At 45.4% G+C, this 71,226-nt stretch overlaps 1 protein-coding gene across 4 annotated transcripts; it reads left to right on the forward strand.

The window, feature by feature from the left end:
* Positions 1–4,649: 4,649 nt before the first annotated feature.
* KATNAL1 (katanin catalytic subunit A1 like 1) lies at positions 4,650–46,236 on the forward strand. Of its 4 annotated transcripts, none has more exons than XM_054837618.1 (11): positions 4,650–4,763; positions 14,531–14,706; positions 23,438–23,598; positions 25,559–25,727; positions 30,879–31,003; positions 31,508–31,613; positions 36,364–36,522; positions 37,388–37,514; positions 38,466–38,600; positions 40,926–41,052; positions 42,573–46,236. In XM_054837618.1, the coding sequence occupies exons 2-11, from the start codon at positions 14,545–14,547 to the stop codon at positions 42,769–42,771; spliced, it is 1,470 nt and encodes a 489-aa protein (XP_054693593.1). In that variant the 5' UTR covers positions 4,650–4,763; positions 14,531–14,544; the 3' UTR covers positions 42,772–46,236. The 4 variants fall into 4 exon arrangements, with proteins under 4 accessions (XP_054693593.1, XP_054693605.1, XP_054693597.1 ...); XM_054837630.1 differs by lacking the exon at positions 4,650–4,763 and adding an exon at positions 5,528–5,593; XM_054837622.1 differs by lacking the exon at positions 4,650–4,763 and adding an exon at positions 11,599–12,244.
* The last annotated feature ends 24,990 nt before the right edge of the window (positions 46,237–71,226 follow it).

Below are 71,226 nucleotides of genomic sequence, written 5' to 3' on the forward strand. Positions count from 1 at the left end.
AAGACCTCCACCTTTTTGCAAATGTAGCTGAAGTTGGCCAATGAGGTTCAAAATTACAAACCAGCCTAAAATTCACACGAATTTTTTTTTTTTGCTTAATTGTGTGCATCATGGGATATTTCCTCTCAGTTGTCAACCCCAGCAGACAGATTAAGGGAACTTTGCACTTGATACTGTCTAGTGGTCCGCCACAGGACCGAGATGATGTGAATAAACTTTTCTTTCCCTGTCCCGGTTTTCACTTAACAGTAGATGACACATAGATCCCTGGGCCTGACTCTGCTTTGAGCTTTCTGTCCAAGTCTTCCTTTCTGTTTTGACTACTGTAAGCTACTTTCTTCTCAAAGAATAATGCGCCAACATATGCAAAATGCTTCTGCATGTTAAGTATAAACAGAAAAGATACACAATATGCTAGTTGCTGTTCTTTCTACTAATTTCTGTCCACACTCAAAGAAGAACTGTTTTGTTTTCAACCTACCATGGGTTTGCTTCAACCCATCTCAAAGATCTGTCTTCTCTTCTACTTGTATTCTCCATTAATCTGGCACTGGCATGTTCTTCATCATTTTAATCAACCTAGTCATAACTGCCATGACAGCTTTCTCTCTCTGTGACTCTAATAACGCAACAAACACATCAGGTGGGACTCCTCTCATCTACCTTTAGGCATCTACAGTGCAAATGCTTATACTTATGCTGATCAGCTAAGTCTGCTATAAGCACTGGAAAAAATTAAACACATTCAGGGCACAGTCCACCTTGGTCAAAGCGGGAATTGTATCTCTGAAGTACCTATCTCTCTCTAGCATGAAAAAACTTAGAGGAAAGGTAACTCAGAGGCAAAGGTCTACAAGACAGATGTCTACATTTGGCCAGATCAATACAAACACCTGTGTCCATTCCTACTGCCGCTTTCTGACTTAAATCTCACTTGAAAATCAACTGCTTTCCCTTGAACTGTTCTCTAATAACAATACACAGCATTTTGAGATGTACCTCGTGTGCAAGATGTTGACTAAATCCTTCTGTGTTGCGACTCCATCACAATTTGTCAAGGTTCAGACTCTGAGGTTCTTTCCTAGGACAGAAATTGGTGGATGTGTCACGCTGATAAATATCGTACCATAGAAATATCTATGCAGAAGAACAATTACTCTGTATGAAAATTAACAGTGTGTGTCTGCTGATGCCCTTACTGAGTTGTGCATAACTTCCCTTGGAAGGTTAATGTCCATGAATATGTAACATGCACCTTCTTTTCCCTATTGCTTCCCTATTGTTTTTCATCTTCCATTATTACAGCATTAATGAATGTAGCCTGTAAGACCTTTGGTAAAGAGTTATGTTTGCATGTGAGCATTAAAGATTATTATGAAGGCACAATAATTCCTGTAGTCTAGTTAAATATAATTGCAAGGGGAAGGGAAGACAAAAGCAAAGGGCAGTTCATAATTCAGACGTCTTGTATGTTTTCAACCTTCTCCTGCAGAACTTTGTGTGTGGGAGGAGGTTACAAATGAAGCTCTCTGCTACTTTGTGCTAAAAGCCTGCGCCAGCGATCTGAGTTAGACAGAGTCTATGGAATTTTTGTTAACGATAACCAAATCAATTCAGAATCCAGTTTTGTTAATCTGACACAGGCCCTAAGAGTGGATAGCTTTAAACTTATCCGACGGTGCCTGCAATTACTGTAGCTGAAGAGATGCTTTTGAACCAAATCAAATGTTCACAGCAAGAGTTACATTAATTTATATCAACTTCTGATTGAACTGACTAGAATAAATCAGAGAAAGAGGGCACACGATCAACTCTGCTGGCAGATTTGCAGGTTGCTGGAAAGGAGCACGATAAGTCTCTGGGGTCTGGCTGTGAGAGATGCTCTCCTCCACCAACACAGCTGGAGTCCTCCTAACCACAGCCGCCGACACCCAGAACTGCTAGGTTTACAGCCTCTATCAAAAATAAAAAAATGTAAGCTGTGAGAATATACTCATAGTAGAAAAAGTTGCAGTGGCTTAAAGTGTCACACCCCCTCCCAGCGATTTCTTACCTTCTCTTTGCCTAAGATTACTGCCTCACAGCAGAGTTGGTGGAATGAAACACATGCAGTAGTCCCAGCTGCTGCAATACAAGGTCCAGCAAATTAGCTTAAACTGCTAATGGAGATGACTTTAGTGTCATATTTTGTATTAAAATGGATTAGAAACATTAGTGTTTTCCAATCCAGGGACTGTTGTGGAGGCAGGAACCTTCAGTAAGGAGGCAGAATAGATGGTCAGGGAAGCAGTATTCTTTGCATCACTCCAGCCAGATTTGCTGGAGTTTGTCTGACTGCAGCAATGGGAAAGGCTATGAAATTTCACACTCACAGCTACCATTCTTTTGCCTTATTAACAAGTTTATGAACTTGTGATTGTCCAGCTGGTCTACATGACCTCCTGAAGTCCCTTGCAACCTGAATTATCCTGTGATCCTTACATATACCTAGTGTGCAGGGCTAGGAAACTGGAGATGTGGTTCTTTTCCTCCCGACCCAGTCACTTAGCAGATCTTGGCAAACTGTGTAGACCAATGCTTACCAAACTTTCCCTCTGAAGGGTCCAACTAGGGTGACACCGGTATTGCTACGGTATTGAGCAACTACTTTTCAAAGGGAGGTCAGTGGTAGTACAGATACCCTCTGCCACTAGGAAGCAGCCCCACTTGACTCAAGCATAACTAAAAAACGGATGGGGAAAAAAATCCCAAACCAAACAGATAGAGATTCTAACTAAATAACCAGCCTTCTCTGTGCCACAATTTCCTAGCTGAGGGATATGATCCTTAGACAATGCAGTTAATGTGTTGCCTAATGTGATAAGAGTGTATTGTGGGAAGGGATATTATGGCGGTGCTGGGAGCAGGCTGCTTATGATCTGCTCTCCCGAAGAAGCATTGAGCTCCGTAAGGTCTGCACAGCATCTATGCTTTTGGGTATGTGAAAAACCAGCAGGAATTGATGCCGTGGGCAGGCAAGTTTGAAGAAATCTGGAAGAAGGGGAAGGCAGAGTTGCAGCTGTTATGAATTCATCACGATTTTGGCCCCAGTTCTAAAATACAAAGGCCTAAGAATCTCCACATGATTTTGAGAGAAGCAAGATCTGTAGATATATGAGTGACACATTCACACATGCTGTATTGTTTAAGAGGCATACTGAACTTTTAGTTTCAATCCCCACTCTTTCACTTGTGTCAGCTAACATTTCTGAGAACCTTATTGTGAGATACAAGCTCATGCTGCTACCTTAATGTAACTACAACTGACATTTTGCAGAAAAATCATGTGTCATTATTGGGAGTGATCACACGATCATCATCATCATCGGGACACTCTCAGAGCTGTGGCAAGGCAGTTCCAGCAGTAAGGAGTCACTGCAGTGGTGTAGCTGCACACAAAAACGCAACTCAGATCCGCAGGGATGTCAACGGGGGCTCCTGCCTCCGCGTCTCCTCTGCCTTCCTTGTGCTTGCGGCAGCTTTGCAGGGTCAGCTGGTTCAGGAACTTGATCCAGCTGAAGTCTGGTAATTTTTTGGAGGCATAACTGCCTTTCTGCCAGATCAGATCCCAGGCTTGCCTTGCCAGATGGCAACATAAGCGCTATCGCCATGTAAATAACAAACAGGAAACCATAGCTGCGATCAGAGAGGAAGGCAGGACTGCCCCTTTTGGTGGCAATACAGACATAGGCTGGCTTGCATTAACTGTGAAACTACATCCTTAGAGAGGTTTATAACCGCACTGCTCCCCTTGCGGGCACCAGGCTGTTTGTATTAACTGAGATGCACGCTTCAGAACCGCTAGGTAACCTTCACCCTCAGCAGATGATACAAACTGGGCGGTGCCATCCTGTGAGGCTGCCCGTGATTACCAGGTATCACTATGGTCCAAGGAACAGGCAAATCCCCAAATCTGTTCCTTTACTGTTCTATAAAAGCAATGAAACCCGCTAACAAAGAGAGCGTCGAGTCCCCTTCTGCATACAGGACAAATGGACGTTTTGCCTTTCCTAGCCACTCCCTCAGCTGAAGTGGAAGCAGATGAGGTTTGTATTCTGAGTAAGCGTGTCCATCCACCGAACCCTAAACCCAGATGAAACACGGCCGCAGAGGACGCAGCCAGCCCGGACGCCGTGGCGTTTTGCTCTTGCACTGACACCCTCCTCCCTCGCCAGGGACTGCGCCGCTTCAGCTCCTGCTCCTGCCGCAGCGGGCAGAAAGGGAGAGGCTCTCTGCCTGCCTCCAGCCGGGACGTTTAATACAGAGTTCTTCCACAGATCGCCAAAACGCGGCTTGGCGGCGGGGGCAGGCCGCGCCCGCAGCCATTCCCGGCGATGCAGCGGGGTTTTCCTTTGTGTTAAACTCGCCGGGAAAACCCCACCCTTTCCCCCCGCCAGGGCAAGGCCAAGGACGTTCCACAGAGGCCGCAGCCTGACCGCCCGCTCGTTCGTTCCGGAGCGGGCCCAGCACCGCCCGGGGGCCCGGCGGCCTCCCGGCGGGGGCGGGGTAGCGGGATGCCGCGCCGTCCCCACCCCGCGCCCAGCCGCCGCCATGGCAACCACCCGTCGCCGCCGCCGTCGCGCGCGCGCACCCCCTCCCCCGCCCGTCCCCGTCCCCCCCCCCCCCCCATGCCTCTCCCCCCTCCCCGGTCTGACAGAGCAGAAGGGCTGCGCCCCCCTCCCCGCGCCGCTCCCGTTCGCGGACACGCACCCCGGCTCTCCCAGGTAACGGCAGGGCCTGGCTACGGGACGGCCCCTCACAGCACTGCCCGGGGCGGGCGGCGGCTCGGACCTCGGCCCAACGGCCGCCCTCCCGCCGTGGCGCCGCTGCCCGTCCCGCCGCGCTGGGGGAGGTGGCGGCGGGGGTGGGGGGGGTAGCAGCGGGAGCGGCTGGCGGAGGGCAGCCCCCCGCGGAGCCTGCTGGGAAGTGTAGTCCGCGCCCCCCCGGCGGGTGTTGGGCGCTGAGGGGAGAGGTGGCGGGTGGGAACTACAAACCCCAGCGCGCCGGGGAGGGGGGGGAGATGCGTGCTGTGGCTTTGCCCCCGCAGGGGAGACCGTGATGAGGAGGGGGGGGCTCGCTCTGAATGGGGGCGTTGAGGCGATTCGTCTCTCCGGAGCCGCCTCTGAGGGGATGATGGGGCCGGAGCGCTGTGGACGGGGGCCAAGGGTGCCCCTTTACCGCTGTCGGGGGCGGGAGGGGGCTGGAGGGAGGGCAGTGTGGAAGGGGAGCAATATGTCCGGGGTGGTGGGTGCAGGAGGAGGAGTGTGCTGGAGGAGGGGCGGGATGCGGGGCGAGGGGAGGGTGTGCCACCCAAGGAGGGGGATGCGGCAGGCCGGCTGCGGGAGGGGGGTGCTGGTGGGTAGATGGCTGCAGGAGGGGAGGCGTGTTGCAGGATGAGTGAATGCGGTGTTGGGGGTGTTTGGGAGGGTGGGTGGATGCAGTTGGGGGTGCGTTGGGAGGAGGATGTATTAGGTGGCGTGTGGATGCAAGCGGAGGACTCTGCTGGAGGCTGAGGAAAGAATGAACGCAAGGAGAGGGGCACATGGAAACATAGGTAGATGGATGCAAGGGGGGGGGCTATGCAGCAGGCATAGTAGATTGGACCCTGGGTAAATGGATACGGAGGACACAAGGGTCAGAGAGCCATGAGCTAGGGGCCATGGAAAGTCTCTCCAACCAATTTGCTTCATGGTTTGCAGTTTCGTGTGTCCTACCACACTTAGGCTCTGTTGAGCTTGTTTCACTAGGTGATCTTTATATGAACAGGCAGTGTTACTTTTTAAAATAATTTTGCTTCATTTCTGTTGTGCCCACATTTCTGGCATGATGTCAGTATTGACATTTGTCTCTTTTTCCCTCTCTGTTTCCTCCAATGGCAGTTGTAGTGTTATGCTTTATCTTGTATTCTCCAACAGGCATAGGGGGAATAAAATTACAGTTCCTGTTACATTTAAAATACATCTATTTATGATTGGTATATTAGAGGGAGTTATTTTTTTCTTCCTGAAAATCTGTATCTTAAAAGCATCAGTGTATTAGTACTCCCTTGAATATAAATATTGAACATCTATTCCTAATACAGTTTCAAATATCACAGAGATGTGTTTCTTTCCAATGGATGTTTGATTTTTATTGCAGCTGAAGGGTTTTGGGGGATTTCTTTTCTTTCCTTCCCCACACCCCCATGTCAGATACATCCTAGGCAGGCTTAGGCTTCTTGCAGCTCTCTGGTACTTACCAGACTGCAGAAGTGAACATCGTTGCTGCAGCATGCTTCCAGGGTGCTTTGCTCTCAGAGACTTGGGCTTTTCAGCAGGTAATGAAGAGATCCTACCCTGAGCTAATCACAATCTCAAGATAGTTAGAAAAGTAAATGGAAGACAAGGAAACAACAATAGGACTTTATCTGGTTTGCTGTGTAAATAATTGCAAGAAAAAAAAAAAAAGTGATTCTTCTGGGGATGAGCTGAGAAATGTGAAGACTTGATGTCTGTAGCACTTACAGAAATATGCATATGAATTTTAACAAATATATACTATTCATTAGAACAATTTAAAAAAGGCAAAATTCTAACTAAAAAATATATACAGTCATAGTCCTAAAAAGCCAATTCTTTGAAACTCAGAGGGGAATTCAAAAGATGGAAAAATATCCAGGCCTAAATTCTGACCTTATGAGTCAGGGTTATAAACACATGTGTGAGTCCATTAAACCTGCAATTATTCATGGAAAGTGATCTGGGTTGCAGATTGGCCACGCTAGGAATGTAGCAGCACCAGAACTGAGTCTTTGTGGAGCTGACTATGGTCTGGCAGGGCTCGTGAGCTGCAGCGCTGTGGGAACAGGGATGTGCTGGATCCAAGGCCAGGTGCAGAAGCAGTTTAACTGCCTTTCTTGGCACAGAGCCTGACCTAATAAATACTTTGAACCTAAGCTGGCTCTGCACAGACCCATCTTGGGAGTCTTTGGTGGCACGTTTGCTCTACCAGAAGTGCTACACACGTGATGTGCAGAGAAGCACATCCACATAGGACTAGACAGATTATTGATTTTGGCCGAGTTCCACTTTGTTGAGCTCTCACAGACCCTGTGATACCTGAAGGTATCACAGAACCACAGAACAGTAGGGGTTAGAAGGGACTTCTGGAAATCATCTAGTCCAACCCCCCTGCTAGAGCAGGATCACCCAGAGCAGGTTGCACAGCATTGCATCCAGGCGGGGTTTGAATATCTCCAGAGAAGGAGACTCCACAACCTCTCTGGGCAGCCTGTCCCAGTGCTCGGTCACCCTCAGAGTGAAGAAGTTTTTCCTCATGTTGAGATGGAACTCCCTGTGTTCCAGTTTGTGCCCGTTGCCCCTTGTCCTGTCACTGGGAACCACTGAAAAGACTCTGACCCCATCCCCTTGACACCCATCCTTTAAATATTTATAAGCATTGATGAGATCCCCTCTCAATCTTCTCTTCTCCAGGCTAAACAGACCCAGCTCTCTCAGCCTTTCCTCACGTGAGAGATGCTCCAGACCCCTCATCATCCTTGTAGCCCTCCGCTGGACTCTCTCCAGTAGTTCCGTGTCTTTCTTGAACTGAGGAGCCCAGAACTGGACACAGTACGTGGCCTCACCAGGGCAAAGTGGGAGGATAACCTCCCTTGACCTGCTGGCCATGCTCTTCTTAATGTACCCCAGGATACCATTGGCCTTCTTGGCCACGAGGGCACATTGCTGGCTCATACCTGAGCCCTATGTCCTGTCAGAGGATGGATTGGTCACCTCAGGGCTGGTGCCACCTGAACGCTGGCTTGGGTTTGGTGTGGTACTAATGCCAGCAGCCCTGGAGACCATGCTGGAGAGAAGAGAGATGTGCGGAGCCAGCCTGGGCTAAGATGGAGAAGAAACTAGCAAGCCTCTCACTGCCTAAACTGCATGTGTACAGACCTACGTTCCCTAGAGCGCCCATAGTGTTAGCTGTTTTCATTTCTGTTACCCAGCAGAGCTGATGAACACCTCGTTACCCTGAATAATGGTGATGTGACTGTATGGATATGCCTGAAGCTGGTACATGAGGTGCTCTGGAGAAGGATGCATTTTTGTAGGAATTTTAGGAATTATTTTAGGAACAGCACAACAATCTCTGATTCTCCTTTTTCTAGTTCTTCAGAAAACTAGTTCAAAGGCTTTGCAAATGGTCATTTCATTCTCCAGGGTGCTACTGTTCAGTGCAATAGCTTGTTATCTATAATTACAACACTGACAAACTGTTTAGTGGTTTCTTGCATGTTTGTGTTCACTGTTAATTTGTGGTGAATGTCTTTACTTCATTTAAAGTTGGGGTTTTTTTTTCACTTGCATTTAAAATAACATTCAACTCTGCTTCAAGTTAGCTCTCAGAAGATTCCACACAAAAATTGTTTGAGGCCTGTATGCATGCTTCTTCTCCTTCCCACTTCCATAAACATTTCCCATTAACTCTGCGTCTGCTATTTGAAAACAGAGTTTCAGTGCAGAGAAGCCAAAACCCAGTTTATGGTGGTTAACTGAATTGAAAGATCCCTTGGTGCCGGGTTTCCCAGACCAAGGTGTGGGACCACGGTGTGTCTGTGCGCTTTTTCTGGTGTGTGTGCTGCTTTGAAGTGACATGTCGAACGGGGAGTGAACACTCTGATGACGTTACACGCTGCAACCCCCAGCGCTGCTGCTGCTGCTCCCACCGTGATTGTAGCAGTTCTCGTTGCTGCTGATGCACACAGCAAAAGGGAAAAACAATAGAGCACTGGCATAGCACACTTCTCATCTTTGATTCAAGAAGGCATTTAAATGTAGTTTAAATCCAGATCTGCTGGAACTAAGCCACATCCTTATTTATATATATATATTTTTAATATGAGTAGTGATCCTGTGAGGTAATGATGGTTAGCTTCCACACCAGTCCATGGGACCACAGCTGCAAGTTTAAACAAAGCCAAGTTAACAGGGAAAGATAGATTTGGCTGTGGAACTTGGCAAGCCTTTTGTTTGTTTGTATTTTATCTGACAATGATCAGTTAAAATGTTGTTTTTGTCATGCGAACCTAATGCCTGATAATTGTCTGCAGCATCAATGATTGCTTCTGAACAGAGACAATTATTAGAAATGAAGACCAGTTGTTCTGCACCCAAGTCCAAAATAAAAGGGATAATCTTTCTAATAAAGCAGGCAAGATTTATTTTTTTAATAGTTTTTTTAATAATTGCATCTTTGAATAACTTATTCTTGAAAATCAAATAAAATACATCAAGCACATGAACAAGAAATACAGTCTGTATTTCAGTCAGAAATAGACTTCTGTAGGCTTCTAGTAGCAATTCCATGCCAAAATGCTATTTTCTTCCTCTGAGAACGTTCCAGTTAGTGTTACAGTTTATGCTTTTCCAGGTAAGGTACTGCTGTTATGTCTCTATTTTAACAAGTTTTAACTTTGAAGGGAAAATGGAAAATAGGATCGTTGTACTATTTTAAGTGAAAACATAATTGAGGGAGAGGAAGCTGTTCAAAACTGGTCAAAGCTGACTTACTAAAACAATATGGCCTTAAACTAAGAAGGGCAGGTTTAGATTAATTGTAAGGAAAAGCTTCCAAGCAGTGAGAAGAATTTGAGAAAGGAACAACTTCAGCTCATTGCTTAGACGCTGGTAATAGAAATGAGTGCACATGAAAATGGATAAATCAAAAAATCAAAACCTCTTAACACTGGAATTCTCTTCCTTGCTTTGCTCTGTGTGGCAGACCTGTTCTGGGGTTGTGCAGCAGCAGTGTCCTGGCCCTATTTTGTAGAAGTGGAAAATGTGTAGTCGTATGCTGGCACTGGAATTCTGAAGATGGTGCCTAACAACATGGCTGTCTGTCTTGTGACGTTAGTCGGGTCTTTTACATTGCATTTTGAGATGCCTGACATCATACTGCCTGGCTGATTTGCAGAAAATGAGAAACAGAATTAGTAACCAGTCTTCATCTGTGTATGTCCAGGCCTTTCCAGATGTTCAGCTGTCCACTCAGCAATACTGCACAGCTGCTTTGACGTGATACCATATGTCCAGCAATCTCAGGGAGTTGTGGAAAAGTTTTGGTCTGCCTGGGTAAAATTCTGGTCAGAGAAAGACACATGTCCAGAAAAAACCAGGTATATTATAGCCCTATCTGTGAGGGATTAACAACTGATTTGGAGAAAAGTCCAATTAGTAGGCAGTAAATAAGGCTTGATGAGACGATGAGAGTAAAACAAAAATTAATAACTGCTTATTTAATGAGTGTCATCCATCCTGTGCAAGAGTCAAGTGCCTGTGGAAAAAACAGGGCGCAGTTGTGTAACTGATTGTGTCAAAACACATAGACATAAAAGAGACGTGTAAAGATAGCAAAGATGCCTGTTGTTTTGGCATTTGCAGAGTTGAATGTTCAATGTCAAGCAATAGGAAAACCCCTGCTACAGACCCCATCTAGATGGGAGGGCATTTATTGCCTCTGGTAGCGCTGGAGTGAGGTTAAGTGGGAGACGGGCTGAAGGGGAGCAGTCGTCCTGCATTCCCACTGATGTTGCACGCAAGTTTGGAGTAGTGTGCTAAACAAGCTGTCCCCCCTGCCCACTGTTCACACGGTGACTGTATCTACCTTTGGAGATGTTTGTGTATGTATAATGCTTTAATGTTGAAATAGAGACTGTCTTTTGGCTCTTGCTCAATTGTGCGTTGCTTTAGTTCTGGGAGAAAAATTCTTTTCTGACCCCAGATAGGGATCAGCTCAGCTTATGCTCCAAAGAATAGAGATTAATATCCCCTGTGACCTTTTAGCCTCGCTGCTGCAGGGTTTTTAACAAGTGGGCTTAAGACCCCATGTGTGGCAGCTATGCCGACATGAATGTCTGTAATGTCTCTTCTTGTCAATGATCCGTGAACTAAGGAATCTCCAAGGATATCTTGATGTGCTGTGGAGCTGTTATGGTCTAGTGCAGGAAGGAACAGCGCAACGACAGGATGAAAAGCTAGTGTCACAAGTCATGTGTAAGTTGTTCTAAATGTACCTGACAACAGTTGTCCCTGGCTATGTATTAAAAGATGTGGCTGTGATATGGTAGGAAAAACAATTTTTTAAACAAAACCCTAAACAACAAAGAACAAACAACAAAAGCACTATTTATGACTTCTGTATTTCTGGTTTCTTGGATGTTTACAATGTTGTATGAACTCTATAATATAATGTAGAACAGATAATAAAAGATAAGTACATAACATGAAAAAGCCCCCACCTAGTTCTAGCTACCTCTTCCTCCCCACCTCTGGCACAAGAGTGGGATTGTCTAGAAAACAATCCAGGAAGGAATTCCTTCTTAAAAATAAATTTTCCTTAATTTTGGACATATTTGTTTTGACTTGCTTTGGCTGTTCTGCACTAACGTTACCATTGCTGATGTGCGTAAAAGGTTTGTAATTTGTTTAAACCATTTTTAGCCATTAGTTTAAAATAGCCAGTCTTTTTGCAATAGGACCTCAAAGAACTGCCTTGGGGGTCAGGTGGAGCATTGATTTAGGACTGAGGTCTACAGTTGCTGTTTCAAACATGTCTCAGGTATATGGGTGATGTTCTGTTCACCTTCTCAAGCTATATTACCTGCTTTGGTGTCTAGGGTAGGTGATAAGTAAAAAATTGAAGTGCCTGAATCCAAGAGAAAGATCCAGAGGCTTTTGTCAGCCTAGCTCTGGAGACATCAGCCACTCAGTAGGTACATACATGTATATCCACCAACTTCCTTGTATGCTCCAGGTTTCATTGCTTGTTGATGTTTAGAAGCTGTCCAGCATGATGTACTGGGCATCCAGCTCTTGCTTAAGCTTGAGTGTCACCAGCACGAGGCCCGAAGCTCCCAAACTCTTGGACAAAATGGGAGGCTCTCATTTGGTTTCCCCCTGCAGTTTTAAAACCATGTAAATATGTCTGCCTTCCACTTCCCAGCTCCCTGCGCTAACCACTCTTGTGAAGTGAGCACGTGTCTGCATGGCTGCCGTGCCTTGCCTCCTGCCTATGGGTGGGCCCAGCTTCCACCGGAGACAGGAGGTTGTCTCCTCCGGTGAGTGGGGCACGTGAGCGTCAGCCCTCTTAAGGCAAAAGGACTTAAACACATGCCTGCAGGGTGGAAACTAGCTGTACTAAACAGATACCAGAGATGGCTAAAGTAAGTATATGTTCTGTTTATTATTACGTATTTCTACAAATTGAATACAGCAATTCCTTAGAAATGTTTTAGTTACTCCTCTCTTTTTTCCTACATGCAGAGAAATCCTCCAGAGATTTGAGGACTTTTTCTTACAGGGACAAGCTGGTTGTGTAGCAGATCCTAACCTGGATGTGTTTGAAGATGGGGTAACAGGTTCTGCCCCAGGTGGTGGTTTCTTCATTTATAAGTTGACTCATCAGATCTGAATGGGTTGTAACCTATATTCTGTTACTATCTTTTTATCCATTTCCAGTGCAATGCAAGTGACATTGCTTTTTCCTATCAGTTATAATCCTCTGTATTTTAAATGGTTTTAATTGCCACAGAGCTAAAGCTCTCCACTGAGGTATCCTGCCTTTCCTCAGCATTGAGAGAAGACAAAATTAGGGTTGTTGTCCTTTCCATCTTAGTTCTGCTCCCGCCCAGAAGGTTATAACAGCCTGTGGGAATGATCCGCAAGCTGAAATGTGTGGCACAGTGTTAGGACAAGTAAGCCTCAATGCCTCTCGCTGCGCTCGTTGGAGTGCCAGTTGTGGGGTAACAGCCTGTTCAGGCCATCAAAGTCTTCAGCCACGTGGAAGCTGTGTGGCCTGTGGGTTTAAGTGAGGGTAGTGGGTTTCCGTGGCTTAGTAGCAGGGAGCAAGAGTGAAGAGGTGGTGGAGCAGACCTGGTGTGCACCTGCAGACAGCGGTAAGGACCATCAGTTTGGCACCGCTGAGAGGCAGAGCGTGTTAGCTATAGGCAGCGTTCAGGGAGGACAGAACGAATGTCATGCGGTTATATGTTTAACTTACTGTCAGAGGTTTGAATTTTGCTGAGCAGGAGGGAATAAAAAGGCGTAAGATACATCCTCCTTAATGCCATCTTGATCTTGTCTTGTCTGTTCTATAAAAACTACTAACATTTTTATAACCTGCTAGGCTGTAAAAGGTTATTTCTCCCTGTTCTGGCTTCTCTCTGCTACCACCTGCTCCTACTGCATGCACCCCCACAGCACGGGCTGTCTTCAGCTGTGCAGCCTGAACTGTGTGCTGCACCAGACCCCGCGCCTTGTGTTCTTCCCGTCTGGCTGTACTCCCCATCCTTTCCAGTTTCTTGTCCACCACCTTGGTCTTGCCAAGCCCTCGATGCAGCTAGTGGACGATGCTCCCAAGCTGGCCTCCTCCCCCTTGGTCAGTGCAACTCTCTGCATTGCGTAGCTATGAATCGTAATTTTTTTAGTTTTGATTTCCAGAGTTTTATATCTGCGTGAATGTCAGGGACCCCACCCATCCTGAGTCAGAGGACAAGGAAAAGGAACTGATGCTCTTTTTGTGTAGTAAGGACCTTGACTTTGGGTCATGTGGAATTCAGATAAAGGGGCAGGCACTGCTTTGATCTTGAACCTTAAGTACAAACTTAGGTGTACAACATAGGTTACTTTTGAATGTGTGGTTTAATATTGGTTTCTCGAATGGCTACTGGGAAAAATTGGATTATAGGTTTGCCTTAAAGTCATGCTGCAATTTACTACTTGCATAAAAAAGTAAAATCTGTAAATCTTAAATTGTTTTGGGGACTAGGGGAAGGTTGTACTTTGGGAATCACTGTTTTAAGAAATCTTAAATTTGGATTGCTAACTCTGCCATAAATCCCAAAGTGACGTGTTAAATTTAATGAAAAAATCCAAGTCAGCATGTGGATGTTGGAGTACTTTGAAAGAATATTTAAACAGAATGAGGCTCTCAACTTTGTCTATAGTAGAGCTGTCATTCAACCATATCGTAATCTCATTAGGATGAGGGCTCTTGCAAGTGCTAAGTGCAGGCTTCCCTGATGCTGGTTGGCACATTTAGGCATGTATGTAATACAACAGTATAAAAAGCAATTTAATGCCTCGTGTGATTTGTGATTCATGGGTTGATGGCTGCTAATATATTGTGGTGATCTTCGAATTAAGGTTCAGCTTGTTAGGTTCAGTGTGGGCAGGGCATTTAATTTTCTTGCATTAATTTAACAGGATTGGGGCCAAAGGCAGCAAAGAAGTTGTGTTTTTTATCACTATAAAAGAATTATGATTCATGGCCTCAAACCTTAGGCTAGTAAAGAGATACTCCAGAGCTAAATGGTTGAAAAAGAGAAGAGGGAGATGGAGGTGGAAAGACACAATCAGCTATGAGGGAAAAAACAAAACTGGAGTGTCACGGTCTGAATTATTCTACAGCATGTAAAATTCATTTTTCTGATGATTATGTTCTCTTTTAGATTTCTGAGTGAAGATGAATTTAGCAGAGATTTGCGATAATGCCAAAAAAGGAAGAGAATATGCACTCCTTGGGAATTATGACTCTTCTATGGTATATTACCAGGGTGTCATCCAACAAATCCAGAGACATTGCCAGTCAATCAGAGATCCAGCAATTAAGGGCAAATGGCAACAGGTAGGGTGAAATGAGCTTGCCTTTATTCTATTACTTGATATTTGAAAAACAAACTATACTTCCCAAATCTTTTAAGATGTAGAGGATGTATATTGTAGCTAAATTCACATTATTTATTTCACGGTATTTTGTTGATACTCATTGGGAAATAATTTTTGTGGCATATTTAAAAGGAATTCTTGTCTTCTAATTGAATCAATTTTTTGTTGTTTTCACTTAGGATGTCTGGTTAATCACTGGTCTGTATGTGATTGCATACTTTGGAAAAACTGGTTTGCTGAGGTCTTTGTTTTGCTGTTTTATCTTTTGACCATCTAATGCCTAGTAAACTAAGATGTGAGTGGATGAGTTAGCATCACTAGAATGGTTGTCTGAGTAGCAGTTAACTGTAATGCTACAATGTTCAAACTTGGGTCAGGTTTCTAAAACTCCAAGTAATACTTTTAGCCTGGTTCTTGCACACATGCATCACTTTGTTAGCAGAGGACTGATGAAGCCAAGAAAGTAATGTAACAAACCTCATTTAGCACTTTCAGTATTTAAGTCTTCCTTAAGTTTTGTGGTTCCATTTTTCATTGTACAAAATGTGTTCCATCAGAAATAAAATAATTGGAGGATAAACATATAAAGGTGTACTCCAGAATAAAGAATTCATGTTGCATAAGTATTATTTTTTGAAAGAAGAATATAGCTCCTATAAAAGATAGATTTTTTTCAGTAAGTAGCTGAAGAGATGACTTCCAGAAGAGTTTTTCTAAATATCACATGCTTAAATGATATCACTTAAAATAGAAGCCAGTTTTTCCTTTTTATTGCAGCAGGTGCTTTGTTTATGGTTTTGTGCTTGAAACATCTGACACTAACATAGAGTGTTTTGTGTACTGATAGTTACAACCCTGTTGGCAATCATTTTGAAATGACAGTACTATTCATAGGTGTGTATCATAGAACTGTAAAAGTCTGTCTGCTTATAAAGAGCTCGTCTGCAAAGCATGTGCGTGTACAAGCTTGCCTAGCCTTCCTGGTGATGTAATAAGCTGAATATTGTATAGGAGATATTCATGTTCAAGTATTTATATTCAAGCTCAGAGGTGGAATACACCCCAGAGCATGCTGATACAAGGTGTTCATGCCCCGTGCATGTCCTTAGTTCCTGCCGAACTTGCAGCTGACGTGAAGGCAGAGCATGAGGCTTTCCTTGTTCTGCAGCTGCATCTCTGCATTGCCTTCACTTCTAGTATTTAGTGTTTCCTCCAATGACATTGATTCTTCCATTAAACTTTTAACAGCTCTTATCTTGTGAAGGTTACTTCAAGTCTTATGGTGTTGTGTGTTGTTTGAACTGCTTCAGAGAAGCCTGTGCACCAGGGAATGTGTGCTGCACATTGGAGACAAGCCTCAAGTGAAAAAGGACCATTAACACAGTTTCAAGGATTATTCCCTGGGGAAGGCAGCTGGTTCCTTAGCAGAGGATCTGAAGTTGGCACCTTCTCAGAAATTATCCCTTTTAGGGAAAAACAGAACGGCCCCTGACAGTGTCCTATAAATGCTTTAGAAAACTGTCCCCAGAAAGATCAGCAGCAAGTGGAGTAGCGTCTGTCATGCTGTGCGCTCATGCTAATTCTGAAACTTCCCAACACAGTGGTGGCAGATGAGCTTTGAATATTGCTTTGCCATTACTGGTGCTGCTCTGGGCTCAGGGACAAACACCAAAAAGTAAAAAGCGTGATTAAAAAAAAGTGCTCCATCCCCAGGCTGTTTGCCTTCTCCTTCATTTATGGGACTACCCATAGCACTGGGAACAAAATGATATAGCCCTGAGAGCAAACGATGCAGCCCTGGAACAGCTAGCTTTTCCATCCCTGAACCTGAATGGTTTGGTGAGACCTGCAGAGGTGGACCTGCTTTCTTAACCACTCTTGATAAATAATTGTTGTGCCTTCTCACTCCTTGAGACAGACTAAGAGGGATTCTGATTATCTAGAAGTTAGCACAGCTTTCCAGCTCCCACAGCAGTGACATCCAAACTGTCAGTCACATTCAGTAGCTATCTGCAGACAGCCTGTGCTGAAAAAAGTTAAACCACAAGTTGGATCACAAGAAACACTCATTCACAATATTAAAATAATATTTAGATATTCTTTTTAGGTCATTCTCAGGAAAGAGTTATGACATACACATGACATAAGTTTAGCAAAATTCAGGTCTAACCCACTTGGTACCAGAAATATGCAGAAGCAAAAGATTCCCATACCCGTATGCTACTTGCAAGTGGTACCAGAAGCAAAGCAACCCTTAGGTCATGGTTAAGAGCATGAATTCAATTGACTTTTACCTGAAATTCTGTCTCCTCTGGAGTAATGGAACTAGCCTGTTCTTTAGGTTCTTCAGTTTCTCCATCCTCTGAGGAACCTCAGGAGGATAATACCACTGGTACCTTTTGAAGGTGGAGTTTAGCAATCTCTAGCAGACACTGGGTAGGTAGAACTTTTACTGTTGGGAGTGGTCCATGGTGTGAATGTCCATGTAGATAAGTGCTCGAAGGTGAAGATTGTTACTTAAATCAGTTAATCCCTGAGACATGCTGTCTGCATGCACATTCACAGTCTTGAACCTCTTGAAGGATTCCTGGGACACCGGTGCTGAGGGGAACTGGCAGTATGCAGCATGCCCTTCCCTTCTATACATTTGTGCACAGCACACAAGCAGGGTGTTTGTCCTGTTGGTACTTCTGAGGCAGTGAACTCAGTTTCAGGTGTTTGCATTCAAGTTCCCTCCTAAAATAGGAATGTTCATATGGGTAACATCTCAAAGAATAGTTACAGCCATGGCTCTGCAGCTGACCAATTCATACCTGTTACATGAACTGTTGTTCTCCCTATCTGGTCACTTCTCTACAGCGAGTCCTCCATCGCGAATAGGTACCTCATGCTAGGTGGATGTGTTTTGTTGCCTTGGGTACTACATGGGATTTTTCCAGTGGTTTATTGAGCAATGTAGTGCAGAGGTGAACCAGAAGTATTGGGATTTTGGGTCAGACTCCCAAGCACTCTTGATCTACCTCTCTTTGCTTAGGTGTCATTGTTTTCAAATTTCTACAGGTTAGTCTGGACAGAACGATACTCTGTGCAAGTATTTGGTGACTTGTATTTCCTGTGGCACAGTCAGACAGCTTCAGCTTTACAATGGGCACACTGATTTCAAGGGTTCCTTGTGCTTGGTGCTGAGAGGATAGTTAGGAGGAGGAGGAGTGTGAACATGTATCGTCTGCTCCCCTGGGAACAACTGACTGGCTCAGTTCCACTTGATGCAATACTGCTTATGAGACCTCAAAATCAGCGCTGACAGGGGGAGAGGGATTGTGTTACTACTCTGGCACAACCTGCAGAACTTCAAAAGGGCAAAAGGTGCGTCCCAGAGGGTACACCAAAGCAGCGGTATGACAACATAAGAATTCCTCCAACCCTTCGGAAAATTCATTGTCATTGATTGTCTGATAACTAGCTTGGCTTGGGGATATCAAGGGTGACCTGTTCTTGAGACCCTTATTTGTTTTGCATCCGGGGAGTTCCCAGCTTGCTCTTGGGTGGCCGAGTGTAGCTCCATTGCTATCCTCACTCCTTGGCCTCCGAGCTCATTTGAAAAAGAAAAAGTTACTTCTCTGTTGTGCTCTGAGGTTTGACTGACATGTAGGCATGTTCATCCATGTAAACACAGGCTGTGACTGGAAAGATTCAAAATCAGAAGCAACCCATCTCTTTTTCTACTTAACAACAATAAAAGGTAGGTTTACTCTCATGACCACTACTGTGAACTCTACTTGTGTTGACATTCCCCTAGCTTATTCCGAGAGAGTTTCTTGGCTGTTGCAGTCTTTTTACTAGACAGCTGGCTTGTAGGAAAGAGCTGCTTCAGTGACAGTTCAGCAGCTGCAGAATGACAGCAGAGCGTGCCCCCAGGAGATAGTACTGGCTTACAACAAGGCCAGCGGCTGTCGAGCAAAACCTGCTGCATGTTATAACCCTGTGCTCTGTGTTGCACAATATCTAAGAGCACAGGAGCCTCAGCCAGAGCTGAGGCAGAACTTCAACAATTCTCAGAGCACTTGGAGCAGCCAGCAAGGCACCCTTACCAACCACAGTCACTGGAGTAGGTGATTAGGTGCACTGTGTTCGTGCTTGAAGAATAAAGGATGATTTTTTTTTTATTATTTTAAACACATTTCAGTCAAACTGTGCTTATGTTGTTTTTGCTTCATGCCTGTTTTATTAGCACTTTGTAGGTTACTTCATGAGTAATTAAGGAATATTCTGCAGGTAACTCATGAAGAACTGTGATTGCAGGAACTATACTTTGACTGTATGGGATCAGACTGGGTTACAGGGCATCTGTTTTGGGTATGGTTTAGGGAATTGTTATTTTCACTTTTTTAAAATGGAGCTTGTTGGATAACTGACACTAATTGCAAGCAGTAATTTCAGGTTTGGAAAACACTTTACAGAAACTTCATTGGTTTTGTTCCAGCATGATATAATTAAAAAACCCCCACATTTCATTTGTATTTATGAAGGTACAAATACCCATGCTTATTGCTGTGTAGAAGTACAAGTTCTAATATAGCTAATAAAATCTGGTGATGCCAAAGGTACAACAGTTGCCAGATTGTGAAATACAGAGGAATTCCCTGAAATGTTTTTTGGAACTACCACTAAGAAAGAGCAAACTCAACTCATGGTCACCGTGTTTTATACCCATATGTTAGGATGTGTTTTCTGCTTGGTTACTGTAAATCCTTAGGGCTGGAATGTCAAAACAAAGCTGTGGGGCCACCCCCTGGGCTGAAAAGCTTTTTATCAGGCTTCCCAACATCGCCCAATGCCCACGATGCTGCTTCTGCAGAGGAGGTGATGTGGCTCGTAGGGGTGAGTGGTGTACCAGAGTGTGGCTCTGTGGAGCAAGCAGTTTCACATGGTAGCTGAACCCAGTTAACATCCTGCCATGCCCAGGGAGGCCAAGCTCTTCCCTACTCAGTCTTCCCTCCAGCTGCACCAGCTTCTCTCCCTCCTCTGCACCCTGCCATTCTTAGCCCTGGGATTCACCTGATCACAGGGTAGCGAGCCAGTGCAGCTTGCTAACCCAGCAAAAGTGTCCTTAGTTTTCTTTTTACCCTGCTAGGTTAATTTTTTGCCATTTTACCAAGCTGGGTTACTGTATCGAGATGCCAGAAGTGAATCCAGAAGAGCAGCAGCAGAATGTGATTGGGGAGAAAAAGTGAGGAGATGGGAGATCTATTTGGCAGTGGTGAGCTGCTTTCTCCTAAAACGACTTAAACACGAATAACCTAAAAGCTTTCTTCAGGTTCTCTACAACCTGAGCTGGAGCCCCCTGAGGGCTCTGGCACCCAAGGGAAGGGTGTGACTGGGGGAGGGGGGCCAGGGGGGCAAAGAGACTGGGTGAGTCCAGACCAGTGATTTTCCTGTTAGCAGCCTTCTGAGGTTGCTTCAGAGTAGCACTGATCACTCAGTGCTCAGTCACCTTCATAATTATGGCACAGCCCTTCTTGGCTCGCGTCTGGGTTATTTGTTTCTCAGCTGCAAGAAACTCTGTACCTGTTTCATCTAACTTGGTTAGTGTAAGGCCTCTAGGAATTTATCAGCTGGTTTTCCTTTGTGGTTCTGTCGTTCAAGTACATTGAGGGGGTTTTGTTGGTCGGTTTGTCAGGTACTGACTAAGCGGTAAGGGTGTGCATTTTGGAGTTTGGTCTGCTCAGGTCTGGATAAGAGATGGCCAGCAGCTGTTAGTCTGTTTTCAGCTTCCAAGGCATCAAAGGCTCACTTTCTCTCAGTTTTCAGATACCATCCTCCTTGCTGGTCCAGGGAGCTGAATGACAGTACTCCAGCCCTCAGTGCTAGCAAGTTGTTCTCCACCAACTTTTCTTTGTGTTTTGGAAGGCTGATAGGAGGAATCCTATCTGTATTCCTGGAGCACTGGAGTAGGAAGTGGCTGTCTCTCGAGGAGCAGTGCCCTGGAGGATTTATGCTGTATCATTCCTTTGTACCTCACAGCAGCTGTTTGGCTAGATTTATTTTTGGACAGGAGGGATGCGTGTTAGACAGTTTGAAGGAACCAAGTGAGTAATCAATCACATTTGTAACTCAGCTGGAAGTTCTTGCACTGGGAGATGTGTCTGCTGATTGTGTGATGAGAAAGCAAAGAAAGCAAAGCAGGGCAGGAGCAATCCTGCCTGAGCTGGATGCCCTGTGTCTTTGGAAAGATAAAGCTACCCCATCTGGAATGAGCAAGAAGGCTGCTTTGCACTGATTAAGTTCTTCCTGGACCTAAGGCTCCTTTTGTACAGATACACGTAGAGCTCCTGGTGAAGTAAATGCAGTGTTGCAAGAACCATGCAGGGCCTTGGGGATTTATCCTTCACTTTGCCTCTGTCCTTACTGGTATCTTGCTGGCAACAGTCTTAAGCAGCGTTTTAAACCAGAGAAGAATTTCTTTGTGCTGCTGAAATCTCCTAATTTGTCCTTGTAGTGGGAGAATTCCTGGAAAATATTACAGAGCAGAACGATACCTTGCTGTGGGATGTACCTGGTAGTATTTTAGGAGAAGTGTAGCCTCCAGAAAGAGCTGTTGTGGGTTTGTTACTGTGTGCTGTCAATTTAGTAATTCTTTCTTATAGACACCTTACCCACCAAACAGTTATGTCAGATAGTGCTTTCTGTCTTGAAGCTGCTCCACCAAAAGTGGGGGCGTGGCTGCTGCTGTTCTGAATACATAGAGTGGGGCGGGTGAAGATGCCATTCTGAGAGGGGAAATAAGAGTCTGAGAGAGAAATGGGATGAGCAGGTGAAAATCAGGCTGGAAGAGGCATGCTTCTACAAGTGTGCTGACAAGACACAGCACCCTGCATGTGCCCAACACGGTTCCTTTCCAAGCACACGGGGAGATGGGAAGATCTCAGGCTAGTGGCCACATCTTTTCACCAATAACCACCATTAGGAGGAACAGTCATAAGATGTGATGCTGTTTAGTACTGGTTCCTTGATTTACTGCTGTTACAACCTCAGCAGACAGGCTGAATTTGCAGACCTCCATTCTCCTGATCCTCTCTATTACTCAGAATCTGCACAGCAAAGAGAGTCTGGAGTTCAGGCAACATCGTTGACGTCTGTTGATACTGTCCTCAGTTGCCGCCTTCTGTTTGCTACAAAGTGAAGCCTGGTTGCAGCATTTGCAGGCAGTATTTTTCCCAATTCGTTTTCACGTGGACGCATGACATGAGCACAGCTGGGTGCCTGGTATCTTTCCTTGGCTTTCTTGCAAGCTGACTTCAGATCCTGGCTTTTGATTCATCAGCTTTACAGCGTATGCTGATTGTAGCCTCACTCAGTACTGTGCCTGGTGGCAGCCTGCAGATATCCTCACTGCGAATATTCTTCACGAGAGCTTTTTGAGCCTATGTGCCTTTCCAGTGGATGGAAAGGTTCAGGATGTCTCTGTGGCTCCAGCTGCGAGCCTGTAGCAGGCAAGATTCGCAGTGGGCTAAGGTAATCCTAGCTGTAGAGTGCCAATACTGATTTCCAGGCAGGCACAGCAATGCATGAATTAGTTCTAGCTGTGCACCGACACTTCAGTGAAGAGGTGACATCTGGGGGTTACGACCCTTGAGCAGGTAAAAACCAAAGTAAGCGTAGAGGTTGATCTCACAGGATGGAAAGCATCATTGAGTGATAGGTGGAAGACTGTTAAGAAGCAGCAGAAGTGCACTCAGGTGAATCCTAGCACATCTTAAGCTAATGCACTGAAAGTTTATGCTTCTGAGCAAGAATGTACAATACAGTTTTTGGCTGCTGGTGTGTACTAAGAACCAGTGACCTTAGCATACAAAACTTGAGCTTCTAACAAGCCATATCACTTAAAACTTAGCAAATTTCTACACAGATTTTATTTTTTTTAGGCTTCATGGAAGAAAATTGAAATGAACAAATATCAAGTAAATAATCTTGAAATTATTGCTGTAGTTCTAATTCCCTGACTAGTGGCAATAGAAACTTCAAGTATAAAATTCAGCTGCATAACTCTGCAACCTGATTTCTTTGAGACATAATTTCTTCTCATTTTTATTTTACTTACTTTACTTATCATTTGAACTTATGCTATAGGGTGTTAAAGTTCCCATTTTCTGTTCTAATCTTTGCAGTCCACCAAAGAATTGCCTTGTGCTTTGACTGTATGGTGATGTTGTGCCCCTCACAAAGTTAATTTTGTATTATTATTTTTTAATGATTAAGCCACTTTTATAATTAGGACCTTGGAGACTATAATCAAAGAAGTTCTTTTATGCCAGAATAGTAGCAAATATGCTAAAGATCTGCCAACAGCACCCTTACTAGTATAAAAGTGTGTGTGTGTGTGCATACGTGTCAACATGCACACGTAAATCTAAGCATCAGCATATGTTATGGAAGAGCGATCCCTGCGTTAGCAATCATATCTGGTCATGACGTTGACAAGCAGGAAGATGAACTCAACAGAGATTCAATTGTTTATGCTGTTGTTAAAGATCTGTTGTCAGCCTGACAGGTCTGGGGTTTGTGAATGGAAAGGCTTGGGAGTCTATGCTTTTGAAGGCAGCGTATGTTTTGAAGGTACTTTCTATGGTTTTTTTTAAAAAAAAAGTTTGAATTGTAACAATTTTTAAATGACATATGTATTTCTCAAGGTCCGACAAGAATTAGTTGAAGAATATGAACAAGTTAAGAGCATTGTCAACACTTTAGAGAGTTTTAAAATGGACAGACCTGCAGATATCCCTGTATCCTGTCAAGATGAGCCTTTTAGAGATCCTGCTGTTTGGCCCCCTCCTGTTCCAGCTGAACACAGGTAAGGAGAGGCTCAAGCAGAGTAGGTGGAATAAAGCTGGGTCGCCGTAATTTTATGCTCTTTTTTGAATGCATTTGTAATGTGACAATCACATTTCTTTAACCCCTTAGTCATTTGTGATAAAGAATAAATATAATTCATAGGGGAAAAAAGTAATTAAACGGCAGTTGGATTTGTTACTGAAGTTCTAAAGAAAGTCACTCATTATTCTGGTAGGAGTGACTAGCTAAGTCACTGGAACTAGAGTCTGCTGGAGATGTAGGTGGGCTTTTGGTGACAGTTGCCTTTTTCATGTGCAGGGTGAAAACTTTTCCATTTCAGCTTACTTAAGCAGTTGAATTTATTGATGAGTGAGGAGTCAGTGAGGAGCTGGAACTGAAGGATCTTGAAGAACATGGTGGTTAGAAATCGCTCCCTGGATACAGATAATATGACCAGTGTTTAATCCATTGGTTGCTTTTATTGCTAAACATGTTTTGTTGTACATGGTGTTTCTTTTCTGTAACCACCTTTAAGGTAACTTTTGTTAGCTAATAGTTTTCTCAAAATAGATGCTGGTGCATTTTCTGAAATCCCTATTTTCACCCTAGTAGAGCTTGACACAAGTTGTTGGAAACAACAAATCCAATTTAAAAACAAGAATAACATTTGTCATGACAGCATTTTTCTAACATTATAATAGCAAGGAATTTTAATGTGTGTATACTCACGTAAGCAAAGGAACAAAGAAAAAGAGATCTTGGTTAACAGAAAGAAATGCCAAGTTTATTTGTAAATTTATGTGCTTTATGATTATCAAGCAAACGGATCTTCACTTTTCAAAAAACCTTAAGAATGTGAGTGTAAAATAATATTAACTCCAATTACTTTTTTGAGTGGTAGAATTGATTATCAGAATTTTTGTGGTAATGTTATGTGAAGTGCAAAATGTATTTATTCTTGCATCTTTCTTAGAGGTAAAGGCCCGGTAGTTAATCTGCTTTTTTAAGCTGAAATTTAAATCTTGTGCAAATAAGTAAGGAAAAGTAGCCACTCTTCTGTGCTAAGTTTGATGAAAATGTATACAAAGCAAAATGTAACAGTTACATCCAGCAGTGCATTTAAGTATGTACTCTTTTTTTTTAAGCCATATTCCAGGAAACTGTTTTTGGAGTTCACAAATTTTGAGTTACTCAAAACAAGAATCAGCAGAAGATTTAATAGGGGATACTAATTAAAGTTGGGTGACATTCCTGGCCGTTGCTTTTTGTTCTATATTTCAAGCCCAATCCCTAGAGCAAAATTACTGTGACACCTCATCTTAAAACCAAATTCTTTCTCATCGTGCCACTGCTGAGTTCTCCCTAACATCGTGGGTGATGCACATGAGTATAGGTGGTTGCAGTTTGGCTCTGTTTGCTTTCGCTTTCTAAGCAATATTTATGTTTTGACATTTTCACGCAGGGGAATGAAGTCAGAGGTAGGAGGATTGTTTTAAAATTCTCCTGCCTTTGTTTTGGGGCCTGTCAAAGCTATTAGCCAGGTGGGGTTTTTTGGTGGTGGTTTTTTTAACCAGGAATGTCATCTGATTGTGTAGAACTTGTGTATATGAATGTAGCCTAATATAATCTGGCTTGGAGTCAGAGGAAACTACAATTTGAAGACTTTTACTAAATTGTTTCCTCTTTTGTTACATGCATGTTGGTTTGTTGTAAGATTGGTTAGGAGTACTGATCTAATACTATTGTTACTTTTCTTTTTTCCCACTGTTGAAACTTTCTTCCTTTTGTATTTTTTTTCTTATTTTGGATGTCAGACAGAGCCACAAATAATGTTGCTGGATTTGCAGATATAAGCAGATAAGACTCGGGGCTTGTCAGCAATAATGCACTAAGGGAATTAATGAATTATTAGAATCCTTTCTTCTTAATCTTTTTTTTGCTGTTTTTAGCATGCTTTTGTTGTGGTTGCTTGTTGTTAGGGCTCCACCTCAGATAAAACGTCCCAACCGAGAAGTAAAACCTCTGAGGAAAGAATCACCAGGGCTGCAGCCCCGCGGGCCTGCGGGCAGAACACACGCGATATCCAAGGGTGAGAAGTCTGCAGGCAGCCGTGAAAGGGAATCCAGAGCTAGAGGAAGAGATGACAAGGTAAGAAGTGGGAAAGAATGTGGTGGGGAGGAGTTATGATGCAGCAGGTGGCAAAGGGAAGCATTCTTAGTTTTAGTTATTTAATACAGATAATAATAAAAAGTCACAATAATCCTGTGCAAGAAAACTTGGTGCTTTCCTCTTGCCTCATGGGCAAAGCATGTATCATGGGGATATTCAGTAAAGTTCTGTATTGTACTATCTGGTCTATCTTGATTTGAGAAGATTTTTTGACAGGGAGGAAGCACGGTGGCCTGTTGCTAGGGGTTTCTTATTATCTCAGTTAGACCATGGGCTTGACTATAATCTGTCAGTGTCAATCAGGCATAAAGTCCCTTCTCCTCCTTCTCCCCCACCTTTTTTTTTTTTTTTAAGGAATCCAATTCAGATATTTTGTAAAAATTTCCATGTAAAAAGTGCAAAAGTGAGACCAGTGCCCTTCTCTAGACTTTAATAATTAGGAATGGAGTTCCACAGTACTGTGGAACCAGCACCATAGTAAAACTTAGGTGTGGCTAGAAGTCCAGGACAATTTTGTAAATGCATTGATGCTAGGTAAATGTGTGCCAAATTATTTTAAGTTATATATTTAAAAATTATGTGAGAGAGACATAGTAAAAGCAAACTCCTAGCAACTTTCATTTTCCTTAGTTTATGAAAAGGATTTTGTATTTATTATAGTGGTTAGGAAGATACTTCTTGGAAAGGCTTTGTTTTAAAAACAATGAAATAAATTAGAATAAATTGGAGATTCTTTTTTCTGAAGACCCATGAAAAAGAAGCAGCGCTGAAGTGAAAGGAAAGGCGAAACAGTGACTCACTATCACTATCAAGTAGTGATGTCAAAGGCAGGACTGTTTTGTGGCTGAAAAAAACATGTCTGTGTGCAAATTGCTGTTTCTGAGACACTTGCATTCTTAAATTTAGCTGCGGAGTCAGTGCCAGGAACCCACGGAATCTGTGGTATAAATGATGCAAGTTGAGAGTGTACTGAAGTGGCTTCACTTTCCTGAAAGACAGAGATACAAGAAGCCCCTTCCTATGGGGTCCCACAGTATTGTACAGATCTTGGTAGATGAATAAGAAAATACTTAGGGCAGTTTTCTTCCAAATGAATTTGGTTAGTCCCTTTGTGGCCTTTCTATTACAGGTTGCTTCCTCACAGCACAGAAAGAACTCAAAGATATGCTTTTTCCATCATGACTTGCTTTTCTGATGCACAGGAAAATTATTAAGTAATCCCAGCCCTTATTACCATCAATAGGTAGAGCCAGGCACATTTTCAGCAGTGCCACTGAGTGACTGCGCAGATCAAGTTTAATCATTTTAGAACTCTCTCTACCCTGGATCAGTAAGATTTAGAATAACAAGTGTGCATCCTGCAAGCTATAAAAAGCTTGTGAAGATCTATGAAATTATTTACAGTTCTGCCAGCTATACGGGGAATGGGAGTCGTCACGTGTGACAGGTTCACCAGATGTGCTTGTGTAAGGCAGCCTGCAAAGTCTTAGCTCTAATGAGGGTGAACTCTGCTCTCAAAGCTTTCTGGTGATGAGCATTATAGGGCTTTACTATAAGGAGCCCAAAACAACATGACTTGTACAATACTTGTCTCTGGGAATAACGCAATTAGCAACACTACTACTGTCAGGTGGAGGAAGAGTCATGAAGGTGTTCCATTTAATATGGTACATTTTAAACACCACTCTTATCTGAAAACTTGGTCACTAGGTGGCAGAAGGAAAATATGTCTACTCTTCAGAAAATACCAACACACCTGCTCTTGTTTTCGCCTTTGTCTAGTTACTTGGTGGTTATTTCACTTCCTTTATCTGAGATATATGTGCAAAAATCACACCAGGTTAAAAATTCTCACGTGTTGTATGATGATTTTTGTATGGGATCTATGATTTTCTTTTGAAGAAGATTTTGAATGAAAGAAGGAAATAGCGAGGTGTGGGAAGTGAGAGAAGTTAATGCAACTTTCCATATTTTACCCACAGGCATGAAAATAGGTTCAACTTCCCTGTCAGTTTTATCCTTTCTTAGTTTGCAAGTGTTTATGTTCTTCAGTTTCTGAACTAAAGCTACAAGGAGCTTACCTCTGTAGCCTAGTATGTTGAATTAAACAGATTCAGTAATTCTTCATGTTCAGTTAAAATAACAGGGCAAAACTGAAGCTTCAAACTAGGTAACCAGATACTTCTTTCCTCATAATGTTTCAGCTCCGTAGTTCTTGGGTTTGGGTGGTTGGCTAGGACTGATTAGAACATGTAATGAACTTGGATGCCATATCCATTTCTGAAGATGTTGGTTGCAGTGTAAATAGGTTGTACATTGTCCTGGCTATAACATCCCAATGCAATATGCTTATTTATTGGTAATATTTTTCAAGATAAATATAGCTATAGTATGTATGTTTTAGAAATGTTTGTCTCACTTGACACATGATGCCTTCTTTCACTGTTTCTCCTCCCCAGACCATATCATCTTTTCATTCTGACAGTAACCATCTTGGGATAAGGAGTTTTAAGTGGACTGTGCCTGTAAAATGACCTTTTGTAGTGCTATAGGAGATAATTTTGAACTGCAACCCACCGGGTGGTGTTTATTCACTAAACCCTTATATTTATGTGTTCCTTTTTCTGAAATACTGCTTTCAAGTGCTTCTTCCTTAGTTCCACTGGAAATTATTAGGCTTGTTCTCAAGGTACCTTCTGCTGGATCATTGCCAAGAATTTTAGCTTCTGTTCAGTAGTTCAGCTTAAAGAGGCAGCACGAATGCTACCTGTCTGTCCTTTAGAAATTGCGTAATACCTGTTAATATTAAGAGCAGGGAGGGAAAAAAAAGGGGGGGGGGGTGTGCCAAAGTGAACAGGTAATTGCATTCTGCTTGTGTTCCATGAGGAGACTTACTTGCTTTAGTAAAGAAGGCAGAGCACACGCATGCTGCGAGTACATCAGGGTGGTGGACACATCAATGAGAACTGCTGAAACTAATGCACGAACTTAGTTCAAGAGTAGAAATACATTCGTGTTGGAAAAAAGGTTTTTGTTCCAGTGGGTTAGCGCAGGTCTGACAGCTCTTAACCGATGCACAGCCCAGGACCAGGTCACTGGGGGTTTGGGGCTCGGCCCCGGATGCAGGCGGCGAGGAGGCGGCGGGGCGCGGGGATGCACCGCCCCCCGGCGGCGGAGGGGCCGGGGCCGTGCTGCCGCCCCGCGGCTGCGCCGGAGCTGCCGGCGCTCTCGTTGCCGCCGGGCCTGCCTTTTCCCTTTTATTGCTATTTTTTTCCGCTTCTCTGAGCTGCGTCACACCCGGGCCCGGTGTCGCCTGCATTGCCTGATTTGCGTGTTAACCGCCTTTCTGGCACAGCAAACAAGCTGTGCGCAGATCCGCCAGCCGGGCTCGGTACGGGGGTTGAGCTGCTGCTTCAGCCTCCTCCACAGTGCTGCAGCGATCCGCGCTGCCTTCTCCTGCTGCTTAAAGCCTGCCTTAATTCTCTTTCACCCAGAAAAACAAAACATCCAATTTGTTTTGAGATGTGCAGAAAAATTCTTCCACTAGGAAAACCAGTCCATTGCAGAGGGATAGGAGAGAAGCGTGTAACAAAGATAGACCTTTCATTTCATTGTTGGTTTTTTTTCCTTCTTTCTTTTTTATGGTTACATTTGGATTGCATTTTCTCTCTCCTGAAATCTTCCAAACTCTACAGGACTTTTCTTTCCGTTTCCTTTTTACGCCAGGCCATTACATTTTTGACACCAGCTTTTTGTCTAAACACAACTTTCAGCTCAATTTCCATTGCAAAAAACCAGATCTGGGAATACTAAACACAGAGTTCACTTGGAAGCAAGAAGTAAAAATAGTGGGAAGATAAACTGCTCCCTCACAGGCCTCATGGGCAAATGGCAGCTGGGAGGGGTACAGTCACTACCTTTTTCTTTTTCCACGGTGAGGTTATTTGTGTGTCTCCAGCTGCTTCTCAGCCCGCCTTTGCCTAGGCTGCTTTTGTCCAGCCAGCTGGGATTCTTTAACTTGCTGCTGATAGTGTTTAGAAGCTGAGTTAAGAGTCCTAAAGTAGCTCCCTACTCAGCCTCCTTCATTAAAACAGTGCAGCTGCTTTTCAGGCACTGCCGAACGCTGCTGTTGAGCTGGAAGGGGAAGCGGTTTCCTTCTGAAGCGGGAGAGGAGGAGTGTGAGCCCTGATGCTTCAAAGGGAAAATGTTACTTCACCCCCATAAGCTTAACGGCACTGTGGAAGTATTAACCAGAAACTCAGAGCCATTTGGGGGAGAGGCAGTGTGTGGCTTGGTCGTTGAATTAGCATTGGCATGCTGCAGAAATTATTGTAGTTCAAAGAAGCCTGGCTGACTTGGGAGCTTCTTTAGGGCTTTTGGTGCAGCCCTTGAATAAATATGACCTTTTAAAAGCATTTTAACTGTTTATGGAGCTGGCCTGCGAATGAGAGGAGGGAAATAGATAGTTTGCAGTTGAGGAAAGGAGGAATTGCTGGGCAGGAAGGCTTTAATTACACAAGGGGAGAGAATCTTCTTGGTTTTCCTCCCTCAAAGCCAATGGGTGTAACAGCTTTTGTGTTCCTTTTCAGTGATGATGGGGTGCCAGTTGTTTAGCTCTGGCAGGTAGTGTGGCAGGTGTAGCATCTTCAAAATACACTTTGGATGCTCTGGTCTTCAGCCAGGAGTTAATGTAGCATTAAGTCGTGACGCAGCCTGCTTTGTGAAGCTGTTTCTGCATTTGTGCCTTTGGCTGGCCAAGAAGTGTCTAAAGAGTGGTTTAGCACTGTTAAGAGAGTCTGGTTTGCTGCTTTAAAACCAACCAACCCACCGATCCACTTTGATACGTAATGAGCTCTGATGGGGTTTTATCACTGTGAGCTGCACCTACAAAGGAAGCATGGTGCTGTTGCGGTGGAAGCAACCACAGGTGTTTGTCGGACTCTTTGTGGAGTGTAGGGTGTGAACATGTTGGTTTTGCTGGCCACCATGGTGTTGAAATAGCTGTGTTAAAGCTTGATACCTTCTTGTGGCCTCTACAGAGGTAAACCAGACAATATTGCTATATATTGCTAGTAAAGGAACTGTTGAAAGAATAATATCCTTATAAGCCTGTATGACTTTCACTTCTAGGGAAAGAAAATACCCCAGGAAGTTGGTGATGGGGAAATTGCAAAATTTGATGGAGCAGGTTACGACAAAGACTTGGTGGAAGCTCTTGAAAGGGACATTGTGTCAAGGAATCCAAGCATTCATTGGTATGAGGATTTTCTCAATTCAAGTGTTTTTGCTAGTATGGAGAAGGAGAGAAATTATCCTTCTTCTAACTCTTAAAACAGGGAGCCATCATAATCTTCTACAGATAAGCAAAACAAGGTCTTTTGGTTTTAACAGTTTATTAATTTGATTACAGTTAAGCTTTTGTTGCGAACTGGTATTATGTGCGGTACATCCATTACAGGTACTGCTGAAATGAAAGTACGCTCCAGAGAACTTTAAAGATACTGCTTTGGTGTTCACATTTTCAAAACAATTTTTAATTAAGCAGCTCTGGGTAACTTGAATTGAAAATCATTTTTTCCCTGCCTTCCAAAAGTGGATTCAGTTTTAGGTCACAGGATTGTAGGAGTGCTCTCATGAGGCATATACTGGCATGCGAAAAGAGATGGTACTAAGAGAAAAGCTTTTCTATTTTTCTTGTATAAAAATAGAAGAAATATTGTTGTACAGGAATTTTATACAAGTTTATTCATCTTGCACAGGGATGACATAGCGGATTTGGAAGAAGCCAAGAAATTATTAAGAGAAGCTGTTGTTCTTCCAATGTGGATGCCTGATTTTTTCAAAGGGATCAGAAGACCTTGGAAGGTGGGAATTTATTTGGTATTTTAGTAAATGGCAAGCTGTAGTTATGTATGTCTGCTGCTGTAATGTGTCTGGATGCCTGCAGCAGAAGGCTAAAAAGGCAAATGGGAAAGATCAGGAATTTGTTCATGAAATCGTCTCATAATGATTCATGTAAAACACACTGAAAGAAACAGCTGGAAGTGTGTACGGGCTTTATGGTAAATAATAATTCTTTTGTATTTACTCAGTCATAGCTTATTGACATTATAATACTTTCTATATGTCAGCCTGTACATGTGAGCAAGCATATAGGGTATATTGACGGAAGTAGAAATGCTTAATAGATAGCTCTGCTTGGGTTTATGGTGGCCACTCTTCAACACTTCATGCCGGAGAGCAGTCCTTGGACTGTTTTATTCACATGTGCTGGCTATATCTCACTCAGACTGCAAACTGCAGGCTGGGTGTTGCAAGGGAGCAAGGAGAGGGGGCTAATCTGAGTGATGATGTAGCTTTGCAGTTATACTTGCAGCTGGACATAGTTACTGCTGGAGTGGGAGAAATTCAAAGTGGGAGAATGAGCTGCAAGTGGGACAACAGGAAAGATATAGGACTGAGCTGGCCTGGCTGATGGACCAGAGGTGAGCCCAATCTGGACCTAGCTTAGAGCTTAAAAGGAAGAGGAGGGAGGAGGTTGCTGAACATTTCTGTAAACAGAAAATAAAATTACCTTGCTTTTGTTGTGGGATAGATTGACACTTATTTTGCGCATAACTAGTCACAGCACAAGAGCTTTCTGGTTACTGAGAAGGTTCCCCGGGAAAAGAAACTGTTGCAAAGTGTTATTCTGAGCCTGCAAGGCAATGGCATGTGTAGGGAATACTGCGTATGTGAGTAGTTTCTGTGGTTCAGTATGCTGGTTCAGCAGCATATGTCAGATCTTGTGTTATTAACACTTGCCCTTTTTTATCCTGCTTGGTCCTTGTACTTCTCTGGCTTATGCTTAGGTCTGACCCTCAAAGCTGTCCTCCTCCCTGAGCCAGTCCTAGATCCTTGTTATTCTGCTTATTTAAGAAACAAAGCCCTGCGGGAACTGATAAGTGGAAGACTTGTCATTCTTTGGGGTTCGTGTCTACAGACAATAGAGGGGAAGTTGGAAAGAGTGGGAGCTGATGGCAGGAGCTGAGAGATTGCTGCTTGAGGGCTGTTTGTGGAGGTTTTAGTGACTTGCAGGGGGGCAGCCCAAACCTAGCCCCAGGCTGTATGACCTCTGGGGTTTAGAGTCTCAGTACCAGCGGGCTTGAGGTTAACCTTAAGGCTAACCGAGCTGTCAGCTTGGACAGAGCCTAGATACTGTGGGTTACAAGCGCAGAGGGAGATTTTAGGGTCTTTTGGATGGCTGAATCTCTCTTTTTTTCCTCTTGGCATAGAGGAAGTTGACCCATACCCTTATTATAGACTACAGGGCCCCGTCTGTCCAGTCTCAAAAACTTCTAAGGGAGTGAAGAGTTGCTATGTTGGGGTTTTTTGCCTATTAACATGCCCAGAGGATGCAGTGGCCATCTGTCCTTAAGACAGGTATCTCAGCAGACCGCAGACAACGTGAAGAGTGCCACTGGCCCTGTCTCCAAGTGAACAAAGAAACAACAGGCTGGTCTTTTAAAGAGTTACAGTCTCCATCTCTTTGAGATTATCTTTTCCTACTGAGCAGTGTCACCTCTGAAAACTAGGTGCTTGTAGACATGGAAAAAAATTCTAAGATTATTTCCTCTCTTCAGTCTGAAATGCAAATTGATTTCTGACGAGTCCATGAAGAGTCTTCATTGTTAGCCTTTTCCCTGGTGACTTGTGAAGCTGTAACTCTGCTGAATTTATTTTTCACACAGAACAGCATGTATTTTCCCTACTGTTGACCTCTGACTGTGCTACAAGGATGAGAAGTTTTGAAGGGAAGACTATTTCTTGCAGTAATCAGTGTAGCAGCAGGCATTTGTTGAGCCTAGGCATTCAGGACAATAATTCAGGGAAAAGGCAGCCAAATCTGTTTTTGGATGTTCAGACTCTCCTGAGAACAATTCCCAAGACAGCCCTCACAGTTTGTGCCTGCATTCAGAGGATGGTGCCTTGTATGAAGGAGCCAGCTGTCTTCCCTGATTCAACACAGGTGCTGTGTAGTTGCAGCCGTGGGTTTCTGAGTGTCCACGGGCTTGCTCTTTCTTTTTCTCCGAACTGTTTTGTGCCAAGAAAGTCCGTTTGCTCGCTGTGCTTCCCACTGCTCTGCTAGTGATTGTTACAACAACAAGAAGTAACCCTGCAGTGATTTCATCAAAACACTTACTCCCTGCGGTGCATTTCAGCTTCTTATTGGAATACTTTGGCTTAACAGAGCCTTAGAGGAAGAATAAAGAAGTCTTTGTGTTTGTCAAGGATTTTAACTAGTGAGTAAGTGGCAGCCTCCTAGTTTTCAGAGAGAAAGAGCAACTTGATCCTATGTGTTTCTGTTTGAAACTGTGCGCATCTTGTTTTGCTGAGAACTCAAGTTCTTTTTTTTTTCTTTTCTGTTTTTTTAACTGATATTTTTGTTGTCTTTATCCCCAGAGACCTTGGTTTTTCCCTGGCTTTATACCTGGTGTGGCTGCTTTGCACCCGTGTTACGCAAATTTATAATGCCACCAGTATCATGTGCTAGGTAACGCTCACTGTAATAGTTACACAGGAGGTGCAAAGCGATGGGATTCGATGTTGGCAGTGAGTGGCATGTGTAGCTGAAGCCAGAATCTGACCTTCCATAATAATGGAGGACCAAAGCAATATCCAAAAAATGACATTAGTCCCTTTTATCACCAGGTCCAGCAGTAAACACAGTTTGTCAAACACAGGAGTCAAGTGTGATTTGAATTGAGGTGAAGCTTGTTTTAAAATATTAAATAAACACGTTTGAAACTCGGAGAGAACAATTAAGTCATCTCTGACCTGCATATCACAGGCTGAGTAAATTTCACCCAGTTACTCCAGGGTTGTACATGCAATATTATAATATCAATATAATTGTGCAGCAACTCAAACCACACTATATGTCTGAATGTTCATGGGGAGAAAAAGAGTCCATTTACTTTTTATGCTTGCTGCTCTGGAGCTTAGGAAACCTCAAGCAGCCTGAGGAGTGACATTGGACTGTTAGTTGTATGGATGTAGTGTGAATGTTTCTAACTTAATTTACCAGTGAATGTATGTTGAGCTTGCATTAGCTAAGTGTTAAATGGCAATAAAGGTATTAAGAGTTAATGGAAAATGGAGTACAGAGAGGCTATTGCTTTTGAATAGTACATTTTTGAATAATTGTGTTCCCGGTTGATTTGTTTTTATAGATTTCTTCCATGTCATTCTTTGTGCTTTTTGAAGTAAATTTTTGTGAGGAACAGATGAAATCTCATTTACGATGTGGCTTGCATTTAACAGATATTTTATTGCTGTGGCATTTTATGTAAGTTATTAATTGCAAAGCACATTATGATGTGCAATTCTGATTCTAGCTAATTTGATTACCCTTGCAACACAGTACAACTTTACTTTAGGAAACTCTTGTTAACAAATGTAATAAGGTCTTGTGGTTGAATGGGAAAAAAACCCCAAGCTCCTTGAGCACTACATTTTCATAGTGCCATGCTCAAAGTCACAGTGCCTTATTCTAGTGCTGTACAGGGACAGAACAGTGCGTTGTCCCTCTCCAGCACTGCTGCTGAAAGGGTTGGAAAGACTATCCATAAAGATAACTGTATTTAGAAATATTATCAAGAGTGATTAACCAGTCTCAGTGCTACAATGTTAACATGGGTCCTGAGAGCACTGTGTGTCTAGCTAAAAACCTGCTTGAATAATGATGGGTAAATGTGGAGAGCTTCAGAGATGTGTGCTCCTTACTCTGTCTTTTGGATAGACCACAGATGGAAAGACAGTTTGGTCATGCGGATGCCAACCTGGGACTTAACAATTTTAGTTTAAAGCTTTTTGAATAATCACTGAGGTTCATATTAGGCTTTTGTGGGACTGAGCAGTAGTCCACATGAGCCACGGTTGCTTATCTGTGAAACAGAAATAGCAGTGGTCTTCTGCCATCCAACAGGCGAGGATGGTGTTTCACCCAATAATTGCTAAGATACAGTAGTATGGCCGCAGAAGTACTGAGATGGAAAGATTAAATAGTATGACAAACCCTTGTTTTCAGTGAGTGCTCTCATTCATACTTAAATGTAAAAACCAACCACATTCTTATATACGCATCATCAGGATTTTTTGGCAAAATGTTTTTCTATAGAAGAATGCTCTACTGAGGGAACACAACTTTCTGCAAAAGTATTTTGGTTTCTGTGAAGCTTTCTTCATGAAGGGGCCTTTGTTACAAAATTAAGAATTCACCCTCTTCATCTGCACGTGCAGCCCCTCATGAGTTGGGAAAGGCCTAAGTTCAAGCCCAGGCTCTGTCTAATTCAGGCAAGGCTGTAAATCTCTTGTCCACTTCCCAAATGATAGATGCAGCAACAGTTACTGGCTTTTGTGATTCATACTCCAGTGGAGTGGTAAGAAGAATAAATCCTAGAGCACTTCCATGCTGTTCTCAAAAGCAGGATTGTTGTCTTTTGTTTTCCACTGATGGCAATTATGTTATTAAGCAATTAAAATACAGATCTTGGATCATATGCCAATGTAGTGTAGAGTACCAATTGCAAAGTTTCTTTATTTGTTATCCATTACCTTTGTTTTCACCTTTCAGGGTGTGCTGATGGTTGGTCCTCCTGGCACTGGCAAAACAATGCTAGCGAAAGCTGTTGCTACAGAATGTGGAACGACATTCTTCAATGTGTCTTCCTCTACCCTGACGTCTAAATACAGGGGCGAGTCTGAGAAGCTGGTCCGTCTCTTGTTTGAAATGGTATGTCCTCAATGATGTGATCTAGGGATCACTAAGGTGAGAAGGGACATCTCACTTGGTTTCCTGCCCTTGTAGGAGCATGTTGGAAGCATGGAGTTCATTGCACTGACACCCCTCAAACAGATAGAAAAACACAGTCTCTGTGTTTCCATCCTTTGCTGCTATGTCGCTGAGGATTAAGAAGGAAATGGTTCATCACCCATGTTTAGGACAGCATTTTCCAGACTAGACGTAGAGTCATGAGCTTGACAGAAATTCAGTTCTTATTTGGTTATGGGATAAACCCATAGGAAGTAGATTTGAAATTGGAAGGAATTGGGAACTGTTATTCTAGAAGCAATACATGTTTTAGTTCTGTTTCTGTTCCGAATGATGGACACAAGCCTCTCAGTGAAGTTTTGGGTGCAGTCCATTGTGCGGGCTATGTGAAGGACATGCCCATGTGGACCTATGCGGAAGGGTCATTCACCTCCTTGGGATCCTTGCTGCACTTCTACCATACTCTCAGTTAAAACCTGTCTCTGTTGAGACTCCCTTCTCTCCCCTCGGCTTTCCCCTCACCGCAGAAAAACCTGGATATGAAGAACTGCCTGTATTTTGGTTGTATTCCTTTTTGCCCTTTGCAAGACTAGTTGCTGAGGAAAACCAACCAACACTGAAAGACCCCTGACTTGAGGAGTACAATTTAAACTTAACCATATGCCAAACAGTTTGTAAATCAAGATCTTTAATTATCTTGAATTATTTTCTTGTGACAGGCAGGGAAGATATGTACATAGTATTTCTAGTGGGACTGGGTCATGGTCTGATGAGGGCCTGTGTTTGCTGCTGTAGCCTTAATAGTGATGTTTTCATTTGGATAAAGGCGAGGTTTTATGCTCCAACCACGATCTTCATTGATGAGATAGATTCCATCTGCAGCCGCAGAGGCACGTCCGATGAACACGAGGCGAGTCGCAGAGTCAAGTCAGAGCTGCTTGTGCAAATGGACGGTAACAAGTGTTTAGATCCGAGTTTGGGGCTGGGGGTGCTGTTTCTTTACAGGTGGGAATGTAAGAACTTGAGCAATCTGGAAAATTTGGCTTTATGGATGGGGGGAAAATAAGGCAGAATTTGAGAGCAGTTTATTTGTGGAGTGTTCAAAGGCAGATGACTGAAAAGGGTGTTCTGCTTTATTTTTTCTAAAATGGCCATTTTGATGGTAAATTGAAAACTCATATTTAAGAGACGCAGACTCAAGGAGAAGCAGATAATGGAGATTTGTGTAGTTTAATAAAGGTCTTTAATTCTGATGCAATTTAAACAAATTTCTCCCTTTTGCTAGAGTCTCCAGCTCGGGAACTCCATTGTGAGGTCTGATTTTGTGTATTCTGTGTTGGCAGCTAATATTCCCCTTTCAGTCAGGTTTAGTACCTGTTCTGTGCAGGTGCACATAATGAGGATTACAATCTGAGGAGTATTGTATGGCGTAGTGGTTTGATAACCACCTCTGTATTGCAGTTGTTGTTTAACTATAATGTCCTCAAATGCACAGGTTCATTGTGGTAAACTCAGAGTAGGCAACTTTTTGCCTCATATTGATAATTTCTTTGCAGTTCTCATTTGGGAGGCCAAGGAGTGATTCCTATTTCTTTTGTGGTCAGATTTGACAGAGATAGCACTTTTAGTGGGACTAGCAAGGCTACACTCACATATGACTGTGTTATTAGCACAAAGAGAGCCCTCCCCAGACTCAGCAAAAGAATGAACTGTTCCCCTCTCTGTGACAGCGATGATCTTGTCACACCTAAGTTATGGGAAGTTTGGAAGGCAACAGTGGGACTACATCAAACTGTTGCTTAGCTTTGTCCAGGCTTTTGCAGTGTTTGTGCAGTGTTTCTTAGCAAGCATCTCAATCAATAAGAGCTGTGGAGTGAAGTGTCTCTAAACTGGTGTGCCTGCAGGGGTAGGTGGTGCTCTGGAAAATGATGACCCTTCCAAGATGGTTATGGTATTAGCAGCTACAAATTTTCCCTGGGATATTGATGAAGCTCTCCGACGGAGACTGGAGAAGAGGATTTATATACCTTTGCCCACAGGTATGTTTGCTACAAGCATTTTCCTTTAAAATGGCCTTTGCAAGACAAGCTTAAGACTGCTGCAGGACTGTTGGATTTGGGAGGAGGCTTGATGGTTTTGTGATGAGCAGTGAAATTCAGGGGTTAATCATTTGACTGGGTAGCTTTGTTTTTAAAGAGAGTGAGAGAAAGAAAAAAAAATACTACTTGCTTGGGGGCTTAAAAACAAAGAGTTGCAGCATTTCATTGCAAGCGCGTTGATGGGTTCTTACATTTTGAAAGAGAGCTAGTTTTAATGAGCCTGGAATTATTTTAAATGTTTAACAGTCAATCCTTGAGTGATCATCAAAGGCAGCCTTTGGACACGTTCAGAAATATTGCAAATGTACTCCATGCCCTTGCAGACAAATGCAAAGAAGTGGATCCATGAATTTTCACTTACAGGCTTAGTTCATTGTAAATCACTGCTTGCTTGCCTTTACGACTGTGCTTCAAGTCACTCAGAATGCAGCAGGCTCATTGCTTTCCTGCCCTAAGATGTCTCTGCTTGTATTGTCTTTCCTAGCTGTCATTCACCTGTCCTATTAATTTTGAGATTCCTATCACTTGAAGTTTCCATAGCTTCGTTTCTTCTTGGAATGGTGGATGCCTCATCTCCCTGCATGAGCACTCAAGATAACAAGATGCGTGTTCATGGTGACAGCAGTTGTGATTGAGTTTAGCAGGTATAAGGACACTTAATAGTTCTACAGCTTGTCTTTGCAGCTTACAGGCAGTAACAGCTCCTAACAGGATGCCTGTCTTTATGACCAATTAGTTTAAAATCCTATCAGCTCTTGCTCTTGTTTCTAATTAAACCAGATTGTTTTTTGACACAGTGTATTACACCCTGGACAACATGCGAGACGTGGTCCAGTTTTATTTCCAATCTTATGTTCCATTGCATCTATTCTGTAAATAAGAATGTTGAGCTGTTCTTGGCAAGTCTACATGATGCATTTATAACTGTGCTGTGTGATTTGATGTGGTCAGGCATTTCAATTGAAAAAGTGATGTGATATGTCACATACACACCTGTATATTGTGGAATTTGATGCAAGTATATATTCTACCATGTTTTGTTTTCAAAATACTGCAAGGACTTGCTTATCCCCATAGCAAAGATTAGAAGAACACAGGATGCTCTCGGCAGGTATGCCGTATGTACGTTGTGCTCTGTAAATAATAAATCCCCATTCTATAGCCAGTGCCAGTTGCGTGTGATTGATAACTCTGTATTCTTGACAGTTCTGCAAAGCACTGAAAACCAGCAGCTTTAGACAAGCTTTCTAATTTCTTTTATATTTCCCCTCCCCCTTTTTTTAATTAGGGACATCAATAAATAAAACATAAGTGTGGACATTTCCGTAAGACTTTTAGCCTTTCCTACTGCTACTTCTTCTGTTGTGGCTGTCCTCTTTTCTAGGTCATAAAAATTGGTCACTGTGGAAATAAAGATGCTGAGCTGGTATATTTTTCTGCTACAGTAAAAGCCAGGAAAGCATTCGTCCTCTTCTTTACCACCCTTGTGCAGAGTAACACTGAGGCCTAAGCTGTCACATGTGAATTCCCTGTTATAAGCGTAGGCTGCCTAACATATGTATCCAAATGCACATGTGCACACGCCCTCTACAAGAAAAATGGTTAATTGGCTGCGTAAGTGTTCGTGCTCATTTACACAGCTAGTTATCACTGTGTGCACCCTGCATCTAGGTCTGAAAGTGGGATACCAGGACATTTGTATTGTAAATATATTAATACGTTTACTGTATTAATGTATCTGTTTTCTATCAGGCTTCAGCAGCTTTCTTGGGTCCCAACTGATTAAAGTGCTTAAACATATGCTTAAAGTTCAGCCTATTGTTAAGGGGTTTGTGGTGTCTGACGCTCTGTTAATAGAATCCTCATTGTGGTTCTGATGAAACTGTGTGAATAATACGCAATCAAACACTTGAACAGTGAGTGAATCCAAAGGGATGTGAGAAGAAGCAGATATTTGTAGGATTGTGCTTTTGTGCCCTTGGGTAGTGTGTGACCAAATGCTTTGTCACCTGAGACATAACAGATACTTTTAATGACGTATGACTTTGGAACATGTCTGTAGAGCATGCTGTTTTAATATACTGCTTTTAACCATATACTTTACTGTATTTGATTGCACACTTTACTGTGGTTTGTTCTGTCTCTTTCCTTTTCTTATATTAGATTTTTCAGTGAAAAGTACAAACAAAAGGATTTACATCATGTTTATGTCTTTTTTTTAATGTTACTCTTGCAAGTCTTCAAGCAAGTATTTTTATGTTGTAGCAAAAGGCAGAGCAGAACTGCTTAAGATTAATCTTCGGGAAGTAGAACTGGATCCTGATATCAGCCTTGAAGAAATTGCTGAGAAGATTGAAGGCTATTCTGGTGCTGACATCACTAATGTTTGCAGGTATCTCATTCCCCTTAATTTGCAAATAAAACTGCATGGAAAGTCATCATTTGCATTACGTGATAAAAGACAATACCCATGACAGCTGAAGCCATGCTAACAGTGACTATGTTTGAGGCCCAAATGTACTTACTGGAACCATGGGTTACTGTCATGCGGAGTGGTCTAAAGACCTTGGAGTCTTTCTGTGACATATGGTTTTCTTAGATCTGAAGAGAAAAAAATTCTCTGAGCAAATCTCATGTTACCGTTGGCTGCATTTGTCTGCGTTTGTTAGTGTAGTGCAAAACAGGTCTGGATTTTTAATATTTAATATTTTTTTTTAAATCACATGAGTTTAAGAGCTGGAATTTTGTGATGCAAAGGAAACTTTCACAGGATACTTCTTTGGGGATTCTATATGCTGTATGCTTGGACAACCCCCAGTGCAGCAAGGTCTTGGTTTCTACCTGAATCTTCTAGGTGCAAGGGTGATACAGATAGTTTATAGCATTAGTATTGAATTTATTTCCATCCTGTTCTCACAATTTGTTTCACTTTTTGACAACTGAGTCTTCTGGTGGGGGATAGGTATTTGAAAAAACTTACCGGAAGGAAGTCTATGTCCCTTATAACATTAGGATCCCTGCCAAGAGAAACTGATCCTGTAAGAACATGGCTTGGGATTTTTTTTCTTCCCCTGCTGCTTTGCTGAAATTGTGAAATGACTCCATGGTTTTGAAAACTTGGTGTGTGTCACACAGTGCAATAGTTAAATTACCTGTTCTCCCTGAGGCCTGTGTTATCCCTCGCTGGGAAAAACCTGGGGAAAGAGAAAATGTAATTTCAGACTGCATGTGGGCCGTGGTGTGAGAAATGAGCAGTGTTCTCTGTGCCAGTGGGCCACGCTGGCAGCATCCGAGCTGGGGAGGAGTCACGGAGCAGGTAGAGCATGAGGAGCCACAGGCACCGATGGCCTCAGCTCTGCAGGGACAGGTGACGCTAGTGTCTGATGCCTCCTGCTCTGCCCTTTGCAGATTCAGGTGCTGTGTGCGAGCAGAAAACAGAGCTGGGCTGCACTCCGAACACTTGGTGACTGTCTTGTTGGGCTGCACACTGGGGAGAAGGTTGAAGTCTAGGATTATGGGGGTGCAAAATCCAGACTACTTTAAAAAAAAAAAAAAAAAAAGTTTTTGAGTGCAGTTTCTCTCCCACCCTGCCCTTTCCTGCACTGAAGTTGTAAAATTTCATCTCTATGAATCATTGTAAAAGGTTTTCAGTTTTATAGTTTTAATTATCTCTGCACATTTACCATATGCCTAAATGGGTTTTGGTGCCAGTGCATTCTTTGCATTGAATTAATGTAGTGATCTGGGAACATGGAAGCTAAGAAAGATGTGAACCGCATCTTCTATGGTAAATAAATGCTCTTTTAAGTGTTCCTGCCAGTGGCTTCTAGCAAGAGAATACAATCAAAATTCATAGACTTTACAGCACATGCTGCTAGCAATTAGCTCCCATACATTGTCCTGTATTTCCAGGGATGCCTCTTTAATGGCAATGAGACGACGTATTAACGGCTTAACTCCAGAAGAGATTCGTGCACTTTCTAAGGAGGAGCTTCAGATGCCGGTTACCAAGGGGGACTTTGAGCTGGCTCTGAAGAAAATCTCCAAATCTGTTTCTGCTGCAGACCTGGAGAAGTATGAAAAATGGATGGCGGAGTTTGGATCTGCTTAATCTCAGTGACAGCTCTCCTTTGCTAGGGTTTTATGGCTTTTGTTGTTTTCACTTGCAAAATGAGTTAGAAATCTTTTAAAAGGTTTAATAAAAGGTCTGCCTCTGCCCCCATCCCACCCCCTTCTGGTTACAAGATCTTTTAAACTCCATTTGCCTTTAAAGGGAATGAATACAATAATGAGCTGATACTGTAAAAGATATTTTATCTCTGAAATAGTAAAATAAGACAAACAGGAAGGGAAAAATTATACTTGTGAGGATAATCTTTTTATTTTTCCAATGAAGAGCAGTGTTACTTAACCTCCTCATAGTCATCTGTCATAGCTGGAATCAATAAATCAGCTGGGGGATGTGACTCCAGAGGAGCTAAGGGCTTGCTGTACCCCCTGCTCTTAAGTGCTAAATTTTTGTTGAGCTGCTGACTCTGCCTCCCTTGAATGTGGCATCGAAGTTACTGTTCTCTGTCTCTCTGCTTGGATATTCAGAGCAAAGCCTGTGGATTAATTTGGCATGACACAGAGAAAATGAGGATCAGTTTTCCATCAAGACATGGGCTTGACTCTTCTCTCATGTACGCCCATCTGGAACTGATGTCACTTCAGACTGGATTGATGTTACCTGTGACGACTTCTGATGGAAATGAGAGGAAAAGGGCCTTGAGCGCTCTCAGTCTGGTTTATGCTTGATCTCTGAACATAGTTTGTACCAGTTTGACCAGTAGACACTATGAAGTTTGACCAGTAGGCACTTTGACTTAAGTTGTATCTTGCACTTTCATGCATATGTATCATCCTATACTTTGTCTATGCTGTCTAGATATTATTATTATTATTATTATTTAAATACCAAGAGTTTAACACAGTAAAGACACTAATATCCAGGCTGTCTGTAAAAAACAAGGCTGTCCTTAAAACACATGGCTGTGGACTTCTACTTCTTTTGATTAGACATGGACTCTTTCCTTTCTTGACTAGGCAATGGGATTTGCACCTGTTTATGTTGTAGAATTGTTCATGCTTAATTTTTTTTAATGAAAATTTTGTAAAAAATATATGAATGTTATTGATTGAGGGGAAAATAATCTGTATGATCTCATTTATGTTCTTATCTGTTTCTTCCCCTCCCATGTACAAGTGCAGGGACGAGAAGGGTTGGGTTATAAACTCTAGCATGAGAAATCCTCTCTCTAGAGTATAACTGTCATGCTGACTATATGAGCTTTTCACAGACTCGGGCTGTGAGTCTGACATACAAAGGTTTCCCATGGGAGGAATGAGGAAGAGAGGTCAAATTTACAGAAGAATATGCAAGCTCTCAAATCTTTGGTGATTTTGTAAGCTTGGCCTGAAGTGTCTTGGTGGATGTGAGTTGCTGTGTGTTTCGGTAGGTATCCTGCCCTTTGGCTCTCTGCTGAGACTCCTAGTGGCATAGCCAGATGTGGCAAACTGGAGTAAGAAACAGTGACACCTGCTCTTGAATGGGAGTATAGCCTTATTTGCTCCTTTTTGCTAGTTCTTGGAAGTTCCCAATAACATCAGTAATTCAGCGTGCTGGTCTTTTGGGCTATGACATGTGAACCACTAAGGCAAATGCTGCTCAATGTTTACTGTTCAATAGCAAGGACTGTCAGGATACGTGCATGACAGCTCTGCAGCATCTATCTGATTGCGGGACCAAATTTTGCAGCTGTTTTACCATTGCTGCTTTGTCTGTCAGTATTCCTTTTTCTTTCTTTGTATGTGAAGACCACGTCTCGGATTGATCCCATCATTTTAAAGGGCTGCCCCAATTTATGTGGAGAAACACCATGGAGATTCTGTCGATCTTGCGTTTGACATGAAACTCAGTCAGGACTTTAGAAGTGTGTTTCCATGTGGCACTCCAGAAAAATACCTTCTGGCGTCCCCAGACTGATCGAGACACAGCTGCTGTTCACATCTTTTCAGGGACAGAGCATCTCCGCTGCCTGGCGTTAGGCCCTGTTACACTCCTAGTCAGGGAGGTTAGTGCAGAAAGAAAACCAGCGTTTACCCTCTTCACCTACAGGGAGAATAAATGCTTCTTTCCTGACTGGTTTGCACTAACTGCACAGTAGAGCCCTTGGGATTCACCATACCTGCAGCTATGAGACTAAAAGGAACAGTTCTCTGCACTGTAAGAGGAGCAAGCAGAAGCCATATTGACAATAATTTTTGGATAAATTCCTATCAGGGCTAGTCTGTTCCTCCCAGGGAATAACTGGACCTTTACAGAGAGAAAGCTTTGAAAACATTGCTGCAGTCTGCCATTTCTTCCTTATGAAAGCTGTAGGCTGCAGCCGTTACTCTTTTCTTTTTGGTTTGTTTTACTGCAGTAGAAATCAGTAAAGCTATGTAAATCTTTTGTGGCCAATGCCAGATTAGCACTTTAGGGACTCTCACTGGAGAGGCAATTGCTGCCCGAGGAGCTTAGTCTACACAGGCAAGATCTAGAAGGGACTAGACGTGAATGCCGATAACTTACCCTGTTTAGCTGCCCAGGAACAGTGCTGGGATTCAGCAGTTGCTGCTTACAAAGGTCTAAGACCAGTTTTCTCAGCTTCATATTGCAAGCAGCAGTGCCCTTCCTGCTGATGAAAGCACAGCGTTTAGCAAAAATGTTGTTCCTTAGCTCTTTGATGAACCATCTACCTTAAGGCATTAAACTTCCCTCTTGGATGTTAAGCAAAATTCCCCGTACTGGGCATTCCCTCTAGTAGGAAGTATTCAGGTGCTGCAGTCTTTTTCTTTAAAGGTCATGATTTCTACTCCACATATGTTTTCCTGTACAGGTCCATTTATCCTTTACTGCTACAGAACAGACAAGTGAAAGTTTCCAGGCTGTAGATGTTTGTATGTATGATGTTTGTGCCCAAGCACTACACGCGTGACTTGAGCCCTGCTAGATCAGGGAAGACTGAGACCATCCCTTCCCTGCTGAGACTTTTAGGATGGGGGTCTGACCCTGCGTGCTGACCCGTATGTCTTTGCCAAGTCACACTGGTGCAGTCACCTAGGTGGGCTTGGAGATGGGGTTATTAACTCCAGAGGGGAGCCACCAGCGCATGCAGCAAGGAGCAACCAGGGAAGAAAGGTCAGGCCAACAGTGGCAGCAGCTCAAGGCCCTAAGGATGAGCTTCTGGCTCAGCGTAACTCCAGTTCATGTCCCACTGGTGGAAACCCTTGTGTAGGGATAATGGATTCCTCAGAGAGCAATGTACGAGTGTATCACAGCCTGCTGCGACAGTTTGTTCAGTCTGTGTATGGAGATACACGCACACACGTGTGTATGTGTATATATACGCACACAATGCGTGGTGCTTCAGTAGTTTGTACCTAAATTACATAAAAAACATGTTTTAAAGCTGTGTTTACGTGTCTCTTTCTAAACATCTGGGAAGGCCCTCTTGGGTGGCACTGTTATTTTTTTGTACAATAAGCAGTCTGGTTGTATGAAGTAATAAATGTACGTGTAGAGTCTGTTTGTCTCGCTCGGGTTGGGCTGTGAGTGCTTTGCTGGTAACTGTTCCAAAGGCTGCCATACAATGCAGATCTTTTCAGCATGTCACGGCGGTGTTGGACTCACCAAAGTCCTGGATGGAGAGCAGTTAAAGCAGAGTCTGTTTTTTTTGGATAAGGCTGTCAGCAATGCTTTTCCTCTTAAATTGGCCTTTCCTTGCCACGAGCTATAAAATGGGGAACACTCCAATGCCCAGCACATGGAAGGAGGATGGGGGAGAGGAGAGCAGAGGCCTCAGCAGATGTTCAGTGTTAGCACCTGATTCGGATCTCACAGAGACGGGCAGGCTTTTTTATTACTTGCCTCTGGGCTGAAAGTATAATCAGGCTCCAGAGAAGCTGTATCATCAGCTGCCTGCTAACCAGAAGACTTTCAAGAGCAAAACTTCTGTTAGGAAAGAGCTTTCAAACTTGGAAAGAGGCTCCAAGTCTCTTGGGACTGAGTTGATTATTTGAATTTTCTCACTAACTTCCTTATGAAAGTATGCGTAGTTTCCAGTGTTTCATAATGCCTCAAACATGAAAGAGCAAGCAAGGGAAATTGCTGATCAAGGGATTTCAGGAGAGGTCAAATCTTTGCATAGAAAGTTCAGCTCACCCCAGTTTAAAAGAGACTGCAAAATAGCAAAGGTGCACTGACTTGTTCTGATCATGGTAAAGATGAAAGAGCTTGTGTGCTGTGAAGAAGTCCTTCATCAAGTGAGCAAAGACTTAGCTGTGCAACCCAGGCATGAGGAGGTGGAAGCAGAAGAGGAAATAGTGAAATGTGTTTGGTTTTGGAATAAACCACCCTGCATCAGTTTGTAGACTGAGAATTGTTTCTGACCTGTAGTGGCAGATAACAACGTGATGAACATGCAGGTGAAAGTGCTACCGGGGAGCAAGCAGGGAACCTGGGAGCGCAGAGCGACACGCTGGTGTAAAGTGGTGTCAGCACCGCGGCGGCAGCCGGGGCCCGCTCTGTGAGAGCTGCCCACCAAACAACGCCGGAGGTGCAGATGGCAGCCGAGCTGGGCAGGAGTAGTCTCAGTAGCCCTCTGATGGAATAAAGCAGACTGCATAAAGCCACCTACGTTGGTGACAGCAAAGGCAGAGAGGTGCTTCAACTCAGAGAACGTGGCTCACGTTAAGCGTTTCACGAGGGCGCTGTGCGAAAGCTTGGCCATGGCTGTGGGTGCCTCAGTCACCTGTGTTTCAGAGCCTGACTTCCACTCAAACCTCAGCTAAGGGAGCTGCAGCAGCACGCAGTGTTCCCACTTCCCACAACACAGGGTCATCTGACCCTCTGCTTTCTAAGCCAGCCTGGTTTTGTTCATCAGTTGTGACCCGTTCTTCTGACCCGCTTACCGCATACACAGTTGTTCAGTACCTGGAATAGAGGAGCTCCTTTTGCGCAACACAGAGCTGTCTTCTGATCAGCTGAAGTGCCATGCTCCTACGCATGTCTGCACCTGGGTGTCTTGGGAGGTTCCAGGCAACTTTCCTCTTCTTTAGAAGGCCCCAACTAGCATTAAAAGCGTATGGGATGAGGTCTCGTGGCTAACCTGGTTGCCCAATGCAAGAACACATAACAGGCAAGGAAATGCCGCAAGGAAATGCCACAAGGAAAGTTCTGGCTTTGTTACTGTGTTGGGTTTGCGTGGCAGGGTTTTGGGGGGGGGGGGGCTACAGGGGTGGCTTCTGTGAGAAGCTGCTAGAAGCTCCCCCTGTGTCTGACAGAGCCAATGCCAGCCGGCTCTAAGACGGGCCCGCCGCTGGCAAGGCCAAGCCAATCAGCGCCTCTGTGATAACATATTTAAGAAGAAGAAAAACACTAACAGAGAGAGAGCTTTTGCAGCCGGAGAGAGGAGTGAGAAGATGTAAGAAACTCTGCAGACACCAAGGTCAGTGCAGAAGGAGGGGGAGGAGGAGCTCCAGGCGCCGGAGCAGAGATCCCCCTGCAGCCCGTGGTGAAGGCCATGGTGAAGCAGGCTGTCCCCCTGCAGCCCATGGAGGAAGGATGAGGGGGTGTAGCGATTCCACCTGCAGCCCGTGGAGGACCCCACGCCGGAGCAGGTGGAGGCACCTGAAGGAGGCTGCGGCCTGTGGGAAGCCCGCGCTGGAGCAAGTTCCTGGCAGGACCGGTGGACCCGTGAAGAGGGGAGCCCACACCAGAGCAGGTTTGTTGGCAGGACTTGTGACCCCGTGGGGGACCCCACGCTGGAGCAGTTTGCTCCTGAAGGTCTGCACCCCGTGAGAGGGACTCCATGCTGGAGCAGGAGAACGATGAGAGGAGTCCTCCCCCTGAGGATGAAGAAGCGGCAGAAACACCGTGAGATGAACTGACCGTAACCCCCACTCCCCGTCCCCCTGTGCCGCTGAGGGGGGGAAGGTTGAAGCCGGGAGTGAAGTTGAGCCCGGGAAGATGGGAGGGGTGGGGGAAGTGTTTTAAGAGTTGATTTTATTTTCTCATTCCTCTACTCTGTTTTGCCTAGTAATAAATTAGATGAATTCCCTCTCTAAGTTCGGTCTGTTTTGCTCGTGCCGATAATTAGTGAGTGATCTCTCCCTGTCCTTATCTCGACCTGCAAGCATTTCGTTATGCCTTTTCTCCCCTGTCTAGTGAATGAGGGGAGTGAGAGAGTGGCTCTGGTGGGCACCTGGCCCCCAGCCAGGCTCAACCCACCACAGTTACAAAGAGGCAAAGCGTGGGGATGTTCCCATTCCTACTGCACAGGTGGAGTGAGGGTCGTATCGTGTCCAAGCTCTATTTTCTGGCTTTTGTGTTTCTGTGACTTCTTCGTTGTAGTAGGAACATTTTTTCTTGGAGTTAGGGGAAAGCCATAGGGTTTTTGTTCAGTGTCTAGGTTAGGGTTTTGGGGATCCCATGATCTGGTGGTTACATGAAGCTGCCGAGCCCGTTTCCAGCATGCTTACTGTTGGAGGAAAGCACCATGCATCCTGCTTGGCTGTCTGGCTGCACAGTAAACAGTGTAGCTTTGTGCAAAGTCGTTTAAATATAATGTTTAGGCAAAGAGAAGTTGTTACTACCAGATTACAACTGTGTTGCTCCCATTCGTGAGCAGTCCCTTGCATAAGCTGTTCAACTGATGTAAAAGAAACTGTCTTGGAAGTAAGAGTTTTTTGAACTTGACTTTGGAGAGCAAGAAAGGTAGAAAAATACTTGCCTAGGGGAAGTACTGGAGTACCCAAGACACTGAGAGCTGAAATTTCTTCTTTTTGTGGCTTTTTGTCTAGCAGTCACACTGCTGGGTTGCGCTTTCTGTTTCCAATTTGTTTTGAAATAATTACCATTGTTTATCCATCTCTCAGACAGCCTTTGCAGATGAATTGGTTCCACAGAGCCCTCTTTTGCTTAGCGGTTGGTGTTCTTGCACAGCATGTTGTGTGACATCTAATTGAACGGGCTGATGGCATGAGATCTTCCTTGTGAAGTAAAGGTCACCCAAATGGTGAAGGTGAGAGGAACTGCACTGAATACCAATTGGACTGGCGTTAGAAACCATAGCAACTCTGCACAGGGTTTATAAATATAACCGAGGAAAAAGGGAATAACCTTAAGGAGCTGCTGACAACACTGCAATATGCATGTTGATAATAACGCATCTTTGCCAGTGAGGAGAATGTATGTAAGAGGGTGGAAGTTGCTCGGTGAACAAAGGAACCACCACAGGCACTGCTGACAGGTTTTGTCGCCCAGCCTTGCTACCTAAAAACATACCAATCTCCAAGGCCACTTTGCTACAGCCACTACAAAAACTGCGTTTTAAGTAATCAAATTTCACTTCCTAATAGCTTGCTTCCCATCTTGAAATGTCTTCAAACTTTGGAATGTGCTAGGGCTGGAGTGTTTTTGGAGGGCTAGATGAATAAGGGGATGCTAATAGTGATGTGTTTCTGTAGGATCCTGGGGCTTTGCTGTGCTGGGTACCGTTGGGGTGCACAAGAAGAGGTGCTCCAAATGCTTATGGGGACTTTAGGTGGTAGAAGCATGAGGAGAGAGGTGGAAGTGAAGTTACTCACCTAAGGTCCTGGGGTCCTTGGAGGAGACAAGTGGAGGAGACAAAACTGTCCCTCTGACTCCCAGTTCCTGATCCTAAAGCATACAATAGTGTTTTTCAGTTGCTTTTGATACGCACCCCCCTAGCATTTTTTTCTACTGAGGCCGAAGGTCCCTGTATTGTGAATTAAATACAGCAAGTTTCTTTTTCTTAAATACCTTTTGCACGGCCTTCACAAATAGCCTGTGGTGTTCCTGGGGGCTGCAGATGATAGTTTGAAAAGCACTGGCCCATGTCATCCTAAGCTTGCCTGAATATCTCATGGAAGGGACTCTATAATGGATACCGTTGATTTGATTTTCTTCATGTTAGTTTGCTCAGATGGATGAAGCTCAGTGAATGTGAGGTGCTTCTGGAGAATTTATTTACACTGTGGTTTTTTTCTGTGCAGATTAGCATTTCATCAGCATATGGCAGAGCCATCTAAAATAAATATTTGGCTTTCCTTAATTTATGCTTGTGTAGAAAGGTCCCTGAGTATGCATATCTATCCCTCTGTTGTATCTAATTAGACATTTCTACCACGGTGCTGGGGGACCAGGCTCCTTCCCCCTCTCCGAGGAGCTGAGAGTTGTGACTCACGCGCTCCTCCCCTGCGTGATGGATCCGCATGCCTCAGCTCGGGGGGGACCAGGGCAGGCGGCTGGCCCCTCTAGATCCTGGGAATTTAGATTTATTTAAGCTGGGAACCTGCCAATGCTTGGTGCCCCATCCCCACTCACCTCCTTCAGCTGCCAAGGCAGCTGTGCTGTTGCAAGACACAACCCCAAGCGAAGCGTGTGAGAGCAAACAGCTTCAGCTGGGGAGATACTTGAGGAGGAGGTCAGGCAGCGGCGGCGTAGGACGGCATGTTGGTCTGCATCCCTGTGTGCCCACCTGGTCCGGGCAAGGGAAATCGATGGTGAGGAGAGGGAAAAGCACACCCCCAGGCACGCAGTACAGATGTGGACAGGAGAAGAGCAGGAAACTTATTTTCAAACAAAGGAACAAATGAAAAACTGATCAGTTTTAAGATGGAGTAGAGCCTGCCGCAGCCAGTGATCCAGGAGGCCTTTTCCAGCTCTGTGGCATATCCACATGTTTTGTGTTCTCACAGGTGATTTGGAAACTTTCTTCAATCTAGTTTCCAATCTAATTAAGTTCACACTTGATTTGTATCCATCTGATCTTGTGCTAATGTCATCTTCTAACAAGTAGTTCTTACTCCCTGATATTTATCCTACATCCCTGAATGTATTTATAGAAACATCCTATATAGCAACACCTTGTGCTTTGTTAGACTGTACAAAGTCCTTTGGTCTCTTTTATAGGATGGATCCTCTTCAGCAGCCTTTCCTTCCACTGGAGCCTGTTTGTTTTTTTTTTTTTAAACACAGATCACCAGAGGTGTACGTGATGGGTCCATAAGCCACACAAAGCAAGTTACCCAGTAAGACAAGGACAAAAAGAATTCGCCATCATGATATGTTGCTGTAATCGAGCAAATAAACTGAGTATTTGGTTGTATAACCTACAGAAGGGCAGAAGGCTTAGGTATATTGTTGTTGCACAGCAACTAGGGCTCATTAGAAAACTGAGGCGATGTCAGGCAGTGGGATGCACAGGGAAGGGGGGGAAGATGCAGGAACTCTCCAGGCAATGGCAAAAGAAAAGATTTGGGTATTCTGTTCACAGGGGGTGCAGCTAGGTGCAGCCACATGGTTTGAGACCACAGCATTTCTGGGGATGTTTGGATGCTGCCCAAAAGGGAAGAAGAAATTTGGGACCAGCTAACAAGCTCCAGGGGTAGCACAGCCACCAGTAACCAGGGATGAGTGTGAGTGTGGCGTGCCAGGATGGATCACACCTACCTTCTGCCAGTCTCCCTGTCTCTGCCTTTCTCCTGTGTATGTGCAGAGCCCAGCCAGGCCTGGGTTATCCCAGCGCTCGCACTCGGGTCCCCACTGCCACAAGTACACAGTCGCTCTGTGCAGGACCCTGCTGGTACATGGTTCTCCAGGGCATGCTCTTTCCTCTCAAGCTGTCCAGAAGCAAAACCAAACTGCAGCCTCCCAAAGGGAGCTGTTAAGCATTTGGCATCAGAAACCCTATTTTGTGAAAAAGGAACTCACTTAGATTGAGTCTGTTTAGCAGATTCCCTTCAGATCTGGTGGTGGTCGTTAAAGCCAAGGTGGGAATAAAGCTATTGCGCTTCCATTCCTCAGTGATGGAGACTGTTTTGTGGTTTTTCAGGCATGTTGCTCTGCTGGGACTGTGTGTCGGTGTGCTGGCAGCCCACAGCGGCTGGATGTAGACATCCATAGCTTTGCTGCAGAGGGTTTGGGGACCCCGGGAACGTGAAGACGTTGTCTCCCATTAGAGACCCAGCAACTCTGCTTCTCAAAGACTTCTTCCAGCTAGAGGTGTTTTATACCTTGTTTCAGCTCTCTGTTGGGAGTTACCTGCAGGCTGCCTGGCCACTGTTTTCCTCTAATGGTGCAGAGCTGTTTTAAAAAGACAAAAAACTCTGTCACACTTAAGAAAAAAATGCCTGGCCAGATTTGGTACAAGACAGAACAAGCTTGTGTCTAAATGCACCTGACAGAGCCCACCACACAGCCTCACAGCTTCCCAAAGGGGAGTCACACTTGCTTGAGATGGTGTTGAATACGACCAGGGAAGGACTGTGGGACAGGATGAGGAAGAGATTGGTGTAAGGAGTTCCTGCTGCTGAAGCTAGTCCTGGGATGATGATGCAACTGCCCAAGTTAGGATCCATGGCTGCTTTAGGGGTCCGAGTTTGAAGCTCTTCTTACCCAACTGCAGATATTTGTGTCTGAGCTGCTCATCCAGACTCCCTGTAGAGTGGGTGGAGAGAAATGGGCAAGCTTAGGATGAGAGTTTCCTGACACATCTGAGATGCCTTCTCCGGGATCAGCACCTCCAGAATGCCATTTATTATGCAGGGAGTCAAGGAGAAGCAGTTTAGATGATGAATTTTGGGTGGGAAGAACCTCTCTGTGTTGATCTGTATCTCCTCAGTGCCCCTTGCCCTCACTGTCCCACCAGCATTGCAGCCTGGTGGTTACCTACCTTCAGATGTCCCATGGTCCCTCAGTGCAGACACAGAGCACATGCACCCTTGACCACCCTGGTATCTAAGTCAATCCCAAGCTCGGTTTCAATGCAGTTCTCCTTAAACCCCCTCCTCGCTCCCTGGAAGGCTCCTGGGTTTAGTTTTTCCTGAACAAAAGCTAGCCCAGCCTGGCCAAGTTGGAGCAGCACACCCAAAGTAATGAGACTGAGTTGGTAGGATGGAAACATTGAGGCCGTGCACCTTCATCCTGGCCCCTCCTGGCAAACACCATGAGCAGGGGCAGATGGGACAGGACAAAGACATTTTTCCAGGGGAGCTGTAGCTACTGGTACTAATTAGGCAGGATCTGCCAGGAGACAGCAGAAGGGATTCTTGCTTCAGCAGGAGAGAGAAAGGCATGAGAAATGTGGGAGTTACCAGGGGCCTACACCTACAGAAGGCTGAACATCCAAAGCTCAGAATGTTGTATAGATGCTTCCTCTCATAATTTCTGCAGCATCTTTCCTTCAGACCACAGCATCCTTCAGATGCTGAAAACAGTCAGCTTTCCCTCAGACCACTCCTGCCCAACAGTTCCCAGTGGATCTGCTATGCAGATTTGTTGGGCAGTGGGAACGGTGGGGTACAGCCTGGCTTCCACTGTGCCTCTGAGTGATTCCTGAATGTCTAACATGGGCATGGTCCAGCCAGGGTCAGGAAGTGGCTTTCTGACAATACCCTGCAGTGCAACCACCAGGCTAGGAAAGCTGGTAAGAGATGGACACTGCCCATGTCTGCTCCTTCCTTAACAAAACTTAATAACAAATCTGAGCCTCAGGAAAGGAGGACAAGGGAGAAGGGGGTGTTAGAAAGAGGTGTTTCTTTGCCCTGTGCTTTATTTTATAAATGTGTCCTGCATGGCTTCTTCTGGTTGCCTGTGGAGTTGGGAAGCCTTTTTTCCCTCTTTGATATGTAACTTTTGTCTCCTTCCTCTCAAGCTGTGCAGTTTTGGCAGGATATAGGCAGGCTGCACTTGTGCTCCAAACAACATAAAAATCATTTGGGTTCATGTCTTCTCCATTCACCCTGGCAAAGGGGATGAAGATTCAGGAGAGGAGGTGCATGAAAACGGCCAGGTCTCCCCATCCTCCAGGGTATGGTCAAGGTCATTTCCAGCCAGATCTACCCTGCACAGGGCTGAGGGTGCTCCTGGAGAAGGTGATTGGAAATACCGTTACTTACACTAAATGCACCAAAAGGGAGATGGTGAGTGTACTCTGACTGTGGTCTGCGCTCTGAGACAACAGTTCATATGGTTTTGGTGGTTAAACTGTGATTTCTCCTAGCTGATGAGTTTTGCTAACGTGGTAAAACCAAAGCCTAGATTTGGGTTACAGAAGGACTCAGACCCCCTCACATTCTCCTGCTTGGATAGATGGTTGTGCTCTGCAGCAGGGGTAAGGTAATTCACCCCAGGAATTCCCCCCGCTACTGCTAAGAATGGGTTGCTCCCTTGTCCCTCCTTGCAGCACACTAGATTTTGGTGTTTTACAAGAGATCTGAGGCTGATTCAGCAGTGTAATGGAAACATTGTGTGGCCAGTGATGGTCTGTTCTCCTGGCCTAAATATTTATGGCCAGGCTGCCCGCTCCCATCTGTCGTCTCCTGGCAATGCAAACCCATCTCCGAAGGAGATGTGGTATCTTCCCTTACCTCCTGTGTGCCAGTCATCCTCTGGTCCTGCCCAGTGAATACCTGTAAAGCATGTATGAAGACTTTCAGCCTTTTGGCTCTGTTCAGCAAGTCCAGGATGGAAATTCAAGCTTGCCACCAGCAGAAACATCTGAGCTGCTGAGTGAGCTGCTGGGAATGAAATAATGCCGCATGGTCTATGGACTGATTCTTTTCTTAAGGCTCATTATTTGTGTTTTCCCAGGCCTTCTCTTCTAGCTCACCATGAAACCTCGAACACCAGGGGCTGTTGCCCACAAGATCGATCCCTCCGCCAAACGCACAGGATACAAGGGAAGGCTGAAACCGAGGGAGGAATTAGCTGCACATGGTGAGGTGCTGCAGCAGGAGCTCCAGTTGAGGAGTGCCTTTGCTGTGTCGCTCAAGCCCCGTCCATGGACGAGGAGACCGAGGGTCTGTCAGCTGCAGTGTGGCACGGGGGCTTTGCCTGCTCCTTGTAAGGAGAAAGGGGAAAAGGAAACACTGCTGCTGCCAGATAACGGGTAGTTGGAGGCATGAGACATGAAAAAATGTCACTTGCTTGGGATCAAAAATCTGTCAGACTCTCCTATTGGACTACATGCTTCTTGCCAGGCTGCCTGCTCCCACCCCTCTGCCCTGCAGTAGGAGAATGTGCAGACCCACCAACCTCACTCTTCTCAACGAGGGGGAACAGAGGGTCCCATTACTGGGATGTGCTAAGAAAATTGATCTTCCTGTGCATGCAGCATCTCCTGAGAGACCTGTGGCAGATGAGTAGCCTGGTTATGCAAGGTGCTGGACAGACATGCAAGGAATGAGCACCCCAGCCTGAATGAGAAACCTGGGATGCCAGCCAGACAAGCTAAAGTGGGCAAAAGAAGAGGTGCAGGTGCCGGTGGAGATCTAGTATGGACACGGCCAGGCTGTACCGATGGCTCATGGCTGTCCCCAGTGCTCATTAGCAGACCTATGAATGGTGTCCTTCAAGAGGCTAAGATCCAACATGGCCTTTGTTTGAAGGAAGCTGTCCAGACCACTGCCATGGGATGGCTTGTTGCATGGCCAAGGCTCCCGGAGCTGGCCAGGGCACTGTGGGACGCATGCAGCTGGGCAGGGCTTTGCCTGCTCTTTGTGAAGACAGGGCTGGCACCATTTCCATTTGGTCCCAAAGAGAGATGGCAACATATCTCCTGGTTCAGCTTCCTGAAGGATTTCTGCTCCCATCAGGCTTTTTCAGCTGCTGTTGCTACAAAGCTGGACCACTTGCGTCTCTGGGAAGCTCTGCTCTTCACATTCAGTTTTACCTTGAGACAAATCCATTTTTTCCTTGAGAATGAGTTTAGCACACTATGAAACAAATGTTTCAATATCTTCTCCAGTCTCTCAGGACTCATTATGAATTTACATTTAAGCCTTGTTTTTTATTTAAGCCTCAGAGTTTTCCATGTAATTTTCCTGTACAGAGAGGAATATGCAGCTATTGAGTGTGCAGAACTCACTTGCTCAGCCAGCACAAATCGCTCGAACGGGGTTTTCTACACCATGTATGCGGACCTTAAAGCCCCTTTGACTTAGGGCTCCTTGGGATATGATGCTTGCACCGGATTGGAAAAAAATTGAGATTTCTTAAGCCACACAGAGGCTGCAGAGCACAAGAGCTCAGCTGGAAGGGATTCAGAGCCCTGCTGAGCTCTGAATTCTTGAAGACCATTTGACTCCTGGAGCCAACAGAAACCTCCCGAATGCGGCCATCTGCAGAAATATGTCCTTAAGAGAGCAAGAAATCATTGGGGAAAGAAAGGGTTCGAACTGCTTTTGAGATTCATAAGCACTTGAGGAAGTTTTAAGAGCTAGAAGCAGCTTAATAGTTGCTTTACATGCCCAGCAGCTTTCAGTTTGTGCATCTAGCAGCTATAGCTGGGGGCTGGATGCAGTTCCTGGCCTCGGGGCTGGGTTCAGGGCATGCGGCTCTCGCTCTGAGCAGCTTTAAAGCAACTGCAAAAGTTTGTGTGCAAAGTGCTGACTGCAAATACCCACCAGGAGGGAAAACCAAGAGGAATGCGTATGCGCCAGGCTTGTTTAGAAACTGTAGATGATTTACAAAGTGAGCTTAATTGGAAGTTTCTCTTTGCGGGTTTCTGACATGTTATTTTTCTGATGCAGATGTGTAGGAGCAGTTTAAAAGTTCCATGTTTACTAATGAGGAGTTGTGTAATTTGGGATATATTTATTAAGTGTACATGTGCAGGATGGAGCAGCAGCAGCAGTGCTGGAAAGAGTCTGGGTGTCTCAGGGCATCACCAGCCAGGCATGAGGGACCCGCGTCCTGCTCTCCTGGGGGAAGAAAGGGCCTCTTGTCCTCATCCCCTGGGCATCTGTCCCCAGTCCTGGCACTGTGGTTAGGAGAACACAGCGGATCTGGGGGCCTCCACAGAAAGGCAGTAAGAAGCAGAAGAGGTGCAGAGAAACATGATCTGTGGAGGAAGATGCTCAGAATGAGGGTTGCTACATTTTAAAGAAGACAACTTTAAGGGGGTTTAACTTGATAGTTTAAAAAAAAATTTTTTTTTTCCAAATCAAATTTAAAAATAAAATTAATCAAATTTAAAAATAAATTTAAAAATCTAAAAATCTAAAAAAGGAAAGTATGCTAAAAATTTCTAAAGAGGGAGAGGATATACCCTTTGCAGTGTCCGCTGTGAGTAAGGCAGAGGGAAACAGGCTCAAATTAATGTATGGGATATATGTGTTAAACATCAAGGGAAAGAATACAAACATCTCCACAGGAAAAACTGGACATGTTGTGGAGACCCCATCCCAGCAAGGTGTGTCTGAACTGCAAACTGTCCCCCATGAGCAGCACTGGAGGAGCCATTCTACTTGTGAGCAGAGGAGCAAAGTGATCTTCCAGACCTGGTCTTGATGACTTCTGCCATTATTTGGGCTTTACAACCTTTAACCCCTTCTCCTGCACACCGAGGACATGAGTTTAGGAACTGTTTTATAGAGCTGCTGCTGGCACCCACCAGCAGAGGCTGTGGGAAAAGTTCAGTTTCAGGAGCTTGATGACGTTTTTTTCACCAGGTGGGATGAGCATCTCTGGGTACAACCATGCCAGCCAGAGCATTGCTGAGTAGATACCGAATCTGGCCAGGGCACCAGCATTTACCCGCTGACTCCACGGTCCTGAAGGTGTTTCACATGGGAGCAGCCTCCCAGCATCCATCCTCATACCCGTGTGTGCCTGAGAGCCCCAGTTCTCCCTGCCCAGCCTGAAAAGTGACCACTTAGTTTACTAACCGTTTATTAATACGTTAGGGGACTGAGTTGCTTCCCCAAGGATTTTGTCCAAGAATGTGATGGGCAACCAGAAAAAAGGGCATATGAAATGAAATGTGGAATTTTACTACTAAGAAGATGGATTCTGTCACCTCCCAGGTTGTATTTGGGCAAATTCACCTCAATTTCCATCCCCTAGGAATCCCTGCCTCTGTCCTGACATGCAAAATTAGCACCCAAATGTGTCTCAAACACCTCAAGAAATGCAGTACCCATCAATCACTCTGCAATTTTCTTCTGAGGGTTAACATCCTTAAGGTTAAAAAGTATGACTGATTTCTAATTCAGCTCAGCGTGTGGTCTGGTGCCCATCACCCTCTATCTGTGTGCCTTTCTCAGACTAAATTTTTAGTACCCCCTTAGCATCCCGTATTTTCTCTCCACACATGTACTTATACACATCATCAAATCGCTTCTCAGTTTTCTTTCTGACGAGTTATAGAGGCTGACCTCTAGAAGTCTCTCCCTGTAAGTGGTTTTCTTCAGCTCTCAAACCACTTTTTATGGCTCTCTTCTTCACCCGCTCCAATTTTTTGATGTCCTCTTTAAAATATGGCACCTCAGCAGCATGCAGTATTCTAGTGTCAATCTGACCAAGGACATACACAGAGATAAAAATCGCCTTCTATTCCACCTCACAGTACTGTTGCTTATACACAGAAGGACCAAATTAGCTTTTTCTGCTACAGCAGACAGAAAAATAGGTCTCACATTTAAGAACCAGAAGGCTAGATAGTGGCATTAAAAAGAGAAAAATGGAGCCAACATGAAAGCAGAATTACAAACTGGGGCAGCATTAATAGCACAGTGTGATACTAGCCTGAACACATTAGTTGAAATAAAATGCTGAGAAAACAGTTTCTTCCACTTCAGAGCCTATTGCAAGCCCACGCTGCTGCGATGGCTCCTCTGTGGTGGGCAGGCGGTGCACCGGGGCAGCCGGGGAGGGTTATTCCTGTATTGCACAGCTGCGCTTGGGAGACCCTTGCTAAATCATGCCACCAGGCTCTGTGGAGGCGTGAGGCAACCTCTGATCTTTCGCGGGACATCCCACAGCTGGCTGCTGTTAGGTCAGCCCTGTGAACTGTGCTGTGCCATCAGGGCTCCGCGTACATGAAGGCACCCCCAGCCCTTTGTGGTCTCTGTCTTCTGCATGCAAAATCTTTCAGAGGCAGGAGGGTTTTTACTGAATCCCCTAATTCCCGTACCTGGTGACACTTGCTGAATGCAGAGTCACTGTGTCATTTGCAGATACATTTTCAGTACACGTCCTCAGCACAAGCCTCATCTACCTACATTAGAGGCAGTGATCTGACCCTGACTGCTCTAAAATCTCTGAGGGATGCCCCGAGGCAGCTCAAGGGCAGTGTGCCCTGTGCCCAGCGGTCAAGTCTCCTGGTCTTTGAAGTCTTTCTGTGAGATAGTTCCTTAGTCTCCTTCTTCCTCATTTCTATGTCTGTAAAGTAGGCTTAACAGTTTTGGGAGCTGCTAAGATGCTCAGATCCCATCCTAAGTTTTCTTGTCTAGGTGGCAGTTTGTGCTGTTGCAAACCTTGTTGCACTGCTTCTGCTCTCACAACAAGGGTGACAAGGTGTCTCCTTCCTCCCTGTTAACCTGCTGGTGCAACACTGGGTTTTGACCCCTGGTGCTTTGGCGTCTGGGAACCTGGACGCCAAGGGCACTCTCCATCCTGTGCTTGCTGCGTGTGCTTCTCGTTGGACCTGTGTGGAAGGGTGTCCGTCCCTCGGGGGAGGAATGAAAGCCAGGGAGACGGGCACTGGTATAGGGAGAGAAGTGTTGGGGAACTGATGGACTGGAGAGATCCTGGTGGAGGGTCATGAAGATGGCTGGAGCACATGAAGTACCAGGAGATGGTGACAGAGCTGAGCTTATTCAGTCGTAGGAGAAGGTGGCAACGGAGAGATCTAATTTTTACCTACAACTACCCTATGGGAGGTAATAGGGAATATGAAGCCAGATCTTTCTGGGAGGTGCATGGTGAAAGGATGAGAGGCAGCGCAGGAAACTCTGTTTAGATATAAGGCATCAGGTTGGCACCATGACAGTGGTCAAACACTGACACAGGTTGCCCAAAGAGGTGGTAGTGTCCTTGGAGGTGTTCAAATTCATCATGGCCCTGATCAGCTGCTGTAACTGGACCTGCTTAGAGCTGCGCTGGGACCTGATGACTTCCTGAGGTCCCTTCCAATCTCAGTCATTCTCTGACACATTTGAAGTAATCTGTGCAAGGGCAATGGCAGCAAGGTGACAACAGCTATGATCTCTTGAAATCCAGGCTATGAAGATGGCTTCTTGGTATAGGATAAAATCCCATTCTCCTGCAGCACCACTTTTCTGAAAGAAAGCAGTGCGATCTCAGCCAAGCAGGCAGTATTTCACCTTGGTGAAGGTCAGTGCACAAAGGAGCTGGATGGGGGGCTGTGCTGTTGATGGCTCTTTGTCCAGACACACCCCAGATGCTCTACAAGCACTGCTGGAAGCTCTTGTAGAGGCAGCATCTGCACCAAAGCCATGTAGTTAGACTTGGACACTGACACTCCATCTTTGTGACCTCCTGGCCTGTGATCCTAATTAATGCTGAGGTCACTGGCAGGGATGAAGAAAAGACTAGAGAGCATCATTAGGCAAGATTGGGGTGATGTGAGAGGGTGTATGAGGTGGGAGTCATCTGGCTGACTGGGTTCTCCCTGTTGTCAGTGGAAGGAGGTATACTCCCCTGGCAGGATTCAGCTCATCCTAACATGTGTGTCTAAGGTTGGAGAGTTGGTAGTGTTGATGGTATTTGGGGTTTACCGGCTGTCTTTACTGGCTACAGAGTGGGACTCTAATCAGGAGATTAGAGGGGCAACCAGCTTAGACTTGGCCATTGGCAACAACCCATTTTGGTGTTTGATTACAGGTGTATCTTAAGAAGCCACATGGCTCCACAATGCTGTGAGGGGACCAAGTCCCCGTGGGTGCCAAGCTCAGCACTGAGCCAATGTCTTGCCTTCATGGGATCAGGAATCAGAGTTTTAGATGGCCAAAGCTAGGGAGGAATGTCCCATTCCTGATGCAATGTGCCACTATCCTGAACTTTGACTCTTTCAGAATCCTTTTTTTTCATACTGGGGAGCTGAAGAGTTGTGCTCCCTACTGAAAAAGTAGTTGCCTTTGGTGGAAAAGCAACATCTCAGTTTGATTTGCACTGGCCAGGCTACTGAAGGCATCCATGTTCCTCATTCTCTCCCCATTCCTTCTTCCATTCCTCAATTCCAGATGCCTCTCCAATGCCCTCACATGTCTCCAAAATGGTATTCATCATTTTGTTTGCTGACCCTACCTCCTGTGCGAGCAGAGGCTCCTTCTCCCTCTCCAAGCACAGCTACCACATTACATACTCCAGAGACAGTCTTGTGAGACTTCAGAAAGGCTTTCCCTACTGTTCAAAGAGAGAAGAGCATATCGCTGCTTAAGTCTGAAAGACAACCTGTGTTTTGGTCAAGAAAACACCTAGTCTGACCTATCAGTGCAATAAGACTGGGAATAAAGCCAAGAATATTGGGCTACATCTAACAAAGATGTGCTCTGTCAGCACAAACCTGACAGATATGTTTTGTATCTGTGGAAATCTCAAAATGACATTTTGGAGGATACCTGCAAGTGTACAGACAAACCGCTGTGCAGGAATAGGCTGTTTCCAGGGAAGGCTCTGTCTCCCTCAGTACTCCTAGCAAAGCAGCAATGCTGGTGACCCTGACACCCTATGCACTTTAATTTGTTGTAAAATGGCATTGATGGAAAAGCAAATTTGAGCTTGTTCACAGGGTACATGAAACAAAATGTTACATACAGAAATTGTTCCACCATTGCAAAGCTCTTCCTGGTTTTTAAATTTGTGATTATGCACTTTCAGCGCTGCATAATGTCATGAAAAATGACAGCATTTCATCTCTTGTTCACTTTCTCACATCTTTGTAAAAAGGCAATCTTTTGGTTTTAGGTCATAGGGATGGAGCCAGTGTTCTCTACCCATGAGACTGCTTGAAGGAGGACAGATGTTAGATCATTTAGTTCAGTTGCAAGGCTGTCTTCACCAAGATTTCCTGTTCCCCCATTGTGGTTTTACCCCAACCAGCAGCTAAGCCCCACGCAGCCACTCGCTCACTCCCCCCGGTGGGATGGGAGTAAAAGTGAGAAAACTGGTGGATTGAGATAAAAACAGTTTAATAGGTAAACCAAAAGCCACACGAGCAAGCAAAGCAAGACAAGGCATTCATTCCCCACTTCCCATCAGCAGGCAGGTGTTCAGCCATCTCCAGGAAAGCAGGGCTCTATCACGCATAACGGTTACTTGGGAAGACAAACACCATCACTCTGAACATCCCCTACTTCCTACTGCTTCCCCCAGCTTTGTATGCTGAACATGATGTCATATGGTGTGGAACATCCCTTTGGTCAGTTGGGGTCAGCTGTCCTGGCTGTGTCCCCTCCCAACTCCTTGTGCACCCCCAGCCTGCTCGCTGGTGGGGTGGTGTGAGGAGCAGAAAAGGCCTTGGCTCTGTGTAAGCACTGCTCAGCAGTAACGAAAACATCCCTGTGTTATCAGCACTGTTGTCAGCACAAATCCAAAACACAGCCCCATACCAGCTACTACGAAGAAAACTAACTCCATCCCAGCCAAAACCAGCACACCCCCCATGCTCCCCCTGAATTGCTACTCAACAGCACTTCCCCCCTAGGGCTTCTGCTCCCTACCCATCTCCTAATGGAGATGCAAGACTGGAGAAGTGCATATATGATGCTCCAGACAGCGAACTGCCAGCCAGCTCTGTCAGGGCAGGTCCTGCAGCCACAGGCCACGTGTGGACCATTGATTGCCAGAGCCTGGGAACTGCTCTGGAGGCTGTGTCTCAAAAGTGGAGCCTGATGGAAAACCTCTCTTCTTGCTACCATAGAAACTGAACAGACTTAACAACTTATTACTTCTCTCATCTCCAACAGCTCAGCATCTGAAGTGACTTGACCTATGAAGATATTTGTGTTAAGTATCACCCAATAGCTAGAGGAAGAGGAAACTCCCAAAACTCTTGTGAAAGCTGCTGGGCAAAGGGGAGGCTGCTGAGAAGTTGAGGCATTTCTCTGGGATGAGAAGCAAGGGAACAGAGAGGCCAAGAAGAGATTGTTGGACAAGAGAAGTCCACTATGGACATGGAAGAAACCCAGCAGGGTGACTCTGAGCTTTGTTGTGACCCAGCAAGCTGCAGGACCAGCAGAGCTGCAGGCCTCATGGGTACGTTGCTACTGGACAACATTTTCCATCCAGTATTCCATTTCTTTCTGATAGCCACATCAGTGTGAAGCTGCATTCCCCAGGCAGCCGCAGTTGTTCCTGTAGTCTCATCTCACAAAGAGCCTGTGGGAACTGAGGGCCCTTGGTCCCCCTCGCTCCAGGCAGCCCCACCTTTCCCAACACCTGTGAGAAGACCACAGTGAGGGAGGGCTTTTGCAGTGAGAAATGTCTTCTGTCATTCAGCTCAACTCCCTGCTGCTAATGCTTTCAGGAAAAAATAAACATCTGCATATTAATTTTGCTTTTTAATGATTTTTGCCTACTAACAAAGTGCCCAATACAATGAAAGCCTGTCTGCTGTTGCTTTTAAAGCTCTGAGACCTACAAAGGCTTTGCAGAGCTCTCAGACTGGCCAAGGACTAGAACGAGTTTTAAATTCGGAGAGATGCAGACAGCAGGAACAGGCTCTGGCAGGCTCCTCGCTCCACGGGCAGGGAGAGCAGCCATGATGCAGTTTAGTTCTTGAAGATACAACCGTTGTGCAGAATAACCCGATGTGACATTAAGACAGAGACCTGTTGAAGCCATTTAGATGCTTTTTACTGCTCCTGACATCTCATGGAGAGCATCCACCACTCTGGGTATCCCATGTAGTAGTTTTAGAGCATTTTTACAAATATGTCCCTCAGTTTAACTAGCTTTGATCAACCTATGTAAAGGGTTAAGCAGATTGTGAAAAACTAACAGTATGGAGTAAAAACACCTCTTGAAACCTAGAAAACCATGGCAACGCTGGAGTTTTACCATGCAGCACAAGCCAATTGCAAGCAAGTGTCAGATGAGGCATGTGTCCAAAGCATTTCCTTCTCCCATCAAACAGCTGCATAGGGCACCCCAGCTAATACCCCGAGGTCACTCTTGTTTAGGGATTCACATCTTGGAGGTTGTTGAATGTGTCCTGAAAATGTGTGAACTTGTGCATCCCTCACACCGTGCTCTCACGGCTGTGGTGCAAAGCTGCTGTTGTGATGGCTTCATGATCCAACTGTCCAGTGAAAAGCTGGAGGAGTCGAGTCAGGGGAAAGGAGGAGAAGTGAAGTCTCCCAGTCCAGAAGGAACGATGACACTTCAGTGCCCTCATTGTCAACCATCCTGGCAAATATGACTTTTCTTTCACTTTAGAGAAACCCAGTGAAATTTCTAGCATCAAAACTTTTCCAGCCAAACTCTGCTGTTGTTCACCTTGCTAGCTTCAATGGCATGGAGCATGAGTGAGGAGCATCCCTCCTGGATATTGAAACCACCACCCATATGGCAAGTCACAGGCATTTGGTTTTTATCAGCAAGGAGATCCTGTGCATGGACACAGAGCCACCGACAACTTCCTGAGCAAGCCTTACTGGGCATGGTGACGGTTCCTTGCTGTTGTGGTGGTATCTGCAGCTTCCTGGCAGGAGCTCCTGCAATCCGGCAGCTTAGGCTGCTGCAGTTGGCAGCTGCGGAGCAGAGCTGCAGGTGTCTGGCAGCGATGGTCACACACCTGTGACAGAGGAGGGACCTTGCTTGCAGACCCCATCCGATGTCTTGCATTCACTGCTGGCCATGCCAGGCTGAAATCCTCTCATCACCTGCTTCTTCACCCTAAAATCAGGGCCACACAGAAGAACGTGGCATCAAAAAATACTCTTTGGGCAATGGCTGTTCCAGCATGTTCTCTTTTCTCATCTTTTTCTCCGCTCGCCTTTTCCTATCTCAGTGCAGCTACAGGGTGCAAAGGGAGGACGCAGGTAGCTGTGGCTGCTGCTACCAAACCCAGAGGCAAGGTGCTCCTGCGGGCAGTGCTTGGTTTGCACGGTCACATCGCCCCACTCCGTGCTGGTGGGTCGGTGGGGAGTGCCGAGAAAGGCCAGTTTACTGCTGGGTGTTGAGCTCGGTGGTGGCACATCCTGATGGCATGTCGCACACCCGCAAGCTGATACCTAATTCTGGTGGCCTCTAAGTACTCTGAAAATGCTACTGGCTAGCAAAACCAAACAAAAAAAGGAGTGAACAGGAAAATGGTTCAGACCCAGGAAATGTGTCAACCACAGACTTCCCTAGAAAATTGTGCTACTGTTGCCTACCAGTGAGGTAGGGGTGATCACACCCCCTTGTTCCAGTCTTCCAAGCTGGATGCTTGAGGAGCAAGGATCAGCAGGGGTGACTCGGGGCCATGGAGACACCAAAGCCTGGTCAGTGCCCGACCGCTATGTGTTATGGGATGAGCAACCTGGTCATCATGTCACCACGCCGGGAATACTGCAGCAGCACTGGCAGGGAACGGTGTGCCTGCAGCCTGTGCTGGGAAGGACGTGGTGGTGGGGCAGTGGCAGGAGAAGATGGAAGAAAGTCTCAAGGCACTTAGGGTCAATGCTGTGTGGCACCGGCGGTTGCCTTAGACTGCTGCTGGGGGTCCTGGGGCTCAGCAGGGGCTGCAAGTTGTGGGAAGGCTACCTGCTGGCACGGTCTGAGTGGGTGCCTGTCACACCGAGTTCGGATCGGAGAAGGCCAAAGATGCAGCTGCCGTGGTGCTGGCACAAACCTGCTGTTTGTGGATGCTGCTGTATTTTTGGCTGGAAGAGCTCTCACAGTGAGATCACAGTGCTGGAGTAACCTCCAGCATTCACCGCAGCTCTTGCAGGATGCTGCAACAGCTTAACTTCCCCTGGGAGAGATTATAAAACAATAAGTTGTTGTTTTATATGTTTAATGTTGTAGTAAATTAGATGAGGAGGTCAGCATTTAATTGTGAAGCTCAAAAAGCCAGACATTTTCTATGAGCCCTGACATCTTCCCAATGATGTTTTGCAACCCCATGGCACACGCTGGTCAGAGCCAATCTCTGCCCTCCCAACACATCTGTCTCATAACCAGGGATGATGCTCCCTCCGGTGCCTGCAGCAAAGCCTCTGTGAACAAACCTTCCCGCCGTGCCCCGCTGACGTCAGTGGGATGCACGATCCCTCTGGCGGGCAGCATCCCTGAGCACTGCAGCAGCTCAGCACACTGATGACAGCCTGCAGAGCAGTCCGGAGGCCAAGGCTGTGCTCGCTACGAGCAGGGCTCTGGGCATCCCCGTTTGCCCCTTTTACTTTTCCTGTTTGCCCCAGCTGGGTTTGCCCACCCAGCCCTGAGTGAGCCTAGCCAGGAGGGAATGGGCCAGATCCAGAGGCAGTTGCCTGATGAAGCAACGAAGAACTTGCCCCACTTGCTCGGCTGGGTGCCTCCTGCCAACGCAGCGGCATCACTGCGTGCAAGTCCTGTCTGTTTGCCAAAGGTAAACCAGGCTGTCAACCAGAGCCGGGCTGTTTTGCATGGGACAGCCCAGGCAGGTGAGAGTTATTCACATACGCAGGGCACCTTCGACAGAGTCATTTATTGTGTGCGTCACCCTTCCCCCTTGCGGGTCTCACCTTGCCTCCTTGCAAGCAAGTGGTCAGAAGCAGCAAACCCCACAAACGCCTCCGCATGTAGCCCCCTTCCCTCCCCGGGTTGTCACACCAATTTGGGCAGCATCCCTGCTGCAGCGGGTGCTGGTGGGCTCAGCTGTGGTACCCTGGTTTGGTATCACAGCTCCTGGACCGGCTCCAGGAGTTTCTGGGTTTGGATTTTTTTTATTTATTAATTTTAGGTTTTGTTTTATTTTTTATTTTTTATGGGTTTTTTTATTTTACTTTTCCTTCCTCCATCTTTTAATGGATGTTTTAATCTTCTGTTGAACTTGTTGGCAGTCGTCCACAGAGGGCTGGGCATACCTGTAACAGAATAACCTGCTCCTGAGCAACTCCTACATGGACTGTCTTCTGAAGCTAAAGGATTTAATTCTGAATAAATAAGTTTTAGACTACCTGAACAGGTAGAGTAAAATATTTTTTACTCTACCTGTTCAGACAGCCACTCTGGAATTATTTCTTCAGCAGTGATTATTTCATGTGGTTTTCTGTGAAGATACTGGATGTGCGTGCAGTTTACTGATGCTGGCACCACAAAACGGTCTCCTTCAGAAAGTTTGCTTTTTTAATGATAAATTACTCACAAACACAGACAGTGTCTCCCAAGACAGTGTCTCCCAACCATTAGACCCTTGGGAGACCCTCTCTTCCGGCTGGACTGGGCTAGGAGTGTAACCGTAAGTGGTGTTACTGTTGCTGGATGGTGTCTTTGCCTTGGATCAAATGATAGGGGGTTGGGGCGAGTTTACGGCATAGCAATAGCACTTCATAAAGAGGAAACAGATCGCAGTTCTTTTCCTGTGTTAGCTTTGGCATGGGTTGGTCTTCCTCGCAAAATAACCTCTTAAATTAAGCTGATGAAGTTTCAAACTAGACAGGCTATCACGGCATGGAGCAGAGGGGAGGAAGAAGAAGGTGTGACCCACTGGCTATGCTGAGCAGTGGAGAGCAGTGCGTACCAAACAACTACATAAACACACCACAATTACATGCAAAATAATCAAGTCCAAGTTGTCCCTGTAAAGACCCCCCTGAAGCTCCTGCACTGGCATGATTGCATGGGAAAGGTTGTGGACGCCCCGCTGTCTTGGGTCAGAGACCCTACAGGGACCTGAAAGAAGTGGAAAACTCCCCAGAAGGGGATGGGAGGTGACTTGTGGGCAAATGCCACCCAAACACACATCACTGCTTCTCTGGGCAGGGAGCTGACATCAACCCACCAAGGGGAAGTGCTGGGGCACAGAGCCAAAACTGGTGGCTGGCTGCTCATCAGATGCTCTCTGTCATGGCTGCCACCTGAGGAATGGTCCAGATGAAGAACCACAGCCCTGACACAGATGAAAGTGCAGTATGACATGCTGGACCTCATACATGTTTGGTTTGGGGGTTTTCAGGATATAGGACATGGTGGTTGTATCTGCATCAGTGAGTGGAAGGTGCCCTGGGCTGTTCTCTGGCTCTGTGGCAGCTACATTGGGGTGGCCCACACCTGTGTGACTGAGCTCTCCATCCCCCAAAACAGGGTGGCTGCACTCAAGCTACCTACTGGGAAAGGTCCTTGTCCCACACGAACTCCCGGAGCATCTCCAGGAAGGGTTTGGAAGAATCATGGTCAGCATGGATGAGCCATGGTGGGCCACCGAGATCTAGCCCTGGGGAATGCTGCCTGCCATGCTCACGATGCTAACGGGGATGTGGCTAACGAGTATCCAGCTGACAGGATATATGAAGGAATATTCCAAATTTCTGTCCAGCGTAGGTGCATTTTTACTTGTTTCCGTGAAAACCGTGATGAATGCTAATGTGTATTTGCAGAAAAGGTGCAAAGGGGAGAGCTGGTTGCTGGATTTACCCTGGCACCACAGATGCTGAGAGGGGCTGCTAGAAGGAGCAGACCTCTGGCCGTATGCTAGATAAGAAGCTCTGCTTTGCCTTAAACTGGGCAGAACCAGACCCCAGCAGACTGTCATCATTACGTGATGGGGAACCAGCCATCTGAGCAAACCACCCATTGTCCCATGAAACACATCAGCCTGCCAGTAACCATGGAGGCAGCCAAGTCAGCCCACGCCGTCAAGCGAATGGTGCCTGAAGCCAAAGACATCGCACGTACCAGCCTGGGACCTCCATTCCACGTGCCATTTTTTTCTTGGAAAGCACTTCTGACTGCTGCCTCCTCTGCAGCACGCTGGTTTGGAGGGCAGCAGGGGATGGGCGCTGGCAGGCGCTGAGCCTTCCAGCATGTTAATTAATTTGTGGCAAAAAAAAAAAGGAAGATGGAGACTGCAAGGGGCAAGCGACGGTGCCAACAAACTTTACCCATCACTCTGCCCTACATCCCTGGAAGATCTTCCTTCTCTCAGTGCCTGGGAAGGGCTGAGCTCGGGCTGCCCCATTGGAGGCATCCCCACAGCATTGGCCTGCGCCTCATGCTTATTTAAAAGCAAAACAGACAGGCAGCAGAAGTGCTCAAGCAAAAACCCACAGTGTGCATAACAAAGCTTTGGAGCTGCTATGTTCCACGCACCACCGGTTGCATAGCCAAGTAAATAGCCCTGGGGCGCTGGTGACTCGAACACCGCTTTTTCGTGGCTGAAAAACGATTCTGTTTATTGAACATTCATTTTACACTTGAGAGCTAAAAACTTCCTTTTCCCACCTTCTGTTGGAGATGCACGCACCTCTGGTATGTAACCAAAGAGTGAGCTGCTTCTCAGGGGAGAGGAGCTTAATGGCTCATGTAGATTCGCTCTTTGCTCATACTGTGGGCCGTGACGTCCATGCAGAAGCAGCTTGGTTCTTCAGGAGTTAGAGCCCCTCTAAAACTGCAGAGGTCTCCAACTTGGGGCCTTATGGCAACTGCATGAACAGAAAAGCTCAAGGACAGCGAAATAAAAATGTGTATCAGACGGCTGCAGCGGGCGGGCACTCGGTCGAGGCAGTCGGTGCGTGTGGGGTGGCCAGGGGAGCATCAGTGGGGACTTTGGTTTGGGTTCGAGGATGCATAAGGAGCCTCTGAGAGGTTCCAGAGCTCCACCAACCTCAGGTGTGGGATTATAACGTTTCAGCTGACCTCCGCATTCCCCCCGGGGCTTGTTTGTGAAGTGCCTGGTGATGGTTTTTGGTCCTTCTCCAAAAATATGCTGACGTTTGGGATATCTGGTTCCCCCAGCTGCCCCACGGTGGACACACCAGTTGGGCAGCACCTGCCTGACAGCATCCATGAGCAGACCCCCGGGCTCAGGCACACCAGCGAGGGGTGGCCTGGGTTGAGCGTGTGCCCTTGGCTAAACCCGAGCTGCACAAACCTCTGTTAATGGACTTGGGGCCACGACTGGGAAATGGAGACAGGCACAGCAGCCCCTTAGGGATGGAGCATGTCTTCTCACCAGCCAAGGGGAAAGGGCATCTTCAGTGGGCCCGTCTGCCAAGGAGGGCTCCCGCTTCCCTTTCTGTTTCACTTTCTGAGTAACTACAATGTGTGTGATACCACGTGTGAGACATCCCGACAGCACTGCTCAGCAGAAGCCAGCCCGTGCTACCATCCCCAGAGATCCTTGTCCCAGAGCAGGAGGTGATGGGCACAAACAGAAACAGGAGGCTCCATCTGAACATAGGAAACACTTTTACACTGTGAGGGTGACTGAGCACTGGCATAGATTGTCCTGAGAGGTGGTAGAGTCTCCACACTTGGAGATACTCACAAGCCAGATACTCACTGGGCATGGTCGTGGGCAACTGGCTGTAGGTGGCCCTGCTTGAGCGAGGGGGTTGGACCAGATGACCTCCAAAGGTCCCTTCCCATCTCAACCCCTCTGTGACTCTGAGATATGCTGCCTTGAGTTTACTGGCGACTGGGGTGTCCCGGGGGACACTGGGCTGGCATGGCCTATCTTTAGCTTCACCATCACCACAGAGGGCTGCCCACGGCTGTGCTGCCACAGCACCCTTGTCCAGCCTTGCTGTG

The sequence above is a fragment of the Grus americana genome, chromosome 1 (assembly GCF_028858705.1).
Source record: "Grus americana isolate bGruAme1 chromosome 1, bGruAme1.mat, whole genome shotgun sequence".
Taxonomy (NCBI): Eukaryota; Metazoa; Chordata; class Aves; order Gruiformes; family Gruidae; genus Grus; species Grus americana.

Coding starts and splice junctions, on each gene's coding strand:
- KATNAL1 (XM_054837618.1), top strand. CDS start 14,545: ATGAATTTAGCAGAGATTTGCGATAATGCCAAAAAAGGAAGAGAATAT. Junction 37,515..38,465: donor GCTGCTTGTGCAAATGGACG/GTAACAAGTGTT, acceptor GTGTGCCTGCAG/GGGTAGGTGGTGCTCTGGAA. Junction 38,601..40,925: donor TTATATACCTTTGCCCACAG/GTATGTTTGCTA, acceptor TTTATGTTGTAG/CAAAAGGCAGAGCAGAACTG.